Source organism: Zingiber officinale, chromosome 6B, assembly GCF_018446385.1.
Source record: "Zingiber officinale cultivar Zhangliang chromosome 6B, Zo_v1.1, whole genome shotgun sequence".
In the NCBI taxonomy this organism is placed as follows: domain Eukaryota; kingdom Viridiplantae; phylum Streptophyta; class Magnoliopsida; order Zingiberales; family Zingiberaceae; genus Zingiber; species Zingiber officinale.
Window position 1 is genome coordinate 133519448 of NC_055996.1, and position 72089 is coordinate 133591536.

Sequence of the window (72089 nt, forward strand, 5' to 3'; positions counted from 1 at the left end):
CTTTTTATTTTAATAGGGCCGGCCACCTAAGCTTGAGTTCAAGCTAGGGTCGGCCACATGAATTCACCCATGAACCAAAACATGGCCGGCCCTAGCTTGGTCTCCAAGCTAGCTTGGTCGACCCCCTATAGGATGGGTAAGAAGGTGGGTATAGGTGGGTATAGTACTCTATAATCAAGAGGCTACGATAGGGACCGAGAGGAGGAATTGGTTTTGGTCTCCCGATGAAATTAAGCATCCTGTGTTCGCCCCGAACACACAACTTAATTTCATCAATAATAATTCATTCCACTAAAGAACTATTATTGAACTACCGCACCAATCCCAAATTACATTTTGGGCTCCTTCTTATTATGAGTGTGTTAGTCTCCCTGTGTTTAAGATAACAAATATCCACTAATTAAGTAAGTTACTAACAACTCGCTTAATTAATATCTAGCTCCAAGAGTAGTACCACTCGACTTCATCGTCATGTCGGACTAAGTCCACCTGCAGGGTTTAACATGACAATCCTTATGAGCTCCTCTTGGGGACATTCTCAACCTAGATCACTAGGACACAGTTTCCTTCTATAATCAACAACACACACTATAAGTGATATCATTTCCCAACTTATCGGGCTTATTGATTTATCAAACTAAATCTCACCCATTGATAAATTAAAGAAATAAATATCAAATATATGTGCTTGTTATTATATTAGGATTAAGAGCACACACTTCCATAATAACTGAGGTCTTTGTTCCTTTATAAAGTCAGTATAAAAGGAACGACCTCAAATGGTCCTACTCAATACACTCTAAGTGTAGTAGTGTAATTATATAGTTAAGATAAACTAATACCTAATTACACTACGACCTTCCAATGGTTTGTTCCTTTCCATCTTGGTCGTGAGCTACTGTTTATAATTTATAAGGAACCGATAACATGATCTTCTGTATGTGACACCACACACCATGTTATCTACAATATAAATTAATTGAGCAACTACATTTATCATAAATGTAGACATTTGACCAATGTGATTCTTATTTCTAGATAAATGTTTATACCAAAAGCTAGGATTTTAGTATACACTCTAACAGTACTGTTATAAGCAAAAGTGTATTTCCCCAGACTCCTGAAGAACTAGCCGAAATGAAGAAAAAAAAATCATATATGAGTGTTGTTGGTAGTTTAATATACACTATGTTGTGTAGTCGTCCTGATATAAACTATGTTGTTGGCTTAGTTAGTCATTTCTAGTCAAAGGTAGAATCAAAATACTGGAAAGTAGTGAAGAGAATATTTAGATATCTCAAAAGGGGTAGTGGATTATTGTTTTTGTTTCAAGAATCAAATATGAGTCTGAGTGGCTACACAGATGCAGATAGTGCAAGAGACATTGATGACAGAAAATCCACATCGGATTATACCTTCTTACTGAATGGTGGCGTCATTTCATGGAACAGGAAAAAATAGGTTTCTGTAGCTCTGTCGATAATGGAAGTTGAGTATGTGGCTTGTGCAGAGGCTGTATAGTTGAAAAGGTTCCTGAAACATCTAAACATTGCTGAGGACAGTGGGAGTCCTATTATAGTGTACTATGATAGTCTATAGCTTTTTTCTGAAAATCCCAAATATCACATCAAAGAAAAGCATATAGAAATTAAGTATAATTTTGTAAGGGATATTATTGACAAGAAAAATATAGTTCTTGAGTATATCCCTATACGTAATATGTTTACAAATCATTTTACTAAGTCATTAACTAAAGAGCTATTTCAAGGACATGTGAAGTTTTTGGAACTCAAAGAATATAATATATTGTAAAGACATTTAGATATATAAAAATGTCATGATCTATTTAGTGTATATATCTTTGTTATATTTGAATAAAGTCTCGATTAGTATGTTGGCAGATTAAGATTGGTCCACTCACATGGATAATCATCTCTGTTTGTTAAGTATAAATAAAGGTAAGATCGTTACTTATGAAACAACTTATGTAATTGTGAATAGAGATATATCCATAAGTTATGGTCACCTTGATAATTATGTCAAGATGAGATCATTTATGTAATGATCGGAGTAAATAAACCTATCATTTGCCAAATCTGCTTAGAGCTAGATTGAGTCATCATGGCTATGGTGCCGCGTTAGGATATTCAGGTTATCACCCAGGCACTTGCGGTTCGATCCCTAGTTATGGCATATTTGCAGAAATTTTTACTCCAAATGGGGCGTGCAACCAAAGGATGTTGGGCTTCTGGGCTGCCCGCCATGTGAGCTTCCCGATTTACCATGGTGGCTAATGGAAAAATTATGTGGGGCTAGGCTGGTCATCCGCAGGGCTAGTCAATGAGGCTAATTGGGTTTATCATTTTTTTTTTTTTTTTGCTTAGAGCTAGATTGAAATTTATATGTTGAATTCATAATGGCAACACCTCATGCGCTAGCAGGCCACTAAACCGTCCCGAGAGGACATTTCATATGTTGAATTCAAGATTATACATTAGGTATGCCTAAATTGAAATTTATACGATGTTAAATTTTTGTCAAAAACATGCACTTTTTTTTTGTAAAGAGAATAACATTGTAGCATATGATTCATACCACATGTGCTATGGCGACAAGACGTATTAACGTCCTAGGTTGGGATCTGGGATTGAGAGGGGAGGTGTTGGTGGCCTAGGTCGAGACCTGGATGATGGTGTTGAAATCTTAGACTGAGAGGGGAGGTGTCAGTGACCTGGGCTGCTACCTAGATGATAATGTCGGGATATGAGACTGAGAGGGGAGGTGTCAATGGTCTAGGCTGAGAATTGGATGATGGTGTTGATATCTAAGACTGAGAGGGGAGGATGTTAGCGACGAAAGTCGAAATATAGGCCATGTTGACAGCTTGGGCTGAGACATGACCGATGTCGGGATATGAGACTAAGATAAGAGAGGATGTAGGTGGCTGAAACTGAGATATACATGATGTTGGTAGCTTGGGTTGAGATGTGGCCGGAGTCAGGATCCATTCTTGATAGTTGCCATTCTTGATCCAACTATGGACCTTTGAGAGGAGTGTGTTGAGTGAACTCAACTAGATCTGAATCTCCATCAGGCTGAGTCTGATCCTCTATAAGTTATATCTATCTTATTTTAACTTTGATTGACAATTCAATATGACTTTTGACCATATGAAATACATAATATGTGTAGAATTCATCCACATCAATCATTGACACCGACGAGTACATGTGTCCGACTGAGCAAAGCAACATCTATTGTGCTTCATCTTCACTATGCAACATCAGAACAAGTAACTTGTTCTTCGGCTAGCCGAGAAGTTTATCGCTCACCGTTGGAAATTTAGAATTGGTACAATAACGATGGATCCAACTGGAGAATTTGATCAAAGAGGACTCGAGCTACCCAATTATATTATTTATCTTAAAAATACTTTTACTTTCAGTTACAACTAACTAACGGTTACAAACTAATGGTTATAATGTGTAACTAATTGCTACTATACAATATTATAAAGTTAATACGAGTTACTATAATGGTTCTCACGTGATTTTGATTGTCCTCTCGGGATGATTTGGTTAGTACATGAAGTACTGTTAACTTAAGATTTGAATTTTGAATTTAGTATAATCGAGGTAAATGATTTCCTCATGCGTTAATCACTATTTCAAGAGCTAGTAGTCATCCGTGATTTATTTTTTCTGTGTTAGCCTTGAGACAAACTGGTGGGAGCGCTAGAGTGGATGTAGTCACCTTTTGCCACTCTAACATGATTTTGGTCCATTTAAAATAATTTTAATAAATTTTAAATAATTTTAATCGATTGATTCTAGGCTGTATTAATATTATAACCGTTTTAATGTGATTTTTACCATTAAAATAATTTTAATAAAATTTAAATAACTTTAATTAAATAAATAAAGAATATATTTATATAATAGTGTTCTTATATATAATAATTTTTATTATAGTGAAATGGTCATTTTTTTTTATATTTCAATATTGATAGAGTAATTACTATGAGTTTCCTTTTGATTTTTTTTTTTTTTCAAAAGATACGGTTTTTTTTTTTGTTTTTTTGACGATTTGCATAATTTAATTTTGTCCAAAAAATTTTCAATTAAATTTTTACAGAATCTTGGAAAGAAAAATGATTTTATCTGAATGAATTGATTGATCTATCATCCTTCACACGTTAATATTCTTGACGTGGCCGTGAAGGTGCACATTTACTGCTAGATGATTTAGGTCACTAGTTAGACTAGCTCAATAATTGATATTTCAATATTAATTATTTCTAGTTTCACTATCTTTGAATCAACAATAATTGATATCCGTTTCTCAATTTCCCTTAACTCCTCTTAATTGTTCGCCCCACCGTATTTAATCCCGTCTACATCAGTCATCCTGCTGGTCCCATTTCTGACGACTTCTCCATGTTGCACATGCACTTGATCAAATCGCTGCCATAAACACTAATGCATTGCGCATGTACTGCCCTCGTTATGTCCCTTCGGGGCGGTGCGATGATTAAAACATGAAGAGTTGTCACATAAGGTCTTGGGGTCGAAATTCGGCGTGACCGAGCATAACCTCCTCCATGTCTTAGCCATTTGCACTAATGGCTAGTAGTCATCCGTGATTTACCTCCTCCGTGTTGGCCTAGGAACGAATTGACGGGGATGCTAGGGGCGAACGAATCACCTTTTGCCACATGTACTGCCCTCATTACTGAATGCTGCTGCTGCTCTTACGTTTGGCCTAATTTTCCAACCAAAGATCAATCAGTACATGGCTTGCTGATAATTTGACGACCGAGCAGGCACGAATCCAACCGGAGAATCATGCATTCTGATTTGCAAAAATATATTGCATATCACCTCATTATTTGACATCAATCCCTTTCTGGAAGCATTGGGAGATGGACTATGATGCGGCGATAAAAGGATCCCACCAAACGTGGATCAAAGGTGAAATTAACAGTCGACATAAAAGTCAAAGTCAAGATAACAATAATGGTCAGTGGTGATCAACGATCGCATCAAAGACGACAGAGCGAAAAGCAATGCCAACTACTGATGGGGCATGAATTGTCCGATTGGCCAGGTGGCTTGTCTGAGCAGAATACCCATATGGCCAGAAACACTGACAAAAACATCATACGCTCATTACAAATCGGAGGAACGCTAAGGCGACCGGAGCTGTTGTCCGGACAAGCGGGAGACAATCTACTGAACCAAGTCACTGCGGGGAAAAGTAGCAGAGGATGATCGAGCGAAGGAGTCCAGCCGAGCAACTACCCCGCTCGACCAAACAGTGAGACCATTCCTGTATCTCTTAATATCCCTTTGGTAGGTAATACCGCTAACAATAGGGCATGATCAACAGACGGATCCTACGATAGAAGATTCTACTGTCTTATCAGAAATTTACATGTCCTGTTAAGAAATGGTGCCAGAGATACTTTTCTGACATGTCCTTTCATAGGATAGTATGGAGAACGTGCCCATGCCTTGAGGAACGTGTACGTCGTCCGCTGTAACCCTATATAAAGGGGAGTCCATGCATCGGCGGAGGTACATGTTATTCACTATTCATGCTTGTGCTTACTATTGCTCTGCTATCTTCTACTATTCTGGTGATTGATTTGAGCGTCGGAGGGCCAACGTCAGGGATCCATTCCCTGGCCCTGCATTGACATTTCTTGTGTTATAAAGAGGAGCGAAGTCTACACGCGGTCATCCCATAAGCCACATCCCTAGCTAGCATTCTTCATGATTTTCGGACATGATCATATTAGCACCGTCTATGGGAACATAACCTGGATCCGAGACGTAAAGATAGAGAACGCTGGACGACTCACGACAGTGACACTAAAAAGGAGGAATTAAATATGATGATATAAACTTGAGCAACAAAATTAATTGAGCTAACAACAACAGCAGATGTCAGCCGAGCGCAAGATACATGAACCCCGACATCAATAGCGGGGCAGCAGACTGAATATAGAGATTGAGCGGAACATATATCCGTTCGAGGGCATAATAAAAAGTCGACCAGCACATATGGGGACGCGCCCAATGCACCGATCCCCTTTCATCGTGCATTGTTCCAGACTCTATCGGAGGAACAGGGCTGAGCGGATAGGGAACCAGGATCCTTTTCGGACGACGCACTCGTTGAAAAGGAAAAGCACCAAGAAACGATAATTCGCTCAAACGGATCAACCGATAGTTTTCTCAAGAGATTCTGGACAACCCACTGCCCGACATTTCACCCCATTGATAATCAGGGAATACAATGGAATGACTGATCCTGACAATGTATTTTTGACAAGATGCCATATTTATATTAAAGAATTTGTCATGTCAAAGGTGTTGGAGGGTCATGTCTCCTATGTCTTCTGACAATCCACAGGGGGCTCACATGCTAGAACGTCTGGATATTTGAGTGTGAGAGAGGTATTTGGTCGGAGTGGAGGTGAGCCGGAGTGTCCGATCGTTAGAGTTGGTCAAACATGAGTTTGATACAAGGTCGGGAAGATGATCTACTGGAGTCGGTATAGGACCACTCGGTGGGTGGCGGGTGCTCGGCTCGGTCGGACTGACTGGCAAATTGGCTCGGTTGGACTAATTGGCGGGTCAGCTGAATGGCCGGCGGTCGGCTCAGTCGGGAAGATTGGCAAGTTGGCCTTGACGGGTTGGTCATGACAGGTCAGCCTTGGCGAGATGGTCTTTGTGAGTCAATCTTGGAAGATTGGCCGATCGGTTCTGATAGGTGAATCTTGGGTGGTCAGCCTTGTCGGCTTGGTTAGAATTTAGAAAGATTGGCGAGTTGACTTCGGTCAAGAAGACTGGCGGGTTGACTTTTCCCAAGAAGAATGATAAATCGACTGGGTCAAAAAAGATTGACGAGTCCGCTTAGAAAGAAAGGACCCTATTCATCCCTTTAATCTTAACCCTACGCAACGTGCCATTGATCTTCTGACATCCGTGACAATTTCATACTCACCGTATTAGGCACGATCCAGACAAATTGGTTACAAATATAAATTAAAGTAAACCGACATTGTTCATCTATTTTGAACGTAAGCTCTATTTTTGTATGGATGCTGCAGCGTTGTCGAATCTTAAGCAAAGAGCTAAAGATTAGAAGACAATGAGTGCCTGATGTTTCATATAGTCCATAACAGAGGTTCTGAGCGTCAGAACACAAGCATGAATTAATGTAGATCAATAGGAAATTTTCTCCCTATTTTGAGCATTTATTTACTCCCTATTATGTACTTAAACCAAAAGTTGCTATGAGTTAAGTTGCAGTAATTAAGCTCTCCAAATAAAGCTTAAGCTCGGAGTAGCGCCGGCCATGGTGGACGAAGCAAGTGTAACTCCCGCTCTTCTTCCTCATGAAGGGCGATGGTATCGAGATCGGCGGGATGGGGCACACGCCCGGTACCCTAGACGGAGAAGTGGTCAACGGGTATGGCAGGGACAGGGGCGATGAGGACGGTGATGGAGAAGTGGTATCGCCGTATCGGTGGAGGAGTTTGGCCATCTCGAGCATGGACATGATGTGGTCGGGAGGAGCACCACTCTAGCTTGAGTCATGTTCTTGCGTAGTGTTGACCCCGTGGGTCATCCAAATTGGTATGTGGCAGTAGTTGTCACAATGAGATCTCAGGATCGAGCCTCGGGGCAGCGGGGGAATAAATCCCCTATCTCCGTATTATACCCTGGCTGTCACATGTCCGCTCGGATGCTACAATTTATCTCCCTCGTGATAACTTTGAATCAGATGCGGGGGACACTGAGAGCGAGCATTTCACCTTTTTGTCACAATGTTCTTGCCGAGTGTTCCAGAAAATTTGATGCCAAATGCTACTCTTCTTATCTGAAGTTTTATTTTTTCTGGCTTGAGCCATATTCTTGTGTTCCAGATAATTTGATAGCAAAAGGGACTCAATTTTTTTTTTATTTAGTTGGTATTGGTAACCAATTCTTATTAACTTGGATGATTGATCATCAATAGGAGGAAAAATCCCTTATCCTAACATTTGTAGGATCCGCGCTTAAAATTCTAACCACTACACGTAACCCAAGACTTATCTAAAGTATTTAAATTTTACTTACAATTAACAATTATTTTTAACTTGAGCTAATAAAATTTTTATCAAATATTTTTTAAAAATTATTTATAACCCTCTTAATATTCTCCAACTAAATATCATATAAAATATTCATTTTTAAAGTGTTAAGAAAATGAAGGGAAAATATGGAATTCTAAAAAAACGCTTAATTTCCATTTTACTCTTCTCACCAATAGCTAACTCTTTTGTTTTGTTTTTTTTTATGTAGACATACTTCCTCTCTTATTTTTCCTCGTTTTGTTTTTCTTTTCTTCCCTCTATTTTTTATTTTTTATTTGTTAAATACTATTTTTTAAACATCAACACCAAATTGTAACAGAGTAAGACTTATGGTGTTAGTGTTGATGTTGATGTTTCTAAACTAGCACGGTGTTGGTTTTTTAAAATTAATATTATAACTTAAATATAGATCAATACCATCGGTATCCCATGGTAAGCACGTGGAGAAGAGGGGTATGACTATCCCCTCTTTCATTTTATTTAAAAAAATAATATTTCATTCATGACCGTTCATTATAAAAAAATTAAAATTATTCACATATTTAAAAATCTTCAGTGTCACTTTGATTGATTCATTCATGACCGTTCATTATAAAAAAATTAAAATTATTCACATATTTAAAAAGCACACAATCTAAGTTATATATATAATGGAACCATTTTTATGAAGAAATATCATGATTTAATATTAAGTATTGAATTTTAAAAATAAAATATATAATAATAAATAGATAAACAAAATCATATGATACAAAGTGAGGATACTAAATTAAAATTAAATCGGGTTCGAACTAAATCCCACATATAGATGCGGAGATAAGAATTATATTAGTTTGAACCGAAATTGATTTAGAGTTGATTTGATCAAATTATTGTCAAACCAATTTTAGGGTTTAAACGGATTCAATCAATTTAAAATGAATTAGAATATTTTATAAGAAAATCTCCTATTTCATTTTTTATCTCCTTTTTCTTCTTAGCCTTATCATACTGTATGTCACCCCTTTACCTATTCCTCTATTTTATTTTTCTCTTCATCTTTTTCCCCATTTGCTTTTTCTCTTTCTCTTTTCCAATGGTAGTAAACTTATATATTTTTTTTTCTCTCTTCTTCTCAAGCATAAGAGCTCTCTTTATTGTCTCCTTCATGCTGCCGTTTCGACCACATTGATATAGTGGTAGCTGGAGATGCGAGCAGTCGTCATAGTCCTATCCGCTCAGCCACTCAGATTTAGTGATGGATGGAGTGGAGTCAGGAGTGTTGCATATGTGTTCATATGAATATGATGCGTAGTGCATCCTTTGGTGATATATCTGTACATGCTTGTAATATGTTGCATTTGATTGAGTTACGTCATGTTCCATGCAGATGACCATTGTCTCCCTTATGACATGAGCTAGTCGCCAGTTATTTTTTCTGCCCATTCGACCACTTAAGGATAGTGATAGCTTGGAATTGGGTGCAGCTGTCCTATTGTGCCCGCTCAACCATTTTATGTAGTGGTTCCTGGAGTCGTGCAGACAGTTATCCTCTTTCTATGTAGCTAGATAGCTACTTTGCATCTTGCCCGTCTCGACCACATTGATGTAGTGGTTGTTTGGAGACACGAGCAGTTGTCACAATCCTGTCCACTCGACCATGAGGATGTAGTACTGGTAGCTTAGAGTGGTATGTAGGAGTGATGCATACATGATCATATGCACAGATGATGCGTGTTGCATATCTTGGAGATACTGTTGTGCATATGTTTGTGACATGTTGCATTTGCTAGAGATATGATTGTTGCATATAATTGTCATGATTCATACATATTTATTTATCATACATGTATATGCTATCATATATTGCTCAAGTGTTATGAGTAAATCTGTTGTTGATCCCTAGTGAGTTTACTGATCACTATAGTGTGTGTATTAGATCCAGATTGGGTATATGCATTGTATTATGTCATATATGATCATGTTCTTATTTTTCTACTGAGATTGTATGCTTTGATCACTATGTTTTATACTGACTATGTACTATCATGTCTATTACCCACTCAGTCACTCAGACTCACCATCCCCATTTGTACTTTTATGTTTCTCAAATAACATGTAGATGTTGCAGAGTCGCTTGAAGTATCTTGTATGTCCGTCCCACCTTATATCTGAGGACGACTTTTACTCTGTTTTATATTTTACTTGCATGTTTGGATTTTTTAAACTTGACATTGTAATAATTTGACTTGGACTTGGTGTTTGACCTTGTGGCTCTTTTTGGTTATTTTTGGTGAATGATGTGTAAAACATAACCAACTAGCAGTTTGTTGTTTTAGTTTGGGTGACCTATCCTTTTGTTTTTCGCTGTGTTTTTAGTACAACCATGTTGGTTGCTTATTATCCTATGTGGTTGTGTGTATGATTCCAACCGTGTGGACTTTATTACTATACTTGTACTATCTTGTGACATTATATCCAGGTTTCATATATTGTCATAAGGGGAGAGATGCTGTCCATTTACCGGGCAGGGACTCCTCTGAGGCACAACAATAAGAGATCTCTTTATTTTCTCCTTTCTCTTCTCTAGCAGGCAAGAAATGCAACATCTGTTGCTACTCTCTTCCAGTAACAAGGGTAGCCCTCGCATCTTCTCACTCTCTCTCTTCTCATGCTTTTAGGATTTTGTTGGCACCATAAGAATAACCATGTTTTGTCTTACCTTATCTTGCTCTCTTTATGTCGTTGTTGAGCTCACCAAAACTAATCGAGGTTGCTAACGAAAAAGAAAAAGCTCCCCTCTTTTCATTCCTATCTTCTTTTCTCTATTTTTCTCAAAATCAATGATTTTTTTAAAGAGGAGTAAGTTGTTCCTTTCTTCTTTCATATTTCATTAATTAAAGGAGAGTTGAAAAGTATAAATTTTATTTTATTAGGTTGCTAGGTAGGATGGTTATTTAGATCATAATGAATTATGAGTTAAATATTATGAGGAAGCGAGATCACAAATGATTTTTAACTTTGAGTTATAGATAAGATTTGGGGATCGATAAATCATTGTTTCAACGAGAACCAAGGGCTACAGTTGAAATTTTTGAATTTAAGTTTATTTTTAGCTCTTTAAATTTGAAATTTAGACTTTTGGAGGGTGAAAATTAATCTACACTAATATTTAGAATTTTTAAAAATCGCCCATCCTGGTCAAAAATCATGGTTACGCCATTAAGCACCATTGTGGTGTTGATTTTTTAAAATAATTTTAAAAAGACATATTTGGACTTTGTAGCACTACATAAACCCATAAGAGTTGAAATAAGTACAATCATAACTCTCTAGATTTATCAATGAGTTTTGATTGAAACTTATTGATGAATCTAAAAGATTTAGATTTCTAAAAAAGTTCACATGTAATGGAAGAAGATAGTGCAGTGAAGGTATCTATGGTTTCCATGTATGATTTTGACTTCCCTACGATAAGTTATATATACGTGTCAATTGACTTTAAGCCATAAAAATTGAAAACCTTTTTATCACTATTGTTTATGTCAAAACTTATTTATGAACCTACATAGCTCTAATCGAACTCACTCCAAGTACTACAAGTTTCTGAAACACCTCTGAGTGTATATATACATAGAGATACCAGCTTAAAGTCATTAATAGTAGTGATCAAAAAAATTTTAAATTTATAACTTACAGGCAATCGACACATACACATAACTTATCGTAGGAATACCAGAACTAGACGTAAATACGATAAATACCTTCATTGTACTACCCTCTTCCATTATTATTCAACTTTTTAGAAATCTAAATCTCCTAAGTCTATCAATAAATTTCAGTCAAAATTCATTGATGGATCGAGATAGCTCTGATTAAACTCATTTCAAGTGCAATAGGTTTCTGAAGTGTCGGAATCTATATATGCCTAGAGATATTTGCTTGAAGTAATTAATAGCAATGATTAGAAGATTTTTAAAATTTATGACTTAAGGTAATTAAAATATAACATAACTTATCGTAATAATGTCAGAATCATGTATAGACACCATAAATACCTTAACTTGATTACCCTATTTAATTATATGCCAACTTCTCATAAATTCAAATCCTCTAGGTCATCAATAGATTTCAAAACTCATTGTTCGACCTAGCAAACTCTTATTTGATTCATTCCAACTCCTGTAAGTTTTTACAGTGCTCCGAAATCTAAATATATCATTTTTTACCATTTAAAAAAAATAACACCATAGTAGTACAGTTAGTGTTGGTGTTGAAGTTATGATATTGGGTTTTAAAAAATCAATACTATAACAATATTAGTGTGCTAAGTTGTGATATTGATATTTAAAAATTAGCATCACAAAAAAATAATAGCAAGGAAAGAGAAGAGAGGAGAGGTGTTTACCTGAATGAGAAAAGAGAAAAGAGAAAAGAGAAAAGAGAATAGTGAAGAAAGGAAAAGAAGAGAGGAAGGAGAAGAGTTTGCTATTGGTGGGAGGTATAAAATGAGAATTAGACGTGTCTTTTGGAAAAGATGAAACTTAGATGTACCTTTTAGAAATTTATTAATCAATTAAATAAGTTTAAAAATATTGAAATTTTAAATTTGAATTAAGAACTCTATGACATTGAAATCAATCTCAAATTCGTAAAAATAAATCAAGATAAATTTAAATAATTATTTTAATGATTTAATTCATTTTAAATTTGATTTAATTTAGCTTACTTATTTTATCAAACAAGATCCATTAGGGTTCTAAATATTAAAATAATCATTTCACACTAAGAATAATGTTAGCATTCTCCATTTTATCGTTAAGAAGACTGAAGCAAGATGTTAAAAAAAACGATAACTTTCTCTTGATTTTTATAATTATACTCTCATAATAACATTATAATGGCTAACATTAATATTTATGTAGTTCACATGCCGAGTATAAAGGAGTATTTGGTAGAACTTCTAATAAGCTCTTCTTTGATTCTAACTATATGAAAGCACCTTTGAGTGTTTGTGAATGTCAACTTTGCTTCAGCTTATATAATTTTTATTCAAAAATTGAAAGTAAGAATTTGATATTTTTTCTTGCTTCTATTTTTTTTTTATTTATGGTCTAAAATTAAAAGTTGACATTTATGTCCTTAATAAATTTATCATTTTACATAATTGTCATCATACTTCTGTGATATTTATTTTTTAAATAATATTTTATATTTTTATATAATTTATATTTCTAGAATTATATATATATATATATTTATATATATATATATATATATATATATATATATATATATATATATATATATATATATATATATTTTGTGTATTTATATAAATTTTGTCATTGTTTAAAATTAATTTTATATATTTTTTCATTATAAAAAAAATAATTTTGATACAATATTTAAAATATAATAATAATTAGGGGTGATAATAGATCGGGTTGGTTCGGTTATGGGGGTAAAAAACTATCCGGCCCTACTAGATCAGATAATGCAAAATCGGGACCTACATCCGACCCTATATCCGGCGGTTCTTATGTTTCAGATATCCGACGGGTTGTCAATTATTTGGATATCCGACCCTATATCCAATGAAATATAAAATATAAATATAAATATAACAAAAAAAATAAAATTTTTTAAAATGATAATAGACATTACTCATTACACATTATAACAGCTAATCGGAAATAACTATTAAACATGTAGCAGCTTATCGGCAGCAGTTACTACAACGTGTAACAACTTATCAACATTAGTTGCTACAAGTAGGGGTGATCGGATCGGGTTGGTTCAGTTATTGGGATAAAAAACTATCCGGCCCTACTAGATCAGATAATGAAATATTAGGACCCTATATCCGGCCCTATATCCGGCGGATTTTTTTTTTCGGTTCGGTTCGGGTCGGTATAAGCGGGTTGGTCGGTTTGGCGGATTGACTGCTCACCCCTAATAATAATTATATAAACAAATTGTGTATCAAAATTATATTTAGATAATTAAAAAATATTAATTTATATAATTTAAGGATATTGTTGTCATTTAACTAAAAATTAAGTTTGAAAGTAATGATTCACAAAACACTCAAACTTTACCGTATGATCCTGTTTGAAGGCTAGGAAGATGACGCGCTGGTTCTGGTGGATGATTTGTTGACTGGTGAATGACTTCTTTATCTTGAAATGAAACTTTCCTCAATCCTGCGCACAGTTAGATAATCCAATAGGATGTTAGTGACTAAATACCAGGAAAGGGATCCTTGGCAAGACCCTCCGACGCTTAAGTCAGTACAACACTAGATAGAAGAATGACTAACAGTAGAGAAAGTGCTTGTGTGAGCGTAAGGTGTAGTTGATGCTCCTTGCATACCTTGCAAATAAAAAGGACCTCCTATATATACCACCTCTCATAACCTCTATGATCACGAGGTGATTCAAGTTGTCAGAGTTTGTTAGGTGATGAAAAGTGTGTAACTTGGACCTTTCGGAATGATTATACAAGGAATCTTTTATCTACCCATTGAGCTACCTCTTTTGTCGTTTATACTTCATGTCATTACTGAGACGGTTAGAGGAATATACTGTCATGACTAGCTGTCTTATAAGAGACATAATAACCCTCGAAGAAGGCTTCAAAGCAATGTTCTCTGACAAGTTATGGTAATCTGTTATAATATTGTTAGGAATTGTCTGCAGAGTATGTCTCGGAGGATCTCCAGGGTTGGCCTTATTTATGTCTGCCTCTGTATTAATTTGCTTGGTCGTGTATTAAACATTGTAAAAATCTATTAAAGAGTTTGATATGGTGTCCAAAGTATGATAAGAACCCATTTGAGAGGTCATATGATTAATTGTATATTAAAACAACATTTAAGAGACAATATGAAATCAAGTAATTTTAGACCTGACCAACCTTTGCCTGGCCAAACGTTCATGTGAATCCTCCAGAGGGCAGGCACCTCTAAGCCCGACCGGGGTTTGCCCGCCTGAGCACATATTGAGAACTTTATGAGGCTAAGTGTCCTTGAATCCGGTCCGCTTTTACTGGGTTGGGCGAATACAGAGGAACTTATGTTCGACTAGTCTTCATCTAGCCGATCGTATGTTTAAGAGCTTGATGAAGCTAAGAGTGCTAAGCCTGGCTGGCCTTTTTTCGACCGACCTTTCCCTGCTCGCATGTCTATTAAGGACTTTATGAGGCTAAGGGTGCTAGGCCCGACTAGCCTTTCCCCGCTCGCATGTGTATTGAGGACTTTATAAGGCTAAGGGCGCTAAGCCCAGCCGACCTTTGCTCAACCGATCATTTTTTGCCTGAGTGGATATTGAGGACTCTATGAGCTAAGGGCGCTAAGCCCGACTGGCCTTTGCCCAGCCGATCGTTTTCCACTCACATGTGTATTGAGGACTTTATGAGGCTAAGGATGCTAAGCACGGTTGGCCTTTTTCCGCCCGCACGGGTATTGAGGACTTTATTAGGCTAAGGGCGCTAAGCCCGATCAACCTTTGCTCGACCGACCTTTTTCTGCCCACGTGGGTACTGAGGACTTTATGAGGCTAAGGGTGCTAAGCTCGACTGACGTTTACCCTGCCAGCCTTTCTCCGCTCACATTGTATTGAGGACTCCATGAGGCTAAGGGTGCTAAGCTCGGCCGACCGGCCTTTTCCGCCCTTTGGGTTTTGAGGACTTTATGAGGCTAAGGGCGCTAAGCCCGACCATCCTTTTTTCGCCTGCATGGGTATTGAGAACTTTATAAAGCTAAGTGCGCTAAGCTCAGCCAGCCTTTTTCCTCCCGAGTGGGGATTGAGGACTTTATAAGGCTAAGGGCGCTAAGCCCGATCGGCCTTTGCCTGGCTAACCTTTTTTGCCCGAGTGGTTATCGAGGACTTTATGAGGCTAAGGGTGCTAAGCCGGTCAACCTTTTTCTGCCCTTGTGGGTGGACTTTATGAGGCTAAGGGCGCTAAGCTCGGCCGACCTATTTTCGCCCGAGTGTGTATTGAGGACTTTATGAGGCTAAGGCCGCTAAGCCCGGTGGATACAGAGGAACTTATGTTCGATCATATGTTTAAGAGCTTTATGAGGCTAAGGATGCTAAGCCCGACCGACTTTTCATCCGGCCGAGCTTCTTTGAACCTGGCTGCCCCTTTACTGATCGAGCGCATTATCTCTTTAGTTTTAGAGTGAAACCCTAGAGTCATTATATCTGAACAGGTTTGTAACTGGTCGTTCTTATCCAGACATCCTGCTATAGGGTCGCACGAGTAAGACCCGAGAACTTTGAAGCTAGGTGATCAACAGAACCAGATATGGAATGCTTATCCATCTTGACTTTGACTGCCACATCATCTTGACTTTGATTATCACGTTATCTCGTGGATCCGCTCATTAGAACCCATATCACTAGCCTCCCCTACAAGTCTAGTTGAAGGAGATCCAGCCAACTAACTGGACCTAAGTTATAGTTTCATTTTCTCATCCTCTATATTAGGGTCACCTTACATCTCATGTTCTTGATCGTGCCTTAGGTAATCGATGATTTTTTCAAAAACAATTTTCAATTTGCTAGGGCTAGTACTGAGGACATGCGAAAAGATATTTTTTGCTATAAAAGGTTTTGCTTGTCATGTCCTTCATAAATGCCCATTTATAGGTGAATGCCACGTGACTCCACTACTCATTCTCTGCAATGTATGCTAACATCTACTGCTTCGTATAATTCAATGGCATGCTCAATTTTGCAAATCAATGATCCTCCTTATGTAGGCCATTTCAATCTAACGACAACGATCAAATTCATTTTTATAAAACCCTAAACAATGTGGGTTCTTCACACTTCATCCTTCCTTTTCTCTGATTTATTTTCTCCGGCGACCTCCCTTCTTCCATCTATTCTCCCCAGCAACCTTCGTTCCTCTATATTTTTTTTCTCAAATCCTCGATAACTTAGTAAGTTACTCATCCTCTGTTTAAGTTTTATTTTGCCATGACCCAAGAATCTTTCTCCCCTTGGTATACCTCTACTTTTTCAAGCTTTGACGCCTCTAATCTAGCTTACATTTACTCTAGATATGAAATCCCTCATAGTTATTGTATCTGTCTTCCTTCTCTGAACGATCGTCTTCACCCTCCTCCCGATAACCATATCACTTTATTTTTTGACCAATTAGTGGTTGGTCTGTGTTTCCCCATTCATCCTTTTTATCAGAAGTAAGCCAATATTTTCACATCCTATTGTAATAATTTATGCCAAACGCCTTCCGTTATATGTATGAGATGTTTATATTATTTCATTTGTTCAAAATTCCTCCTACTCCCCGTAATCTTTATCTATTTGCTTACCCCAAAAAGTTAAAACTTGGGGTATTCCTCTTCCAGTCCCGACCGAAAGCGATCTTCTTCGAGTACATGGATCGATCGGCCGATCGATCCAGGGCTTATCGCGTAAAATTGCAGCTCCTAATCGATCCACTGATCGATTGAGGGCTCTGGATTGATCGACTGATCGATCCAGCGCTGTTCTGTGCGATGCGCACTTGTCCCAATCGATCCACTGATCGATTGGGAGGAGGCTTGTCGCGAAGACTTGCCCAATCGATCGGCCGATCGATTGGGCATGAGCCAATCGATTGACTGATCGATCCAGCTCATGATTTCTCCCAAAATCAAGTCTAAAGCCTCCTAAACCAACATCTGGTCAACCATGACCTGTTGATTCATTGTGCCTAACATCCGGTCACCCTTGACCTACTAGGACACCCTCACCAAGTGTCCGGTCAATCCCTTTGACCCACTTGGACTTTTCTCCTCGTTCCAAGTATCCGGTCAATCCCTTTGACCTACTTGGACTTTCCTCCTCGTGTCAAGTATCCGGTCAATCCCTTTGACCTACTTGAACTTTCCTCCTCGTGCCAAGTATCCGGTCAATCCCTTTGACCTACTTGGTCTTTCCAACACCAGATGTCCGATCAGCCTTGATCCACCTGGATTTCCTCGTGCCTGGCTTCACTCACCTGGACTTCCTTCTGCCTAGCTTCACTCACTAGGTCTTTCCATCTGCCTAGCTTTACTCACCAGGACTTTCTTCTGCCTAGCTTCACTCACTAGGTCTTTCACCTGGCTTCACTTACCAGGATTTCCTTCTGCCTAGCTTCACTCACTAGGTCTTTCACCTGGCTTCACTCACCAGGATTTCCTTCTGCCTAGCTTCACTCACTAGGTCTTTCCATCTGCCTGGCTTCACTCACCAGGACTTTCACCTAGCTTCACTCACTAGGTTTCCTTCTGCCTAACTTCCCAATTAGGACTTTCACCTGACTTCACTCACCAGGACTTTCCAGTCAAGTATCCAGTCAATCTAGACCTACTTGACTCTTTTTCACACTTGAACAATTGCACCTGCAATCTTCATGTATTGACTACATGTATTGTCAAACATCGAAACCACAACATCAAGACTCGAGCTTGACTCAATTCAAGCTCAGTCAACACGGTCAACCTTGACCTGAAGGATATTGCACCAATATATAAGACTAGAGTTGCAACCCGGGATATGTTGTTTGATCTTGATATGTTTCTCAGGTTTTTACGAATTTGACCTTCTGTTAACTGCATCTTTTTCAGTGCCTCAATTCCTGACATCCTGCCTACTCCTTTCACTCATTTGACCCTTGACCATATGTATGCTGATTTCTTTGAGGGACCTCATCCCAAAAAGATGTCCACTGTACCACTCAGTCCAAATGACAACGCCTTTTATAAGATAATCGTGTCTTGCATTCATCCCTTGTCATCTAGAGAACAGGGCATTTTGCGTCCGGTCCATCTTTTTCTGATGTTTGCACTGAGACACAGACTAGACTTTGACTTAGGGTATTGGGTGTTCGGATCTATCATCTACTATTCAGGGTACAACACCTCGAATAAAGTTCACATGATTCAGTGTCATATTCTCACTACATACATTGCTTCTTTAGGTGTAGGAGTTCACCGTGGTGAGTGTAGGACCATTGGGCCGGCTAGAAGGGGGGTTGAATAGCCCTGTCAAAAAAATAAAAGCAACCCTTCTCGAACTCTTAAACTAATACTTGTATAAAATTAGCTAAGCAGAAATACAAGAAAGAAACGAGGCACCGTGTTTGACTTGGTTACAACCGGGGAGGTTGTTAATCCAAGGAAAGTGATCGCACTAAAAACTCCTTACGGCGGAGAAGCCTCTTACACCGGTGAAAGCACAAAAACAGCAGCTAAACTAGAACAGTGAGTGCACAAGTGTTTGGAATGCTAATTACTGAGTTGATTAAAAGCTTCTGGACCAAGGTTATATTTATAGCCTTGGTCAGGGCGCCTGGAAGGGTTCCGGGCGCCCTGGGGGGATAAAACTTTATCCCCCAACATTCAGATCGCGTAAATCGTGATCCTGGTCAAAATCAGGGTCCGGGCGCCCCGGAGCCCAAAGTCAACAGCGTTGACTTTTTCGTCCGGGACCTCTTCTCTGGTTCAGTCCCTCCTCGGTCCGGTTCTTCTCCTCCGGATTCGCTTGCTTGGGTGATCTTTGCCATCCGGAAAAGGGCTCACCCGAACCCAACTTCCGGTCTTCTCGAGCGAGCTTCCCTCCAGCTTCTCGTCCCTCGGAATCGCTGCGTGTTTCCTTCTCATTCGCCGGCGTACTCATCCGCAGTCTTCGTCCCTCGGACGCACCGCGTGCCGTCCTTCTCCCTAGCTGCGTCTCTTGCTCCCCGAGCAATCTTCTGCTCCAGCTTTCGTCTCTCGGAACCACCGCACGCTTCCTTCTCGTCTGCCGGTGTACTCTTCCGCAGCACCTCGTCCCTCGGACTGCCGTCCTTCTCGCTAGCTGCGTCTTCCGCTCGACTACCTGTGTTCCTAAGTTCCTGCACACTTAGACACAAGGTTAAAACACACAGGACCTACCTTAATTTGTTGATCACACCAAAACAACCTTGGGGTTCCAACAATCTCCCCCTTTTTGGTGTGATCAACCCAAGTTAAGCTAGGGTTAAAATAGACATAAAATAGAATTAAGTAAATTAACTTAAATTGTAATTTAAGTGAAAAAAGATAGAAAAAAAATTAAATCCATCTACCTACCTCCCCCTAGACTTATACTTTCCCTTCTCCCCCTTTGATCACAAAAAAATGGGGTTCCAAAAAAAACAAGCAAAAAAAAATTCTAAGTTTTTTGTAAGAAATTTAGAAAATTTTTCTAAGTAATTTAAGCTGAGATTTCTAGTTTCAAGAAAAAATTTCTTAACTTAGGAAAAAATAATTTTTGAGAATATTTCTAAACAAATCAAAAAAAATTTCTAAGTAAGTCAATTTCTAATTTGAAATAAAATGTTTTGAATAACCTTTTTCAAGAACTAATTAATTCTTGTATTAATGCTTCATTAGTAAGTTAATTAAACATTTATTTCAATATTTTGGCTTCCAGGTCGTGGCGAGGCACTAGGCCTTCTTGGTTATTGGAGCGACAACCACTTCCTTAGACAAAGCCTCATAAAGAAATTCTTTGTTTAATTTTCTCACTTAAAGCGCTCATTTTAATTTTAAAATTAATTTAAGCATGATTTAGGAACCCAATATAGGTTCCAACCTACTGGATTAACTAAAAAGTTTTTAGGGACATATTTTCTTGAAATGTTCCTAATTTGTCCCGGGTGAAATCTCAAGTACCAATTTAAATTATTAAATCTTCTAAAATTGGTTTTAGATGAACATGCATAGTTTTTTAAGTTATCTATTTGAATTTTCAAATTTTGATTTTCTAATTTCAATTTTTCATTTTTTAATTTTAATTTATCTAATTCTTCTAAGAGACAAGACTTAGCTAGAATTACTTTTAAATTTTTATTTTCACTTTCTAATTTGCAGCAGTCTTTTGTTAAAAGTTTAACGAACTTAAACATTTTATCGGGAGGAAGAGATCGTACCTGACTTACCTTGTTGATCTCGTTGTCCGTTTCTCCCCCTGAGCTGCTGCTTTCTTCCGACGTGTCTCCCCCTTCATCGATGCTCATTTCGGAAGAGCTTGAATCGCAGTTGTCTTGATGGCTCGCCATCAGTGCGAGTCCGGAGAATGCTTCGACTTCCGATTCGGACGACGTATCATCCCACGTCGCCTTCAGGGCATTTCGTTTCTGGATAGGCTTCTTACCCTTCTCCTTGTCTTTGTTTTTCAGCTTGGGGCAGTTGTCCTTGACGTGCCCTTCTTCATCGCAGTGGTAGCAGCAGATCGTCCTTTTTTTCTTCCCCTGCGGATGGTTAGTAGATCTAGATTTACAGAGTTTCTTGAATCTTCTTACCATCATTACCATTTCCTTGTCGTCGAGAGAGGATTCCGACTCAGGTTCGTCTCTCGAAGCTTTGAGGGCGACGTTGTTCTTGGGCTCCTTCATTCCTGCACATCTTGACTCATGGACTTCAAATGTTGAAAAAAATTCTTCTAATGAAATTTTTTTCTAAGTCCTTAGAAATGTAAAAAGCATCTACTAGTGATGCCCATTTTGAATTTCTCGGAAATGAATTTAACGCGTACCTGAGCGAATCTCGGTTACTTACCTTTTCTCCGAGATTCGTGAGTCCGGTGATGATTTCTTTTATTCTGGAGTGCAGATGTGCGACTGTCTCATCTTCCCCAAGTCGCAGGCTGGTGAGCTGATTGCGAAGCAGATCTCGTCTAGCGATCTTGGCTTCAGACGTACCTTCATGCAGCTCGAGGAACTTCTCCCAAAGTTCCTTTGCGGAGTTGTATTTACCGATCCTGTTGACTTCTTGAGGCGGAAGAACGCTTAGCAGATGGTACTCTGCTTTGCCGTTCGCCACGAGGTCGGCCTGCTCTTTTTTTGTCCATTTATCTATTTCCTTGTCCTCTGGAGCTTCAAAGCAAAATTTCATTGTTAAAAATAATTCAATATCTGTTGTAAGAAATACTTGCATCAGTTTTTTCCAGGTAGCGAAGTCCCCTTCATATTTCGGTGGGTGGATGCTTGGTCCGGCCATTGCGTTGCTTCGTTCGGTGGTTAGTCCTCATGAAGCGCCTCAACTCTGATACCACTTGTAGGACCGTTGGGTCGGCTAGAAGGGGGGGTTGAATAGCCCTGTAAAAAAAACAAAAGCAACCTTTCTCAAACTCTTAAATAACACTTGTATAAAATTAGCTAAGCAGAAATACAAGAAAGAAACGAGGCACCGTGTTTGACTTTGTTACAACCGGGGAGGTTGTTAATCCAAGGAAAGTGATCGCACTAAAAACTCCTTCGGGCGGAGAAGCCTCTTACACCGGTGAAAGCACAAAAACAGAAGCTAAACTAGAACAGTGAGCGCACAAGTGTTTGGAATGCTAATTACTGAGTTGATTAAAAGCTTCCGGACCAAGGCTACGGGGCGCCTGGAAGGGTTCCGGGCGCCCTGGGGGGATAAAACTTTATCCCCTAACGTTCAGATCGCGTAAATCGTGATCCTGGTCAAAATCAGGGTCCGGGCGCCTGGAAGGGTTCCGAGCGCCCCGGAGGGCTCCGGGCGCCCCGGACTGTTCCGGGCGCCCCAGAGCCCAAAGTCAACAGCGTTGACTTTTTCGTCCGGGACCTCTTCTCTGGTTCAGTCCCTCCTCGGTCCGGTTCTTCTCCTCCGGATCCGCTCGCTTGGGTGATCTCTGCCATCCGGAAAAGGGCTCACCCGAACCCAACTTCCGGTCTTCTCGAGCGAGCTTCCCTCCGGCTTCTCGTCCCTCGGAATCGCTACGTGTTTCCTTCTCGTCCGCCGGCGTACTCATCCGCAGTCTTCGTCCCTCGGACGCACAGCGTGTCGTCCTTCTTGCTAGCTGCGTCTCTTGCTCCCCGAGCAATCTTCCGCTCCAGCTTTCGTCCCTCGGAACCACTGCACGCTCTTCCGCAGCACCTCGTCCCTCGGACTGCCGTCCTTCTCGCTAGCTGCGTCTTCCGCTCGACTACCTGTGTTCCTAAGCTCCTGCACACTTAGACACAAGGTTAAAACACACAGGACCTACCTTAACTTGTTGATCACACCAAAACAACCTTGGGGTTCCAACAGTGAGTTGATTGAGTTGTCTGATTTTGATCTTGTCGGGATTAGGCAGTTGTCTTTGGTTGGGATTAGGACTAGCGCTGAGGGACTTGTGTATAAACGGACCCATCCACAGTACGTTCCACCGGCAACCGAGGAAGATATTGCTAAGGATGATCTGATTTTAGTCGAAGTACCTCTTCCACCGATTGTTGATCTAGGATATATATTAACGCCTTATTTTGATAATGCTTAGAGCAGTTCCTATGCGCCTCCTCCTAGTGATTTCTTTAGCCAACTTCGAGTTGACATTTTTAGTCGGTTTGACTCTTTAACTAAGATGCATGATGAGTACAATTCTCTCCAAGGATAAATTGTGGACTTTCGTCTGGATATGACAGACCGTACTGATGCATTAGAGAGGGAGCAAGGGAGGATGTTTGATTATCTTCAAGTTGATGATGTGGATGAGGATGAGTGACCTCTAGGAATTATTACTTTTGACTTATTGTACTTATGGGATACTTTGCATTATGACTAAGTATGTTTTTGGATACTTTTTAGTTATGACATTCCTTCAGTATTTTTTGGTTATTGTTTACATGTTATTTATAGAATAGGTTTCTTAACATATTTTTGAAAATATTACTTAGTAGTTTTTTAAAATTATTTTTATAAAATTTCCCCTTTCAAAATTTTATTTTCAAAAATTTTCAAAATATTTTATTTTTCTGTAATAGTTTAGGTCTTTCCCGTAGAATTGCATGATCCTATAGTTTTAGTAGCTAGCATCTCACAAGCACAGTAAGATCCCTTGCTTGTACAACTTAGAATAAGTGAGATGCTTAGGACTTAGCCTAAGATTTCAGATGCTTATGTCAGTGCATCGCTATAAATCTGGTCTTTAAACATCATATATTGATCAATTTGAGTTTTCTAGCTAGTAACAACCTAGTTAGTTCCAAATGCTCAAATTGACCAATCCGGGTCAATAACTACTATCTTGTGGTAGTTAGCTTTGTATAAAAGTTATACATTTCATCATAAGGATATATTTTTTTTTAGTTTTTAAACTAAGCTTGGACTTTTAGGAAATTATCGATTTTAGGGGGAGTTTCATACTAAACTTTCAAAACACCTTCCTTTTATTTTAACAAATTATTTTGAAAATTATTTACTTCTAAAAATTTTACAAAATTTTATCTATAGTTTTCAAATTATTTTTCTTTATGGTTTTTCAAAATTATTCCTTAGTAATTTTTCAATATAATTTCTCAAAATTTTACCTATACTATCATTTTTCAAAATTTCTCCCTAATAATTTTTTCAATCTTTTTTAAACTTTTCAATATTATTTACTTTACAATTAAATTCGCAAGTCTTACCTTTACTTAAAATTTTAACCATGCTAAAATTTTTCAAAATTTACACTTTCCTAAACCTTTCCTACTATTTTTAACCATTTCTTTAGAATTTTACTTTACTAAAATTTTCAAATCTTACCTTAATATTTTAAAAAACCCTCAAATTGTTTTCTTCTTTTGAAAATTTTACTTTGCAAAAATTTCAAATGTTTTTCTTTTAAAATTTTCTCTTATATTTTACTTATGTGTGATTGTTACCCCTATTTTTGATGTGTGTCAAAGGGGGAGAGATAGTGAATTCAGGAGGAGATGTTTAACTCAGGGGGAGAGTTAAAGTGCTTTCTTATTTATTTTTGCATATTTTAACTTAACTTTGAACCTTAGTTGCCAAACATCAAAAAGGGGGAGATTGTTAGTGCAAGTTGCACCAGAATCAAACCTAAGTTTTGATGTTGTCAAAGGTTCAAGTTAAGTCTTGTTATGATCTAACAAGTTGACTAAGTATGTAAGCTGTTTACTCAACCGGGAAATACCTAGTTGGAGGTTAGGCAGGAGAAGTCCTAGCAGATCGTGGAACCCAGGTAGAAAGACCAAGTGGGTCAAGAGGATCCGACACTTGGCAGTGAGATTGAGAGGTCTGGAGGACCAAACATCGAGAGAAAGTTCTGGAGAGTCAATCAAGGCTAAGTGAAAAGTTTAAACAGATCTGGAGGATCAAAGTTTGGCAGGTAGGTTGAGGTAAACAACTGGAGGAGCGATAGTGAAGTCGTGTTCCTGAAGAGAACAATCTAAGGTCGCTGATCCAACTGAAGAAATCGGGAAGGTTTTCAAGTTGAGATCAAGACAGTTGAACTATCTATTATTATTACTCATGTATTTTATATTACTGTGCTAATCTCTATTTTGTAGAAATATACTGTTTAACTCTATTTTCCAGGTTTGGCCTGATCGATCGACCGAACAGGAAGATCAGTCGACCGAACCAGACTAACTCAGAACAGACACAAGTTCAAACCAAACCAATCAGAGCTTGATCGGTCGACCGAAACCTAACGATGTGACACAGATCAGTTTGGTCAGAAGCAGAGAAGGAAGCTAAGTTGATTGGTCGACCAAACCAGCAGATCGGTCGACTAAACAATCATCACATTAAAGGCGCAATAAGTGTGAATCTCGACAAATCTCAACGAACAGGGAAGGATCCTATTCGGTCGAACGAAAAGATGGATGGATCGACCGAACCCTTAATGGTCATTAAGTGCCGAAGATCCAATCAGCATCAAATCTCAGCGAATATGGAAGGGAGCTGGTTCGGTCGACCGAGCTCAAGGATCGATCGACCGAACATCGACGATTCTTATAAAAGAGAGCTCGAGGTCCGAGGCTCAAAAACATATTCTGGTTGGGTTCAAAGTTCATCTCTGTGCAAGCTGGGATTCGTGTTACGACTACTCATCTACCGCTTCAAGAAGTGTCGACCAAGCCTCAACTTTTATATATTGTCGGTATAACTTTCTTTTGCTTGCATTGTACTTAATTCAAATAAGATAGTAGGTTGTTACTATCTTACTCATCTTCTTATACGCACTGCTTCTTTCCGAAGTTTTTGGAAAGAAGAGATTTAGTGGATTGCCCATTGGTGCGATCAAGGATCACGTGCCTTAGAGTAGGAGTCGACATATGCTCTGAACCAAGTAATCGAACATGTTCTCTACTTTTCCGCTGCACGATTTTGTTTTAAACGAGTAAAAGAAAAGTTTTAAAAGAGCGATATTCACTCCCACCTCCCCCTCTATCGCACTCATTTGATCCTACAAATGGTATGTGCACCACCTTCATGGAGCTTCTCAAGGAGCTTCCACATGTTGTACAACCTGAGGTCACGGTTCTTGATGATAGATTTGAGGACCCGCTCGAGGCCCTCTTGGTGGTGGAGCAAGTTGCGTTGGGCGATCAACCGCTAGGATAGGAGTAGGTGTAATGACTTCCCTCCTTTGGGTCGCTTGCGCTTCTTCAATATTTATGAACTCCGTTGCCCGATTGAGTAGAAGATTAAAGCTCTTTGCAGGTTTTCTGGTCGAATCGCGAAAAAAATCATTATCGGTGAGTCCTTAGGAAAAGACATTCACCAAAATCTCTGTGGTAGCGGTGGGGATGTCCATAGCCACCTGATTGAATATTTTAATGTAGGCTCTTAATATCTCTTTAGTGACCAAAGACTAGGGAAAGGGTCCCTGGCAAGACCCTCCGATGCTCAAGTCAGTACAGCACCTGATGGAAGAATGACAAATAGTAGAGAAAGTGCTCTCACGAGCGTAAGGTGTAAATGATGCTCCTTGCGTACTTTGCTAATGGAGGGGACTCCCTTTATATACCACTTCTCATAACCTTCATGATCACGAGGTGATTCAAGTTGTCGGAATTTGTTAGGTGTGCAACCTGGACCTTTCAGAATGATTATACGAGGAATCTTTTGTCTACCTATTGAGGTATCTCTTTTGTCATTTATACTTCGTGTCATTACTAAGGCAGTTAGAGGAATATGCTGTCATGATTAGCTGGTTTATGAGAGACATAATAACTCTCGAAGAAGGGTTCAAAGGAATAATCCCTGACAAGTTCTGATAATCTATAATGCTGTCAGGAATTGTCTGTTAAGTATGTCTCAGTCGATCGTCGGGACCAACCTTATTTATGCCTGTCTATGTATTAATTTGCTTGGTCGTGTATTAAACATTGTAAAAATCTGTTCAGAGACTGATATGGTGTCCAAAGTAAGATAAGAACTCATTTGAGAGGTCATATGATTAATTGTATATTAAAATAGCATTTAAGAGACTATGAGATATCAAGTAATTTTAGACCCGACCAACCTTTGCCTGGACGAACATTCATGTGAATCCTCCAGAGGGCAGGTGCCTCTAAGGCCGACCTGTTTTTGCTCGTCTGAGTGCATATTGAGAACTTTATGAGGCTGAGTGTCCTTGAATCCGGTCGACTTTTACCCGGCCGAGCGGATACAAAGGAACTTATGTTCGACCAACCTTCATCTAGCCGATTGTATGTTTAAGAGCTTTATGAGGCTAATGGTGCTAAGCCCGACCAGCCTTTTTCTGGTCGACCTTTCCCCACTCGCATTTGTAGTGAGGACTTTATGAGACTAAGGGTGCTAAGCCCGGCCAACCTTTCCCCGCTCGCATGTGTATTGAGGACTTTATGAGGCTAAGGGCGCTAAGCTCAGTCGACCTTTGCCCGACCGACCTTTTTCTGCCCGAGTGGGTATTGAGGACTTTATGAGGCTAAGGGTGCTAAGTCTGGCTGGCCTTTTCTTGGCCGACCTTTTTTCCACTCACATGTGTATTGAGGACTTTATGAGGTTAAGGGTGCTAAGCCCGACTGGCCTTTGCCCAACTAGCCTTTTTCCGCTTGTGCGGGAATTGAGAACTTTATGAGGCTAAGGGCGCTAAGCCCGACCGGCCTTTGCCTGGCAGGCTTTTTTCCATCCACGTGGGTATTAAGGACTTTATGAGGCTAAGACCGCTAAGCCCGATTGACCTTTACTCGGTCAGCCTTTCTCCGCTCGCATATGTGTTGAGGACTTTATGAGACTAAGGGTGCTAAGCCCGGTTGACCTTTGTTCAGCTGGCCTCTTTCTGCCCGCGCGAGAATTGAGGACTTTACGAGGCTAAGGGTGCTAAGCCGGACCGACCTTTTTCCGCCCACGTGGGTATTGAGGAGTTTATGAGGCTAAGGTCACTAAGCCCGGCCGACCTTTGCCGGGTTGACTTTTTTCTACCCGTGTGGGTATTGAGGACTTTATGAGGCTAAGAGCGCTAAGCCCAACCGTCCTTTCCCTGGTCACATGTGTATTGAGGACTTTATGAGGCTATGGGTGCTAAGCCCGGCCGGCCTTTGCCCGATTGACCTTTTTTTCGCCCGCACATGTATTGAGGACTTTATGAGGCTAAGGGCGCTAAGCTCGTCCAACCTTTGCTCAGCTAGCATTTTTCCACCTGAGTGGGTATTGAGGACTTTATAAGACTAAGGGCGCTAAGCTCGACCGGCATTTGCCCGACAAGCCTTTTTCTGCCCACGTGGGTATTGAGGACTTTATGAGGCTAAGGGCGTTAAGTCCAGCCAGCCTTTGCCCAGCCTGTCTTTCCCCGCTCGCATGTGTATTGATGACTTTATAAGGCTAAGGGCGCTAAGCCCGGCCGACCTTTGATCAGCTGACCTTTTTCTGCTTGAGTGTGTATTGAGGATTTTTTGAGGCTAAGGGTGCTAAGCCTGGCCGGCCTTTGCCCGACCGACCTTTTTCCACCTGAGTGAGTATTGAGGACTTTATGAGGCTAAGGACGCTAAGCTCGGCCGACCTTTTTCCGCTCGCGTGGGTATTAAGAACTTTATGAGGCTAAGGCACTAAGCCCAACCGACCTTTTTCTGCCCGCGTGGGTATTGAGGACTTTATGAGGCTGAGTGTCCTTGAATCCAACTAGGCGGATACAAAGGAATTTATGTTCAACCAGCCTTCATCTGGATGATCGTGTGTTTAAGAGCTTTATGAGGCTAAGGGTTCTAAGACGACCGACTTTTCATCCGGCCGAGCTTCCTTGAACCCAACCGTCCCTTTACTGACTGAGTGCATTATCTCTTTAGTTTCAAAGTGAAACCCTGGAGTCATCATATCTAACCAGGTTTATAGTCGATTGTCCTTATCCGGACGTCCTGCTGTAGCGCTGCATGAGCAAGACCCGAGAACTTTGAGGCTGGGCGATCAACCGAACCAGGTATAGAATGCTCATCAATCTTGACTTTAATTACCATATCACCTTGACTTTGACTACCACATCATCTTCTGGATCCGCTCATTAAAACCCGTATCACCATATATTAGCTTTTGTCTTTTATTTCTAAACACTCCATATTTTAATTTATAACTAAATTCAAAATAATCTATATAAGAATCACTTTAAATAAATAAAAGTTCTCCCAAATATTCCCTACATCTCACTTCATCTTTTAACTTCTAATTCTACGGGATGTACAGTTTATTAGAGGAGGTAGGTTTACTATAATGCAGTAAAATATCGAGAAAAAAATCTCGAACATTCCTAAGTTAATTTTACCGTCGGTTATGAATTGATTATGAGATTTGTTTTTTTTACACAAATCTGGGAATAATCGTAAGGAGCACACATATTTTATTTTTATTTTTCATTTCTTTACTTCTTTTAATTAATTTTATGATGATTTTTTTAATATATGCTCAACTAATTCGGGTAATGGGCAATTTTTCCAAACATTTTTATCAGAAAAATTCAGAAGTGCAAATGGAATACACTATTTGGTAGTTTAGATTTTCTGTCCTCATTTTTCTCTGTCCTCATGTTTCATTATCGATCAGATGGATCAGATTAAATCTCAAGAATACTTTACACATCACGAGGATACTGTACATATTTTAAAGATGTCATGATACCTTGAGATTTAATCTGATCCATCCAATCAACAATGGGACACGGAGACAGAGAAAAATAGAGATAGAGGATCTGAACTGACTCTTTGGGTATTTGAAGTCTGCGTAATACTTATGTCATTGCACATTGCTTGGGGGTATTTGAAGATGATTTTTATTCTATGAAAGCATTAACGCGGTGAATGACAATAATAAATCTCACCTTCAATCTATTTCATCCTAACTTTCTCCTCTAATATTTTTATTTTCCATATTTTTTTCTTAAGACTTTTTTTTTAAAAAAAAATTGAGGTAAGTTCTCTATTCCATGATTTTTAGACTCTTTTAAAAGCCGAAAAGGAGAGAGAAAAATTTTAAAGGAAAAAAAACCTCTTAAATAAAGTAAAAGTAAAACGAGAGAAAATGAAAAATATGCAGGGAAGGGAAAGGAAAAAGACAAAAATAGCTCGCACAGGTGACATTGCGGCCTGACCGGTAGCACGAGCGGCCTCACGGGGCTGCCCATCACCGGCGGCCTCACGGGGCTGCCCATCACCGCGGGCCACAGCCCCACGAGGCGATCTCGTGCAAGGTCCCTTATTGCGATTGCTTGAGACTGCCTTGTGCGGTGGACGAAAGCATTAAAAAAAAAATCATAAATATGTCAGTCGAACGTAAGAAAACAAAACAATTTATTTTTAAAAAATAAATAAAAAGAAAAAAATTATTATGATTTTTTTTATAATTTTTATTTCTGTCCATGACAAATAGGCATTACTCCCAACAATGCCTTTAAAAATATAAGTAAAAGTTGTAATGTGTGTTAGAAGATTAAATTTTAAATAGAATAAATATTTTTTAAAATCATTTTAAATTATATATTACATTTTAAATTAATGAATACTGTAAATCAGAATTAGTCGGAGTCGGGCAAAGTCACTTTATTGCGTCTAAAATCAAACGGAACAACAACTCTTTCCTTCCTGTCCAAATCTAATCCTGAAATTTTCCGTGTTTCATTTCATTTGGCGAGCAGCTCCTGCACCAAGGCTTCCATGTTTACCAAGGAAGATCCACCTTGTTCCCATGCCTTCTTAGCCGCCGCCATCATTTCCTCTGCCTTGGCCCTCACTCTCCTTCCTTCCTCGCTCTCCCCCATTAACGTCCTCACTCCCTTCTCCAACTCCTCCGCCTTCACAAAGTTGCTCTTCGCCCTCTCCACCTTCAGCTGCAGCGCCACCCCCATCTCCTCCGCCATCACCACCGCGTTCGAATGCTGCTCCGCGTACAGCGGCCACCCCAGCAGGGGGACCCCGCATTGCAGGCTCTCCAGGCACGAGTTCCACCCGCAGTGCGTCACGAATCCCCCCGCCGCCCGGTGAGCTAGTATCTCCGCTTGCGGCACCCACGACGGCCATACCATCCCCCTCGCCTTCGTCCTCTCCAGAAATCCCTCCGGCAGCACCTCCTCCAGCTTCGGTTCCGCCGGCTTCCGCATCCCGAGCACCACCTCCTCCGACGCCACCCGCAGCGCCCATAAGAACCGGCACCCGCTACGCTCGAGACCCGCCGCTATCTCCCCCACCTGCTCAGCGGTGAAGCAGCCTCCGCTTCCGAAGCAGAGGAACACAACCGAGCGTGCCGGCTGCCCGTCGAGCCACGCGACGCACTCGTGCTGCCGATATTTCTCGCTGTCCTCGCGCGCGATCAGCGGACCGACGGGGTACACCGGCGGGGTCCGACGGCCGGGGGCGCAGAGACCCTCTTCCAGCGCCCGCAGCGTCGCCGGCTCAAGATCCGTGAAGGTGTTGATCACGATGCCTTTAAACTCGGAGTAGCGCCGGCCATGGTGGAGGAAGCAAGTGTACCTCCCGCTCTTCTTCCTCATGAAGGGCGACGGCATCGAGATCGGCGGGATGGGGCACACGCCCGGAACCCTCACCTCTTCTTCCATCTCCTCGAACTCCACGGGGAACTTCTCCTCGAGGGTTGGGAGATAGAGAATAAGAGAGAGGAAGGCGGCGTTTGAGGGGAAGTAGACATAGCAAGGAACACCGAGTTCGGCCGCTACGTCGATCGCTCCGGTGGCAAATAAGTCAACGATTAAAGCGGTCAAAGGGGCGTCGCCGAAGCGCAAGAGGTCATGGAGCACGGATTTGATTTGTTGTTTTTGATCCTCCATGTAAGCGGAGATGAAATCCTCGGGTCCGTCGAAGTCCTTGGGCAGATCGACGGGCTGGAGATGGCAAAAGTCGATGTCGAGGTCGGAGGCGGCGACGGTGGCGATAAAGTGGTCAACGGGTATGGCAGGGACAGGGGCGATGAGGACGGTGAGGGAGAAGTGGTAGCGGTGGAGGAGTTTGGCCATCTCGAGCATGGACATGATGTGGCCGACGGCAGGGATAGGGAGGAGCACCACTCTGCCTTTCGCCATTTTTCTCTGCAGAGCGGAGGGGAAAATTCGATAGCAACTCAGGGTCTCCTCCTCACTTTAGATACGGCCGAGGAGATTTAACATATTTATTTAAAAAAAAAACCTTTTAATTTATTCGATAAAATTCCTAATTAATCTTTTGCTAAATTTTAGTTTAATAAAATTTTAATTATCCTTCAATATTTCTTCGCTTCTATCTATTCAAATAAAATAATAGCTTACTTTCTCGACACATACGCATACGGCTCATTAATGATTTGGTTGCTCCTCCAAATTTAATAACCTGTTTTTTTTTTTTAAAAAAAAACTCTTTTAAATCGTTAATGACATGCTAATAGTGATTAATAATCTTTAATGGCTAAAAAATTCACATCACTCAACTTAGGGGCGGATCTTCTTGTTCATAAAAACTGGATCAATTCATGATCCAAATTTTACATTGATAAAGGGCAATGAGCCTTCGCCTATTAACAAGTGAGGGGGCAGAGATCTTCTGATCTAGGATTCCTGGATCAATTTTGGACCTTTGCATGTTCATTAGTGGATGAACTGGACCTTACCTATTTAATAGGTGGGGTACAGTTTACTCATCCAATGAATATACAGGGTCTCCTCTGATCCAAAAAATTCTGAATCAAAAAATCTGACTTTTAAGTGAGGAACTTTACCTTTCATCAATCCTTTTATCCCGGTCTAAAAAAAAATCAGGATAAAATGATTAGAGGATCCGGTCCCTCAACTTACAGCGAGAACTGCAATAACTTGGTCTGACAGCTCTCAGCCTGTGGCTAGCTGTCAAAGAAATATGAACAATAAGCAAGTCACAAAGATACTTCAGAAACTAATCCAAGGAAACATTATAAAATGATAAATAATAAAAAAACACCAGTCACTAATTGAAGGTTTGGCGACAAAAAATTTAATTAGAAGGATTGCAGTAGTGTAAACACTCTTCATGTAACGAAGCTACAAAGTTAACCTAGAACATTTTACAGGAAAAGGGAAAACAAAGGCTCCATGAAAACTAGATTATCTGCATCGGGCACGACTTGTCAGGCCAGTAAAACCAATCGCTGATCTATTTCATATACTCAACGGCCTAATATTTGCCAATTCATGACAGAGGATCACACATCCCTAATTGTTAACATCACAAGGAAGAAATATAACGTATTTTTTTCTCGTGCTACGTCATCACATAGTTGTTTATAATATTATTCATGAAAATTGATATATATATATATATATATATGAAGATAAATAAGTCAATGATGTTTATGCAAAATCACCACTAGGGCCGTCCAATAGGTCGAATGTATGCGCAACGCCACATAGTTTCATTAGTGTTAATTCGTACGGTAGAAATTAAGAAAATGAAAAAATTAAATATATTATTGAATCTAAAATTTGATGATTAAAAAAATAGAATATATAACATCTTATATAATTCAGTTAAAAAATTTTAAATTTTAAATATAAAAGAGGAAAAAATATTAAATTATCTTAAAAGCTATAAACAAATAAATATATATAATCTAACATTTCTCTCAAACCCATGATATTATAACTAGAAGCATTAAGGATTTGTCAAATAAGAAATGAAAGTGTGAAGTGGAATGTGACTTGATAAATATATTAGCAATCTGTAGCTTTAAAGAAACAAAAGACAATGTGATGGTAATGTGATAATCAATTTTAATATATTTCGTTCGCTCATGAAAAACTGAATTGCGTGTAATTTGAATAGCACTCTGATTATTACAATATAACGGAGTAGGTTGATGAAGAGAAATACCTATATCCGTAAGAATCAAAGCAACCAAACTGTCTCACAAGTAGTTGAGATCTTGGCACGATACTCAGTTTCCGTGGAAGATCTAGAAATAATATTTTGCTTCTTACTCTTCTAAGAAATGAGGGAATCACTAAGAAAAATACAACAGTCAGTGGTAGATTTACGATCCGTAGGATCACCAGCTCAATCCACATCAGAATATGCACGCAGTTCAAGAGATGAAGTAGAAGGAAATAAAATGTTTTGAAATTGAGCACCCCAAACCTGAGAAGACGAAGAACAGCAGCCCAATGAACTATAGTTAGTGCAACAACAAATTGACTAACCATATGAACAGCATGCGCAATATCTAAACGAGTCATGGTGAGATAAACAAAACTTCCAACAATAGTTCTATACAAACTAGGATTCGATAAAGGTGATCCATCAAATAGAGAATATTGAGTATTAGTCTCAATAAGAGTATCAACGACTCTATTATCAGTAAGATGAGCACGCTCAAACAGATCAGATATATACTTTGACTAGGATAAAAGATAACTTTTCGGGAAATAAGCAACCTAAATGCTCAGAAAGTAGCGTAGTATATTCAAGTCTTTCATAGTAAAACAACGAGCCAACTCAGACTTTAAGGAAGCAATTCCATTAGAATCATCACTAGTAATAATCATGTCATCAACATATAATGATAAAAGAATATGACCTGCACTCGTACATCTAACAAACAATGTTGAATCATAATTACTAGAATAAAAATCAAGCGAAGTAATCACTGTAGAGAACTTCTCAAACCAAACACGAGGTATTTGTTTGAGACCATAAAGCACTTTACGAAGCCTACAAACTTCACTAGGTTGGTGTGAAATACTAGGAGGAGGTTTCATATAAACTTCTTCATAAAGATCATCATTTAGAAATGCATTCTTGACATCCATCTGAGATATTCTCTATTGACAAATAGAAGCAACAACAATTAGAGTACGAACAATCGTTATTTTTTGCACTAGGAGCAAATGTTTCCTCACAATCTATGTCATACTCCTGAGAATATCCTTTAGCAACAAGACGAGCTTTGTATCGTTTGATAAATCCATCAGATTTAGTTTTGATCTTATATACCCAACGAGAACCAATAGTGTATTTTTCTAGTGGCAATGGAACCAAATCTCATGTATGAGTCTAAAGTAAAGCAGTTAGTTCCTCAGCCATAACACTCTGTCATAGTGGGTTACAAATAGCTTCTCTATAGGATCTAGACTCAAAAAGATAATGAATAGATGCAATAAATAAAGCAAAAGAATGAGAATAACAAGAGTAAGCAAAATCTGGTAGTTTAGTAGACTTACAAACACGAGTGAATTGAGGATGGTGGAGAGAAGGATCATCCGCAACCTCAAGAGATAATTGAATAGTAGCAGAAGGAAGAGCATGTGGAGTAGATATTGTTAGTCTGGTGGGCCGGCTGGAGAGGGTTGAGTTGCCTGAATCACTAAAATACCTTTCTCGATCTTTCAACTTAGGTTAGTAGCAATAGCAAATAAAATAATACAGAAATAACAACTTAAATAAAATCAGTAAAAGACATCAGAATTTACTTGGTTACAACCTAGATGGTTGTTAATCCAAGCCAAATGGAAGCTCTTAAAAAGTCTCCTTCACCGAAGGCGGAGAAGCCTTTTACACTCGTTAATATCTCTGACTATTGCTAGGAAAATAATATAGAAGTTGTTGTCTCTTTCCTAGGTCCAGGGTTCTTTTTATAGCCCCTGGAAAAACTTATCCTTAGGTTGAAGGCACCTTCCATAGGGTTGGAAGGTGCCTCTAGCAAGGCAAAGGATAAAACTTTATCCTTTCCACCAACGACCAAATTGCCTAGTCGTAGGCGCCATCCATAGCCATGGAAGACACCTTTTTTGGCTGGTTGAAGGCGCCTTTAGCCATTGAAGGCACCTTCTGCCATTGGAGGCGCCTTCTGCCTGAATGTCGCGGAGGTGCCTTCAACTCTTGTTGAAGGCGCCTCTAGTAGCTCCATAACTCCACTTGAGCTCTTTCGCTGCTCCAATCGCCTGGGTGATTTCGGCCAACGGAATAGGGCTCAGCCGAATCCAATTTTCGACCTTCTCCTTGAGCAGACTTCCACTCCAACTTCTCATCCCTCGAACGTCGTGCATGTTCTTCTCATCTACCGACATACTCTTCCGCAGCGTCTCGAGCCTCGGACGCACCAAGCCTGTCAGCGCTCTCCCGTGCCGTCCTTCTTGCTAGCCACGTCTTCCGCTCGACTTCCTCTGCTCCTAAGCTCCTGCACACTTAGACACAGGGATCAGAACATAACAGGACCTAACCTAACTTGGTTGATCACACAAAAAATAACCTTAGGGTTCCAACAATCTTCCCCTTTTTTGATATGAGCAACCCAAGTTAAGTTAGGGTAAATAAATATAAAGTTAAAGAAATAAGAATACAATAAAGTGCAAAACGATTTAAAATTTGAATAATACAATAAAGAGCAAAAATATTTAAATTTGTACTACCTCCCCCTAGACTTAATCTCTCTTCTCCCACTTTAATAACATAAAAAATGGGGTATATAAAAAAAATATAAGGGTAATTAAAAAAAACTTACAAGTGTTTTAAAAAACTTTTCTAAGTTATGAAATTGATAAAAATTGAAAGCATTATTTTAACTAACTATTTCATGCTTATTAGTTTGTTAATTAAATATTCAATTCAGTAATTGGTTTCCAGGTTATGGCGAGGCACTAGGCTTTCTTGGTTATTGGATCATCAATCACTTCTAGACAAAGCCTCTTAAAGAATTCAAATATTTAATGTACTTTTTGAAAGTCCTAAGTCTAAATAAACTTTTAATTTAGACAAGTCTTTGGAACCCAATATAGGTTTCTTCTAACTGGGTTAATTAGAAATTTTAGGGTACGTAACTTTTGGGTATTTTTCCGATTTGACCCATGTGAAATCTAAGATACCAGTTCAGATTTTTATATTTTTTATTATATGAGCATGCATGATTTTTCATATATTCTATCTCTGTTTTCAATTTATCATTTTCTATTTTTAAATTATCATATAAATCTAGCGAACATACTTTGGACAATTGTATTTTCAAGTCTATGTTTTCTTTTTCTAATTTGCAACAATTTTTTTTGATAAGAACTTAACAAATTTGAATAGCTTATCAGGTGGAAGAGATCGTACCTGACTTACCTTGTCGATCCCGTCATCCGTAGCTCCCCCTGAAGTACTGCTTTCTTCTGATGTAGCTCCCCTTCATTAATGATCTCGATGCTCATAATTTGGAAGAACTTTCTTCGTGTTCTTCTTCTTGATGACTTGCCATCAACGCAAGTCCGAAAAAGGTTTCGACCTCCGATTTAGACGATGTTTTGTCCCACGTCGCCTTTAGGGTCTTGTATTTGTTCTTTTAAATGGGCTTCTTGTTCTTCCCTTTGTCCTTCTCGTTGATCTTTAACTTAGGGCAGTTGTCTTTAACGTGTCATTCTTCATTGCAGTGGTAGCATCTGATTGTTATTTTTTTTTCTACCCTTCAGATGGTTAGATTTTCGAATTTTAAATAATTTCTTAAACTATCTTACCATCATTACCATTTCGTTGTCGTCGAGAGAGGATTCTGAAGTTTGTTCATCCATCTTTGCCTTAAAGGCAATATTTTGCTTCGACTCCTTCGGATCTGCACATCTTGTTTCGTGGACTTAAAAGGTAGAAAATAACTCTTGTAACGTAGTTGAATCTAAATCCTTAGATATGTAATAGGCATATACTAATGATGGTCATTCAGTACTTCTAGGGAATGCATTAAGCGCGTACCTTAGTGAATCTCGGTTACTTACCTTTTCTCCAAGATTCGTGAGTCCAGTGATGAGCTCCTTTATCCTTGAATGAAGGTGTGCAACTGTTTCGCCTTGTTCCAATTTGATGTTGCCGATTTGGTTTCTGAGGAGATCCCACCTTGCGAGTTTCGCCTCCGAGGTTCCTTCATGTAGTTTCAGGAACTTCTCCTAAAGCTCCTTCGCAGACTTGTAGGCTCTGATCCGATTGACTTCTTGTGGTGGTAGAACGCTTAGCAGATGAAACTCTGCTTTGCTGTTTGCTACAAAATCAGCTTACTCCTTTTTGGTCCAGTGGTATTTATCTTTACCCTCGGGTGTTACAAAACCAAACTCCATTATTAAAAATAAATCAAAATCAGTCTTGAAAAATACCTCCATCTTCTTTTTCTAGTTGGCGAAGTCCCCTTCGAACTTTGGTGGGTGGATGCTTGATCTAACAATCTCGTGTGCTTCATTCGGGAGTTAGTCCTCCTAAAGCTGTTAGGCTCTGATATCACTTGTTGGTCCGGTGGGCCGGCTGGAGAGGGTTGAGTTGCCTGAATCACTAAAATACCTTTCTCGATCTTTCAACTTAGATTAGAAGCAATATCAAATAAAATAATACAGAAATAACAACTTAAATAAAATCAGTAAAAGACACCAGAATTTACTTAGTTACAACCTAGCTGGTTGTTAATCTAAGCCAAATAGAAGCTCTTAAAAAGTCTCATTCACTGAAGGCGGAGAAACCTTTTACACTCGTTAATGGCTTAGACTATTGCTAGGAAATCTATACAAAAGTTGTTGTCTCTTTCCTAGGTACAGGGGTCTTTTTATAACCCTTGCAAAAACTTATCCTCAGGCTGAAGGTGCTTTCCATAGGGCTGGAAGGTGCCTCTAGCGAGGCAAAGGATAAAACTTTATCCTTTCCGCTAACAACCATATTGTTTGGTCAAAGGCGTCTTCCATAGCCATGGATCCATGGATGGTTGAAGGCGCCTTCAGCCATTGAAGGCACCTTCTGCCTGAAGGTCGCGGAGGCGCCTTCAACTCTTGTTGAAGGCGCCTCTAGCAACTCCATAACTCCACTTGAGCTCTTCTGTTGCTCCGATCGCTTGGGTGATTTCGGCCAACGGAATAAGGCTCACCTGAATCCAATTTTCAGCCTTCTCCTCGAGCAGACTTCCGCTCCGGCTTCTCGTCCCTCGAACATCACGCACGTCCTTCTAGACCACCGGCGTACTCTTCCGTAGCGTTTCGTCCCTCGGACGCACCAAGACCGTCAGCTCTGTCCCGTGTCGTCCTTCTTGCTAGCTGCGTCTTCCACTCGACTTCTTGTGCTCCTAAGCTCCTGCAAACTTAGACACAGGGATCATAACATAACAGAACCTAACCTAACTTGGTTGATCACACCAAAAATAACCTTGGGGTTCCAACAGATATCTCAGGACCAAAGTACCAAATTTAGTCGAGCTACCAGTAGGAGCTATGGGTGAAACTTTCTCAGTGTTGGTATTGAAAGGATCAATATAAAACATATCTGACTTTGTCATATTATGCAAACTAGTCGGAATAGAAAATAATGGAATATGCTTAAGAAATACAATATGACGAGAGACATAGAATTTTTGACTAACGAGATCAAAGCAACGATATCGTTTTTGAGTAACACGATAACCCAAAAGACACAAAGAGCATACCGAGAGGCTAATTTATTATGCTCGACATGTGGACAAAGGACAAAGTAAGTACAATAAAAAATATACAAAGTGAAATAGAGAGGATCATGCCCATATGATTTTTCAAAATATGACAAGCCTAAATTGTGTGAAGTTGTAATTCTATTAATCACGTGAGCAGTGGTAAGGATTGCTTCCTCCCAAAATGTACTAGGAACACTGGCAGACAATAAAAATGAATGGGTCGTTTTAATAAGATGCCTATGTTTTCGTTTAGTCACACTATTCTGTTCAGGATTATATGTATAAAAGGTTTGATGAATAGTACGATCAAAAGTAAGTAATTGTGAAAAATAATTTAAAGTGTATTCACCCCCAATCACAATGAAAACACTTTATGACACCAGAATGTTAAGTTTTCACAAGAGCTCTGAAGTTGTTAAAAATGGTAAGTTAATCAGACCTGTGTTTTATAAGATAGACCCAAGTGTAATAAGTGCAACCATCAATAAATAAAACATAATACCTTAACCCCCCCCCCCCTTTTGTAGGAATAGGAGAGGGTCCCCACACATCAGAATGGATATGATCAAATGGAGTAGAAGAAAAAAGAAAGACTTTTAGAAAATGAAAAGTTAAAAAATTTGGCCAGTTTACAACCACTACAATCAGAAATATCAGAAGTTTTTAAAGGTCCTAATTACGGGTGCAAATGAGCCAAGCCGCTCGTGAGCCGCTCGTGAGCAACTCGGTCAAAGCTCAACTCGAGCTCAAATTTGACCGAGCTCGAGTCGGCCCGTTTAACATTCGAGCCGAACTCGAGCTCATTTAACACTGGCTCGAGGGCTCGTCGAGCCTTGTCAAGCTAGGTTAATTTAATATTTTAATAATTAAAATTATTATTACTTTTAAAATGAAGAATAAGTTAAGGAGGAGTTTGTGGTTAGAGCATGTCATTTGGTGTATCTAAGATCTACGGTTTGAATCCCTACTTGAATAGGCTTTTAATTTATTTTTCCAAGTTAGGCTTGAGCTTGGCTCGAGCTTGACTCGAGCTCGAGCTCAAGCTCGAGAAAACTACATAGGCTCGATTTGAGCTCGACTCGGCTTGAGCTCGGCTCGACTCGGCTCGACCCGATTACAACCCTAGTTCTAATACTTCTATAGAAGTTAAAAACTGCAAACGAGATGCTTAAATATGACCTAAATGAGAGTGTCATAAATAAAAATCAGAAGATGAACGACTCAAATGAAAAGATGATAAATTCACACTCGAAGCTACAAATTCTAGTTGAATTGATCTAAAACATAGAGTCCTCCTTATCTACGACCTGTCCCAATCAACCTTTGAGATTGCGGGTCCTGAACATAATAATTAGATGAAGAAAAAGAGACTAGGTATCCAGACTCACATAATTGACTAACAGAAACAAGATTTAAAGTAAGACTTGAAATATAATAAACATTAGCAAGAGATAAACAGATGTAATAATTGAACTGACACCTACTAATGACATAGGAGTATCATCAATAGTCATAATAGATACAGATGAACGAGAAAAAAAAGAAACAAAAGATGATAAATTAGAAGACATATGATGGGAGGCACTAGAGTCCAAAATCCATAAGGATGAACATATATCAGAAATATCTGATAATGACAAACTTATATGAGAGGAAACTGACATGACAGAGGGTTGTGAAGCGAGAGCTGTGAAGCAAGGAACTGTTGAAATTGCTCCAACATATACAGATCGGATTTCTATGATGCATCTGCACGATCAGGCATGATGACAGAACAAAAAATGTTCAGAATAATCAAATTGTAAGGATACACATCTGTACGATCCGTAAAAACTAGTGTTAGGATGACCCGTAATTACATAAAGAATTCAAAGCAAAAAAGAATGTCAGCACCGAAATCGGTAAAAAGGAATGTCGACGTTGAAATCAGTAGAAAAGAGCATCTGCGCCAAAATCGACAATAGTAGTAGGAGACAACAGTGGCAATAGGAAGTAATAACAGGGGGCGGTAGAAAAAATTAGGTCAGAGAAGGAGAACCTAACTCTAATACTATGTAGAAATTAAGAAAAGGAAAAAAAATTAGGTATATTATTAAATTTAAAATTGATAATTAAAAATACAGAATATAAGGTGTTATATATTTCAATTAAGAAATCCTAAACTCTAAATATAAAAGGTAAAAACATCAAATTATTTTAAAAACTATAAATAAATAAATATATATAATTTGTATAAATAAAACGTAAATTAATTAAAAACTGGAAAACAAAGGCAGCAGGTCTAGATAAGAAAATTTATTTTCCAAGTTTAATTATATTTTCCCTGCTCTAGCCAATTAGGATGGTTAGGAATCATGTTAACTACGCGTGAAAGGATGACTTTTATTCATACGTGAATCAGAAAAAGCTAGAACATGATGAAATCCCATATTCCAAACCAAATGGAAGCCTATCTTTAGTGCCATAAGCCTGCATACACGACCAAAATAAGCTTCACAACCCGACTCCCAAATGCAAACACCAGCTGCCCATATGAATTTCGGATCACTCCAGCAACCCCATAGATATTTAGTTGTTCATTAAAAGCTGCGTCCACGTCGATCCAGATATGTCCAATCGGAGGTGAAGGCCAATAGTTTGGAGAAATAGTGTTGGTGTGATTAGCACTAACGATCTAACTCATGTTTTGATGAATGATAAATCAGATTAAGTTAGGTTTGTCGTGATCTAACACTCTGATCCAGTGTACAGGATAAGTCCAGACAGGTCGACGGGCTGACCGGATGTCTGGCACGAAGTCCAAGCGGGTCGACGGGTTGACCGGACGCTTGGCGAGAAGTCCAGCTAGGTCGATGGGCTGACCGGATAGCTGGCGAGAAGTCCAAGAGGGTCGACGGGCTGACCAGACGCTTGGCAAGAAGTCCAGCTAGGTCGACGGGCTGACCGGATAGTTGGCGAGAAGTCCAGACTGGTCGAAGGGCTGACCGAACGTTTGGCAGGTGAGTAAAGGTAAGTCACTGGAAGGGAGTGACTGTGAGGACGCGCTCCCAGGAAGGGAACATTAGGCGTCGATCCGGCTTAGATCCATTTCGGATATCTAAGTCAAGATCGTGACTAAATTCCGGTCTCGGAAAGACGAAATCTAAGTCATACTATTGTTGTCAAACTATAAACTGAACTAACACTCTGTTTTGCAGGTTATAAATTATATATTTGCCTCGGACTAACCTTGTCTTGCAGGAGAAGAAGTCTTTTGGAGAAACGAGGTCTGAGCATCCGGAGGGGATCCGGGCGCCCGGGAGACAACTTTTATCCAAACGCGTCGTCGCTACATGGATCTCGCAAGTTGGATCTGCCACGTCTCACCAGGGCGCCCGGAAGGGATCCGGGGCGCCCCGAGCTTCATATAAAAGAAGGGGCAGGGGTGGAGCTTCTACAACAACTCAGAATTCAAGATCTGCTTCTCTGTGTTCTCGCGACGCCACGAAAAGCTCTCCGACTCAGTGCTTTCTTTGTTTTTCATTTTGTTGTCGGTATTTTCTTTCTCTATTAATTCTTGTACTTAAACTTTGTAATATTCGAATTGATAGTGATTGTCCACCGAAAGCGGTCAAAGACCGCGGGCCTTGGAGTAGGAGTCGACACAGGCTCCGAACCAAGTAAAGTGAATTGTGTTAATATTGTTTTTCCGCTGCGCTTAACTCTCTTATCGATAAACGTTTTTCGATATTCACCACCCCCCCCCCCCTTTTCTCTATCGAGCGCCCACGATCCAACAGATAGAACTAGTCTCATTTTTATTTACTTGAGTATCAAAATGGCAGCCCAATATTCCTCTATATACGTATCATCACCTTGCTTTGGCAAAGATCTACATGGCGTAGCTAGGATCCAAATTTAGTTGGGGCTGACCACCGATGAAACAACGAATTTATGATGCTGCTGTAGGGGAAAGAAAATAAGGCAAAACTTGTTATTGGTTTGGCTAGAAGAGGAGAAAAAACTACTATTCTTGCTTTCACTAAAGAATAAATAAAACCTTGGAAGAAGTTGTTGTTGCCTGACCAAAAGCTAGTTGTTGCTGTTGAAAGATGACAGCAAGATGTTGCTTGCTAGTAGAGGTTGGGAGAGGATAGTTGTTAGTGCAATTGATTTATAGAGTTTTGATATCTGATAATGTACCCAAGTATGGTCAGGTTGACTAAGGGTTAATCTAAATATGACTTGATGTTTAGAAGAGAGAAGTCTAGTCGGGACTAGATGACTAGCAAGGGTAAGTCTTAACCGAAGGTTAGACAAGTGAGAAGTCTACTAAGTGACTAGTCCTAATTACAGGTTAGGTAAGGGGAAGTCCTAGTGATTAAAGTAAAGCCCTAGCGAGTGAAGTTTGGTGATGGAAGTTCTGATGAGTGAAACTAGACCCTAGTGAGTGAAGTTAGGTGATGAAAATCATGATGAGTGAAGCTAGACAATGGAAGTCCTAGTAAGTGAAGCTAGTATTTAGTGAGTGAAATTAGGTGCTAGAACTCCTGGTGAGTGAAGCTAGAGAATGGGAGTTCTCGTGAGTGACGCTAGACAATAGAAGTCTTGGAGGAGTAAATTCCAAATATATGATACCGACTGATTTCCGGTTTGGAATATAAAATTCTTAATAATGCTAACACTATTTTACTTTACTATTTTATATCTATCGTCCTAACTTAGTGTTGCAAGTAAGTCTTAGTAGATCAGGTTGATAGGACACTAAGCAAGACCACAAACAGGTCTGGAGGACGAGATATTTGACAGGTAAATGGAGTTAAGCACCAGAGGAAAATGATCTAGTGAGGACGAGCGCAATGGGGTTGTAGGTGATGGTCCAACTTTGATTCATTTTAGAAATCTAAATTGATACCATGAATAGATCCTAGTCTTGGGAAGACATGAACTAAGTTATAAATTTATTTATTTTAATTATGCTAACTCTATTTTGTAGAGTATATTTTATTTTGTGAATTAACTCTTTTTTGTAGGGTTAAGTGCAAAAATATCCTCGGATGAACAGTGCCTAAGATGCCTCAAAGCTTCGAGGAGGCGCCTCGGAGCAGCGCCTGAACCCATCAGAGGTGCCCTTAAGGAGATAAAGTTTGTGCTGCGGAGAGGCGCCTGAAGTGTGCTAGAGGCCCCTTGGATGAGTGCTTGGGGTGCTTCGGAGTGCTTGGAGGTGCCCTTATGTGAATAAAAAATAAGGGTTTTGGAGTGTTGGTCCTATATGGCCGACAAGAGAGGGTGAATTACCCTGTTAAGAAATCTAACACTTTCTTTTGCTTTCTCGTTTTAGTAAAGATAACACAAGTTAGTTGATCAAAAGTTAATCAAAATAAACATAAAAAAAAGAATAGTAAGAGACAAGATCGATTTATTTGGTTTGCAATCAGAATATTGCTAGTCCAAGATTTTGAAAGCTTCACTGAAGATCTCCTTCTGACAAAGTTGTCTCTTACAATAATTAAATACAGAAAAAGAAAATATAAAAGCAGTAAACATAATTAGAAGTTCAAATTCGAGTGTTGTATTGAATCTTGAGCCCCAAACCTCCTTTTATAATTTCACTGGTCGAAGTGACCGTTTGATGACGTGCTGCATTCCGGGGGCTAGGACCCGGTCTTGGTGTCCCTAGCTGGTCGCCTCAATCTGCTTCGCAACGGCTAAGTGATAAGCTATTTATCCACTCTCGAATGCCTAGACCAGTCCGGGTGTCATATCGCTATTGATGTAGACTCCTAAGTGATTCATAGCAACGAATCTGCGACGATGTACATATTCGACACCAAGGTGGTCCATGCGCCCAGATCCTCTCCGGGCACCAAGAGTCCGGGCACCAAGAGTCCGGGCACCTAGACATGGTCCAAGCACCTAGACAAGTCAACACTTTGAATTGTTCAGTGTTATGCTCTGGTTGCTTGGGTGATGCTCTGGTCATCCAGAGTTGAGCTCACTTGAACCTAACTTTGGTCTTCTCTCCTCGAGCAGTCTTCCATTCCAGCTTCTCATCCCTCGAAAGAGTCGCGTGCTTCCTTCTCGCTCCATCGGTGTACTCTTCCACAACTTCTCATCCCTCGGATACACCGAGTTTGTCGACTCGATTCCCGTGACATCCTTCTTGTCTGCCATGTCTTTCGCTCGACTTCTTGCGTTCCTAAGTCCCTGCACACTCAGAAGCAAGATATCAAATACGCAGAGCTTAAAAATTAAGGGTTTCATAGTTGATAAAGGCCAAGATTTACGAGATTAAGTTTGAGGTTGGAGCCGCCTCGGATGAAGTTGGAGGCGCCCTCAACACTCAATAAGAGCTCTGCTCGACCAGTCACAAGAACACAACTTTCCTACAAGCTTCCATGATCATCCTGCTGCGATGTCTTTATGATACTGTTGTGCTGCAATTCTGCTACGCTCGACTACTACAGATGGACTAGCACCAATACCTGGGTGCAACTAAATTTCCATCTTCGTGTTGGGTAACATTATTTTTCAATTGTTTAATTATTGCATAATGAAGTATAGGGTTGTTACACTTCATTTTTATTGTATTTGATTACTCTTCTAGCGGTTTCGAAAGAGAATTTAGTGGATTGACCATCAATATGTCTGAGGGAATTGGGTCTTAGAGTACGAGTCGCCCAAGGTTCCGAATCAAATAATCGAACGAGTGCTTTTGTTTTCTTACTTCATTTAATTTTAATTCCGCTACGTACTTGATTTCAAAACCTTAAAAAAAATATTTTAAAAATCACATGATTCACCCTCCTCTTATGTGCATCGGTCCTACAAGCAACAACTGTTGCTATTGGAGAGGAAGAAAGAAAGAGCAGCTAAGGTTGTTGCTGTTGTATTGCTAGAAAAAGAAGAAAAAATAATTGCAAGATTGCATCTATTTAAGAAGAAAGGAACAACCTATGGTGGGGAAAAGAAAGTGAGGAGGGAGAAAAAGATAATGGAAAAGGGAAAAAAGGCAAAGGCCAACGTCGTAGGTGGTGGGAGTTGCTCCTGTATGTGGGAGAGAAAAAAACATGAAAAGAAAAGAGGAAAGAGAATTTTCTCAAAAAATACTCTAAATCATTGTAATCAATTTAACTCATTAAATTTGGTTTGATTTTCAAAATATATCCTAAAATCATTTTGATTTGAATTAAATGAAGTTGAAGATAAGGAGAAGAAAATAAGTCAACGAGGGTGGATGGGAATGATCCATGAATTAATTGAGTGGCTAAAAAAATATTAATAAAAATCATAGTCATTATATGTTTTAGGTGGGGCTGGAGCCCACCCTAGCCAAGGATGACTCCGCCCTTACTACACGTGTCTTCATAAGTGTGCGTAACCCGAAGTCTACCGCACTAGACACTCCATGTTTAACATGCAAATCTCTCAAAACAGGTGCTCCATCATCCATTGGCAGATGTCTAACATGGGATGTCCTCCAACCTGTTCTAATATTTGCTTATACCTTTGGCCTTTCTAAAAACCCTGAGTTTCCTAATAGAAGAATAAAGCATGGGTTGTCGAATCACTACCATAACTGTAGATGTTGGAATAATCTAGGTGTCCTAGATTTTGATATTTGATCAAAGATTTAAATTAAGTTTATTATTATATTTGATATGTATTGTGAGTGTACAGGATACCGATACAACAAGGAGAGTCTAAGTGTGATCTTGGCAAAAGAAGAAAGTACAAGGGTAAGTCTTGGCAGTGTAAGTCCAAGCATATAGTCTTGGCAACGTATGTCCAAGTGTGACTTGGCAATAGATGAAGTCCCACAAGAGCGACCTCTTGGCAAAGGAAGACTAATAATAATGACAAGGCCGATGGAAGCTTCAGAAGGTAAGGTGTGAAGGATGGATAGGCATCCAAGGGACGTGAGGCTAATGGAGAAGGCTAAAAGACTAGGTTTAGGTTGTGTGGACAAGGACAAGTGCATGAGAAATTGTACTTAGGGAAAATTCCAGGTTACTATAGCAATACTGTAGTGTTGTAGCGTTGCTGTAGTGATACTGTAGCATTACGGTAATAATAGACTAGTGTTTTCATTAGTCGATTGGAAGTCGACCACTGACTTATAAGGATCAAATTTCACCTAGAATTAGTCGACTAGTGGTTGTACCAGTCGATTGGTGGCATAAAAATAACTTGGTGTTTTTTCCCGAGCTCTATTTAATAGAGCTTGGGGTGCTTAAGCATTATTGATGAAATTAGTGGTTGTAAATCCTAATTAGAGTTTCCAAGTACTCAAGTGATCTAGTGTGGTCTTGTGTGAGTTGTAGTGAGATTTTTCCACCCACAAGGAGCTACGTGAGCTAGCCGAAAGTTCTCCGGAGAATCATCCACCTATGGATCAGGATCGTCCACCTTATAGAAAGTTTGAAGTAGGAGCTCTAAGCTCTGAACCACATTAAATGAATGTGTATTGGTTTGCTTTTTGTTTATCATTTTCTAGGATTAGCTTTCCTTTTATTTGTTAGTATTTTTATTTCCGTTGTGACTAACAATTATAGAAAGCTATTCACCCTCCTTTAACGAGCATCAAGGTCCCAACAAAAGGCACATACCAAACATTGAGACATGATGTGCTAACAAATTCGATCCAGCTGGGATAATATCATGAGAAATTTGCCACTAAAAAAATTTGAATTTTTGATGAAATAGTGAGAGACTAATGTACATAGAATATATCTATTTATATGCATGCTTTAACACACATCCACTTACTTTTCTTACGTGTGGTCGATGCATTTTCACCCTTATTTATCATATTTTCAACATAATTACATTCTTTGTTGGAGATGTGCTTTTGTTTGATTTTCTATCAACATGATATATTTTTGGAGCGAAAATAATATGAAACGTGCTTTAGAGACACAAAGAAGAAGAGCAGAGTTTTCACCGTATGGATTTACATAGCCATGTCCCTTCACCCGTTGGCAAGCAGCACACAGTTGTTTCGAAAGGTGGTCGTGCCAATCATCCAGAGAAGAGGAAGGCTCTGGCCGTGTGGATTCACACGGCTGTGCCTCCTATCCAGAGGTCAATCAAGTCCTAGCCATGACAAGCAAGCAGAGCAGAGTACAGCCATGATCGTGCCACTCAAGTCGAGCAGCTTCAAGCCCTGGCCATGCCAAAAAGGCACGACCGTGACATGGGCCATGCTCTGCCCGTGCCCTACTCTAGTTAACAGGACTTCTTCCCCTAATTCAAGGGAGGAAGGTTCTCCTCTTTGGGAGATTCAACTTAGTCCAGATCTACACCCTCTCCACACTCCGTTCGATGAACCAAAGTCATTTTCATCATCCTCCTTGACTCCAGAAGCAAAGGATTAGATCCGAAGATTACTCATCGCATCGGATAATCTTCTTCTCCCTTTTTCTCTTAGATTGGGCTTTGATGCTTATAATTTCATTGTCTTTGAATTCTTCTCTCCTTGTTCTAGAGTAGATTTATTTGTTATAGGATTAAGAGAGTAATTATGATGTGAAATTAATATATACTCTTGGATTTGCCAATTTTCTTTCCATATAACATTGCTTATGCTTATATTTATTTGATTAAATGTGTGTGTGATGTGTTTATGCTTAATTCTCATATTTAGGTGAAATATTGTATGGTTTTGTTCACCTTGTAGATAGGATGTTGTAGATCATATGACTAGGGGACCCTAGTGACAAGGGTAACTCTTTAATCAGATATCTAGAGTATCGCCTTGAAAGGGAGAACAATTCTTTACAAAGAGGTGTAGAATTAAGCTTATTGGGTCGTTTTTATGTTCATGCTATCAAGTGTTTGGTGCATTCTTGTGGATGTATTGCCTAGGGGACCTAGTGACAGGGGTATCCCTTGAACCGGATTTTGTAGGAATCACTTCCATTAGATACCATCGGATGTTAATAGAAATGACAATCCAGCATGACCACTGCGGGGAAGTGTCGATAACGGAATGAACTTCCTACATGGTAGCAAAAGGTGGAATCTGCCACCCCAGCGGCCCCACACGGTCAGCCCCATGACCATTTGTGAGGAGGTAAATCGGGAAGTTGTAGTTGGCCAGTGCAGAAGAGGGTTTTTTTTCTCTACTTTACCGAGATTCGAACCCTTGCCCTATGGTAGCAACTCTGCTCTGCACTAGCCAACTCAACCATGCCCCGAGGGCGGAATGACTTCCTACATGTGCATAGGAATAGAGGATGGATAATTGGTAATCCTTAGTTCATTAATAGTATTACATTGAAATCGGACCCTTAGAATATTTCTCCCAACCAAATTCCTTAACCAACTCTCAGCCTCTCTCTCTCTATTCCTCTTTCTCTCAATCTACTTCTTTAGTGCAAGATTTTCAACCAACGCTCATTTAGCTAATTCGCTGTGATTGATCTCTAGTACTTGTATCCAGTCCTTATAGAATTGATATATTTTATTACTTGACAACAACCGTGTACTTGCGAATTGCACACATCAGAGACCAAAGAAATTTCCACCATTTCTGCATCGGACATTCTACTTGGTTTTCAGGAGGATTCTGGAGGTCAATCTCAACTCTATATCCCTCTTTGATAGAGTATTTACCATTTGCATCGAACTTCCATAACCTCAAATCCAAAGACAGGGACTATGGAAGGGGAATACACAGTATCTCATCCACAACGTAGGGAAGGAAATTGTTTCTTACCACTTTAATGTCCCACCCTCCATCATGTATAAGAGTGTTCACCGTGTTGTGGTCCATCGCTAGAGCTGCATGGCTGACAAGCCGATTACGGAAATTGGAATCCACTTGTCTCAGAAAATACTCATAAAAGTGCTCATACCCACTCTCCAGTAAAGACCTTCCTCTAGTAAATTACAACTCCACATTAGAGAATGTCACATGTAGGATGAATGATTTCCAAGAGACACTTGCATGATATCGACATGTTTAAAATAGAGAGCTTTAAAAACTCGGGCAATGAAGGAATTAGGATTCTGGATAATTCTCCAAACTTGTTTCACTAGATGAGGTTTATTGAAAATTCCAATCTTTCTAAATCTCAGACCTCCCTGACATTTCAGTTTGCACAAAAGAGTTCCATCATTTCTAATGCATATTAGTCCACTATTTGAAATTTGAATTTAATATAATTGAGATAAATGTCTTCTTCATGCGTTAACCACTATTTCAAGGGCTAGTATTCATTCATGATTTACCTCTTCTGTGTTGGTCCTGAAATAAATTAGCGGGAGCGCTAGAGTGAACGCAGTCACCTTTTGCCACTCTAACATGATTTTGATCCATTTAAAATAATTTTAAATAATTTTAATAGGTTGATAATATTATAACCGTTTTAATGTGATTTTTACCATTAAAATAATTTTAATAAAATTTAAATAATTTTAATTAAATAAATAAAGAATATTTATATAATAGTGTTCTTATATATAATAATTTTTATTATAGTGAAATGGTCAATTTTTTTTATATTTCAATATTGATAGAGTAATTACTATGAGTTTCCTTTTGAATTTTTTTTTTTTTTCAAAAGATGCGTTTTTTTTTTTTTTTTTTTTGACGATTTGCATAATTTAATTTTGTCCAAAAAATTTTCAATTAAATTTTTACAGACTCTTGGAAAGAAAAATCTTTCAATCCTTCACACGTTAATATTCTTGACGTGGCCCTTGAAGGTGCACATTTACTGCTAGATGATTTAGGTTACAAGTTAGACTAGCTCAATAATTTCGAATCGCCGTTCCAACACGTATTAATTATTTCTAGCTTCACTGTCTTTGAATCAACAATTTGATATTCGTTTCTAAATTTCCCTCAACTCCTCATAATTGTTCGCCGCACCGTATTTAATACCGTCTACATCAGTCATCCTGCTGGTCCCATTTCGGAAGACTTCTCCACGTTGCACATGCACTTGATCAAATCGCTGCCACAAACACTAATGCATTGCGCATGTACTGCCCCCGTTACTGACTGCTACTGCTGCGCTTACGTTTGGCCTAATTTTCCAACCAAGGATCAATCAGGACATGGCTTGCTCATAATTTGACGATCGAGCGGGCGCGGATCCAACTGGAGAATCATGCATGCATTCTGATTTGCAAAAATATATGGTATATCGCCTCATTATTTGACACTAATCCTTTATGTGATAAAAGGTGATTCGTTCGTCCCTAGCGTCTTCGTCAATCCGTCTCTAGGTTAACACAGAGGAGATAAATCACGGGTGGCTACTAGCCATTAGTGCAAATGGCCAACACATGGGGAAGGTTATGCTCGGTCACGCCGAGTTTCGACTCCAAAACTTCATGTGATAACTCCCCATGTCTTAACTGTCACACCATCCCGAGGGGACGACACTAATCCCTTTTGGAAGCATGGGCAGATGGACTATGATGGGACGATAAAAGGATGCCACTAAGCATGGGTCAAGGGTGAAATTAACCGTCGACGTTAAAGTCAAAATGAATGTGGTAATAATGGTCAGCGGTGGTCAATGGTCCTATCAAAGATGACATAGTGGAAAGCGATGCCAACTATCGATCGGGCATGAATTGTCCGATCAATCAAGTGGCTCGTCTAAACAAAACACCTGTCTGGCCAGGATCATTGGTAAGAACATCAGACGTTCATTACGGATCGGAGGAACGCTAAGGCGACCGGAGCTCTTGTTCGGACGGGCGGAGACAATCTACTGAACCAAGTCACTGTGGGAAAAAGTAGCAGAGGATGACCAAGCGAAGGAGTCCAGCCGAACAGCTACCCTGCTCGGCCAAGCAGTGAGACCATTCTTGTATCTCTTAATATCCCTTTGGGAGGTAATACCACTGACAATAGGGCATGGTCAACAGACGGATCGTACGATGGAAGATTCTACTGTCTTATTAGGAATTTGCATGTCTCGTTAAGATATGGTGTCAGAGATACTTTTCTGACATATCCTTTCATAAGACAGTTTGGAGAACGTACCCATGCCTTGAGGAGCGTGCATGTCGTCCACTGTAGCTATATATAAAGGGGAGTTCATGCACCGACGAAAGTACACATTATTCACTATTCATGCTTGTGCTTACTGTTGCTCCGCTATCTTCTACTATTCCGGTGACTGACTTGAGCGTTGGAGGGCCAACGTCGGGGACCCATCCCCTGGCCCAACACTGATGTTCCTTGTGTTACAGAGAGGAGCGAAGTCTACACACGGTCATCCCAAAAGCCACATCCCCAACTAGCCTTCTTCATGATTTTTCTGGGCTACATCCCCAGCTAGCCTTCTTCACAATTTTCAGACATGATCATACTGACATCATTTGTGGGAACATAGCCTGCATCCGACACGTAGAGATAGAGGACACTGGACGACTCACGACAGAGATAGATGTGCCTGATATGGAGAGATATCAGGCCTAACAACAGAAAAAAAAAAGAAAAAAAAAAAAGAAAGAGAGAGAGATTTAAATTTTTCAAAACCTCTGGTCCACCACTAGGAATGCCAAAAATAACAATGGAGAGCATATTTGGACTCCTTGCAATTTTAGAAATCCACAGGACTTGAAATGACTACAATATGAGATCTTTAGGTCGATCAGTGAGTTTCGGTCAAAACCCAATGATGGACCTAGAGAACTCTGATTACACACATTTTAGTTCTTGTGGGTTTTTGATGTTGTAAGGAGTTCAAATATGCTATCTATTATTTATTTCAACTTCTAAAAGATGTTAAAATATAATAAAAAAAGAATCAGCAAAACAATCCCCACACGTTTTAGGTTTTTCAAAACCTCTGGTCCACTACTAGGAATGCCAAAAATAACAATGGAAATCATATTTAGACTCCTTGCAATTTTTAAAATCCACAGGACCTGAAATGAGTGCAATCGGATCCACCTAGAGACCTCATATTGCAGCCATTTCAGGTCCTGTGGATTTCTAAAATTGCAAGAAGTCCAAATATGCTCTCCATTGTTATTTTTGACATTCCTAGTGATGGACCAGAAGTTTTGAAAAATCTAAATCTCTTTTTTTTATTATTATTATTATTGGCCCTGAAATGAAGAGATATAGTGGGCCTAATATCTCTTCATATCAGGCCTAACAACAGAAAAAAGAAAGAAAAAATGAAAAAAAAGAAAGAGAGAGATTTTTAAGTTTTTCAAAATCTCCGGTCTACCACTAGGAATGTCGAAAATAACAACGGAGAGCATATTTCGACTCCTTGTAATTTTAGGAATCCACAGGATCTGAAATGATTGTAATATGAGGTCTCTAGGTCGATCAATGGGTTTTGGTCAAAATCCACTGATGGACCTAGAGAGTTTCGATTGCACCAATTTCAGCTCCTGTGGATTTCTAATGTTGCAAGGAGTTCAAATATGCTATCTATTATTTATTTCAACTTTTAAAAGATATTAAAATATAATAAAAAGAATAAGCAAAACAATGCCCATACGTTGGGCCTGATATGATTCCATATCAGGCCTATACATGAGGATTTTTGCCAATTCATCATTATTACAATTTTACACCTCCGTAGAACTAGAAATAAATAATGGATCAATCTCTGTTGATTTATAGGGTTGCAAAGAGTTTAAATATGTCATCTATTGATTATTCCAACTTCTCCAAATGTATTCTAATGTTATCAAAAAATCAACTAAACTCTAAATGTTGTGGGTCTGATATGATTTATATATCAGGCCTATGTTATGTATGTACGCATGGAAAAAAAAGAGAGGAAAGAGAAGAGTGGAGAGGAAAAATTAGATTGATTACATGCATAGGAGAAAATAAATAGAAGAAAGAGTGAAAACAATAGTGAAAAGAAAAAAGTCAAATTTATCATAAGGATAAAATAAGAAATGCACTTAAAAATGTGTGTTCTTTGGTAAATACTAAAGTAGCCTATGTCTTTAGGTAAATTTAGATCTCTACATGCGCTCTTTGATAAATTATCGAACCACCTTTTTACCATATATATCAACTGACAGCGAGATACAATAGCTTGATCTGACAGCTCGCAGCATGTGGATAGCAGTCAAATGAATATGAACAATCAGCAAGGCAAGCAAGCTTCATCACAAAAATACTTCTGTAAGTAAAAATATCATAAGAATGATTGATGTAGTGTGATACGGCGATGTTTCTTAGTCCCAACTTATAAACAGGGTGAAAAATAATACTTAATTATCAGCCAAAATCAAAATGAATCTAATCTAATTCAAAATTAACCAAATGCAAGTCAAATGAGACTCAAGGTTGATCAACCAACTCAGATCTCGATATCATCCTTTTCTCAACCCCAAATCTCAGTATTATCTCTCAATCTCAGATTTGATATTATCCCTGCCTTAGCTCTTAGTCTCGACATTATCTCTTAGTTGTTGGTTAAATTTTGACTCCATTGGCCATGGAACAACCAATCGATTATTGGTCTATGTATTTGGAATGTGAAATGTGAAAACAGTTCCAAAAACTGCTGTAACTACCTTCCCTTGCTTCCAAAATTTTGATGATGGCAGAATATTGGAGCATGCTATAAATTTGGTACCTGGTTCCTACTCCTTTTGTGTCTTCTTCTTGAGACAAAGGTACACCATCATTTCTGTGTGGAGAAAGGGCCGGAAGCATCAAATTTTGTTACAGTCGTCTTCCTTGATCAAAACGATGGCCGGAGGTATATGATTTGCAAATTATGTAATATTAACATTTAGTATCAGAGCCACTGCTACCTCTGCCTCATTTTTTATGCTTAGTTGTAGTTGAAATTACTGCTTTTGCCTCTTATTCTTCCTTGCAAAGTCAATAAAGATGGTGCTTTGCAAAGGCACTTACCTGTTGTTGAATCTTGAGTTTCTTTCCCCACCAATCTTTTGTCCCAAATCGCAATTTCTGCATTTTGGAACGCTGCTGGTGCCGACGAAACCATTGCATAGCAGGGCTGCTGGCGTCGACGAAGCCATCGCATCGCGAGGCTGCTGGCGTCGGCGAAGCCATCGCATCGCGGGGCTACTGGTGAGCGCAGGTTGCAGGCATTGCAGCGGCTTGCATGGGTGGCGAGCAGTGTCGGCGTCGTGAAGTTGGGAATAGGGTAGAAACTTATCACATCTTTGATTATTAAAAAAAAAACTTTTCATTCTGTTTAGTTTCTTATTAGGTTGCATGTTAACTTTATTTTGGCCTTATTAATTATTCTCTCGATTTTACTGCATGATATGGGCAATTAATTAATTTTAATTGTAGAATCATTGTGACATGTTAATTCATTATATAAACTGTAATAAATTTTATCCTACAAGAAAATTTATTATATTTTATGTAATTGATTTGGATAAAAATTGTGTAGGATGATATTGAAATTTTAATTCATTATATAAGATGTAATAAATTTTATCCCACAGGAGAATTTATTATATCTCATGTGCTTGATTTGGATAAAATATCAACTATATGTTTTCTAATTTACCCACAGGGATTAGAAATAATTTGATAATTTTATCATATTATTTTATGAATCTAATTGAATTAATGCTTTGGCCCACAGGCAAGTTTTATGTCAGTAGATTTATATTTTAGACATACTTTACATTGGTAGATATGTCATGTTGTTTAATTAGCTTCAAATTTTGTAACATGAGTATGATTAATTTTTGTTTTGTAGTTTGTCAGCCTGCTAATTTCTCTGATATGATATGTGATGTTCCTGAGCTCCGAGGGGACAATTATAAAATTTGGAAGGAGAGAACTCTCCTTCATTTAGGGTGCAAGGACGTTGATTACGCCATAAGGAAGGATGAACCGCCTCTTGAAAATATTGCTCTTTATGAAAAATGGGAGCGATCTAATCGCCTCTCAATAATGTTCATAAAGACCAAGATCTCAGATGGCATTAGGGGTTCCCTTGAGCATTATGACAATGTCCGTGACTTACTGAAGGCAATCGATGATCAATTTGTGTCTTCGGACAAGGCTTTAGCTAGCACCCTAATTCACCAATTCTCATCCATGAAGCTAAGTGGGATACACAGTGTACGTGACCACATTATGAGGATGAGGGACATTGCGGCTCAATTGAAGAGACTTGAGGTTGAGATGTCTGACTCTTTCCTAGTGCATTACATTCTCAACACTTTACCATCGCAATATACCCCATTTAAAATCTCTTATAATACACATAAAGAGAAATGGTCAATTAATGAACTTATGACCATGTGTGTTCAAGAGGAGGGTAGACTTGCTATGGAAGAGGGTGAGAAGGTAAATTTGACTACACCTGGAAAGAAGAAGATATTTGAAGCCAAGGACAAGGGCAAGATTCCTGCCAAACGGGACATTCAGAAAAGTTCCAAATGTTTCTTCTGTAAGAAGAAAGGGCATTTAAGGAAAGATTGCACCAAGTTCAAATAGTGGCTTGACAAGAAAGGTACTCAACTCTCTTTTGTTTGTTATGAATCTAACATGATTGATGTTACTCATGACACATGGTGGATTGACTCTGGTTCTTCAATTCATGTTACCAACTCCTTGCAGGGCTTACAAGACCTACGGAAACCAGTGGGAAGTGAGTGTTACATTTATTCTGGAAATAAAATATCTTCACATGTGGAAGCCATTGGCATTTGCAAGCTTGTTTTAGATAGTGGTTTTATTTTAAGTTTGGAAAAGACATTTTATATTCCTAGTTTTGCTAGGAATCTAATTTCGATTTCAAGACTTGTATCTATTGGATATTCCTTTAATTTTTCAAATTCATCTTTCAATATTACTTATGAATCTGAAATTATTGGATGTGGTACATTGTCTGATGGTCTTTTTCGTCTTGATTTAGAAAATGATAATCACTATTCTTCTATGCATGTTGGTGTTAAACGATGTGTTATTAATGAGAATTCCTCTAATTTGTGGCACAAGAGATTAGGCCATATCTCCATTAAAAGAATTAAGAGGTTGGTACATGATGGAGTACTTAGTGCTCTTGATTAGACCAATTTTAGTACTTGTATAGACTGCATTAAAGGTAAGCAGCCCAACAAGTCAAAGAAAGGTGCCAAGAGGAGTTCTAAATTGTTAGAAATAATTCATACAGACATTTGTAGTGTTGATTTAAAATCATATCGTGACAAGTACTTCATCTCCTTTATTGATGACTTTTCTCGTTACATGTATGTCTACTTATTATACATCAAAAGTGAAGCACTTGATGCTTTCAAAAATTTTAAAGATGAAGTAGAGAAACAGTGTGACAAACAAATTAAGATTGTAAGATCTGATAGAGGAGGAGAGTACTATGGTAGATACACTGAGAGTGGACAAGCAACCGGTCCATTTGCAAAGTTTCTTCAAGATTGTGGGATTGTTGCCCAATACACCTTACCTGGTTCTCCAGATCAAAATGGTGTAGCTGAGAGAAGAAACCGAACTTTAATGGGCATGGTTAGGAGTATGCTTACTAGCTCCAAACTTCCTAGGTCCTTATGGACTGAAGCCCTAAAGACGGCGACGTACATATTAAACCGAGTTCCAACTAAAGCTGTCCAAAAGACACCTTTTGAATTGTTTAAAGGTTGGAAACCGAGTTTACGACATCTACGCGTTTGGGGTTGTCCAGCCGAGGTGAGGATTTATAATCCACATGAAAGGAAGTAAGACCCGAGGACCTTAAGTGCATATTTTGTTGGTTATACTGAAAGATCCAAGGGATATATATTTTATTGTCCTTCTCACAGCACTAGGTTTGTGGAATCAAGAAATGCCAAATTTCTTGAAAATGATTTAATCAGTGGGAGTGATCATTTTCAAGACCCTGGTCTTGGGAAAGATCATCAAGATACTCAATGCTCCACTTCAACTAGTAGACCAATTGTTATAGTTCATAATGCGCCTTGTGTTCATGCACATATTGAGCAACAGGTCCAAGAGGTTCCACAAACCAATCCAAATTCAGTAGATCCTGAGGTTCAGCAAATACCTGAAATTGTTGAACAATTTGTTGAGCAACATGATCCTGCTACACAGGAGAGTGTTGATGCAACATTGAGGACTGCTAATCCAAATTCAGTAGACTCTGAGGTTCAGCAAATACTTGAAATTGTTGAACAATCTGTTGAGCAACATGATCCTGCTACACAGGAGAATGTTGATGCAATATTGAGGAGATCTACTAGGACTAAGAGATCAACAATTTCTGATGATTATATTGTGTATCTACAAGAATGTGACTACAATGTTGGAGCCGAAAATTATCCTAAAACGTTTTCACAAGCCATGAGTCCTAATGTCTCTGACTTATGGTACAAAGCCATGAAAGAAGAAATGGATTCTATGGCATCTAACAAAGTCTGGGATCTTGTCAAGTTGCCTAATGATGTAAAAATCATTGGTTGTAAATGGGTCTTGCAACATTGAGAGACATAAGGCTAGACTTGTTGCCAAAGGATTTACTCAGAGGAAAGGGATAGACTACACGGATACCTTTTCTCCTGTATCTAAGAAAGACTCATTTCGTGTGATCATGGCATTAGTAGCTCATTTTGATTTAGAGCTGCATCAGATGGATGTGAAAACAACATTTCTCAATGGTGATATAGAGGAAGAAGTTTATATGAAACAACCAGAAGGATTTTCCTCTAGTAGTGGTGAGAATTTAGTCTATAAGTTAAATAAGTCCATATATGGATTAAAACAAGCCTCTCGTCAATGGTATTTAAAATTTTATGATGTTATTACTTCATTTGGTTTTGAAGAAAATATCATGGATGTTTGTATATACCAGAAGATTAGTGGGAGCAAGATTTGCTTTCTTGTGCTATATGTGGATGATATTTTGCTGGCGACTAATGATAAGGGTTTGCTATATGAGGTAAAACAATTTCTTTCTAAGAGCTTTGATATAAAGGATATGGGTAACGCATCCTATGTCATTGGCATAAAGATTCATAGAGATAGATCTAGAGGCATTTTGGGTTTGTCTCAAGAGACCTATATCAACAAAGTTCTAGAGAGGTTTCGAATGAAGGATTGTTCACCAAGTGTAGCACCCATTGTGAAAGGTGATAGATTCAATTTGAATCAGTGTCCTAAAAATAAGCTCGAACAGGAACAAATGAAAACCATTCCATATGCTTCAGCTGTTGGAAGCCTTATGTATGCTCAGGTCTGTACTAGGCCTGACATTGCATTTGTTGTTGGAATGCTTGGGAGATATCAGAGTAATCCAGGTGTTGACCACTGGCGGGCTGCAAAGAAGGTCTTGAGATACCTTCAAGGAACCAAGGATTACATGCTCATGTATAGACAGACTGAGAAATTGGAAGTCATTGGATACAGTGACGCAGACTTTGTTGGCTGTATTGATTCACGTAAATCAACATCTAGTTATGTGTTTATGTTAGCCGATGGGGAATGGAAAAGTGCCAAGCAGACCTTGATTGCTACTTCCACTATGGAGGCTGAGTTCGTCTCTTGTTTTGAAGCAACCTCGCATGGTGTATGGTTGAAGAGTTTCATATCTGGGCTTAGAGTTGTGGACTCTATTTCAAAGCCTCTGACATTATATTGTTATAATTCAGCTGCTGTATTTATGGCTAAGAACCATAGAAGTGGTAGTCGTAGTAAACATATTGACATTAAGTACTTAGCCATAAGAGAGCGTGTTAAAGAAAAGAAAGTGGTTATTGAACAAATAAGCACTGAATTGATGATCGCGGATCCTCTGACTAAGGGCATGCCACCAAAGGGTTTCAGGGATCATGTAGCGCGTATGAGACTTAGTTCCATAATGTAATGTTTTTTGTTTCTTTAATGAAACTCTTATTTAGTTTGGATATTTTTCTCTTGAGTTGTATACATATTTATTATTTGAAAAATATCATTATGTTTGGACCACAATAAACATTGGGTTTATTTTAATTTGGTTTGGGGTTGATATTGAGAAGTGTAACATATTGTGATACATGGATGATAATACTCATATTTAGAGGAACTGTTGCCATGATCCATATGTTAATGTTGTTATACAGTGGATATACATAGACCAAGTGGGAGAATGTTGGTTAAATTTTGACTCCATTGGCCATGAAACAACCAATCGATTATTGGTCTATGTATTTGGAATGTGAGATGTGAAAACAGTTCCAAAAACTGAAACTGTTCCAAAAACCGTTGTAACTACCTTCCCTTGCTTCCAAAATTTCGATGATGGAAGAATATTGGAGCATGCTATAAATTTGGTCCCTGGTTCCTACTCCTTTCGTGTCTTCTTCTTGAGACAAAGATACACCATCATTTCTGTGTGGAGAAAGGGCCGGAAGCATCAAATTTTGTTGCATTCATCTTCCTTGATCAAAACGATGGTTGGAGGTATATGGTTTGCAAATTATGTAATATTAACATTAGTCTCAGATCTCAACACTATCCTTGACTCAACTACAGGCCTCGTTATCATCTCTTAGTCTTGAATCCTGACATTATCCCTATTTCAGCTCTAGGTCTCGACATCTTCTCTTTGTCAGATCCCAACATCATCTCTGGCTCGGCTCCAAGTCTCGATGTCAGATGCAAGCTTCTTTTGTTTCCAAGGTCAATCTGTTACGCCTCAGGAGTGTACTTGTCCGACAGAATCATACATCACCTCTCCTATAACAATGACAAATGAAACCTGGATACATAGTCATAGATCATACTAACCACACCACGGAAGTATAAAAACAAACATACCCACAATAGGGTAAAGGGATTCACACAATCCCACAACAAATAATAGAAAACATACACAAGGGAGAGATTTACCTAATCCTCTCGAAAAAATATAGAAACTAACACCACTACATACCAATATGACTTATACAACATGTACAAGTCCGAATAAAAGGACACCACAAGGATAAAATTCATGAATGAAACAAAGTGTAAATATAAACAACAAGACATAGTGGGGAAAATACGATCTTGAGTGTGAAGTAGGATTGACAGCTAGGACCTCTAAGTGACACGACATTGTAGGATCAAAAAGAACGCTAGTGGAGGGAGGGGGAGGGGGGTGAATAGCAATAGCGAAAATCAATAGCAAATTAATCGAACTACGCAGTGGAAGAAAAATGAACCAATGCTAACAAACCGAGTTTTATTTGGTTCGGAGCCTTCGACGAATCCTACTCTAAGGCCCACACTTGTCAAGTGCTTTTGTTGGGCAATCCACTAACAGTTTGCAAAAGATTACAGGAGTTAAGTACAAGAACTAGAAAAAGTTACCAACAATAATAGTAGAATTGAAAAGTCTTGGTTGCCGGTTGTCGGTGGAGCGTAGCAGCTTTGCGAGAGACTTTTTAGAGTATCGAGAAAGAAGAAAACTTGTAGTGATTGTTGTTCTAAAGTTTCAGGTCGAAGACCTTTAAATAGGTCCATTCCGAGCACCTGGAACCCCTCTGGGCGCTTGGACCATGTGGCTCGGCCAATCGACGTGCTCCACGTCAACTTGTGGATGAGTTTTTGGGTCTGAATGTCTGGACTGACTCCAGGCACCCGGACCGCTTGGGCTCCTGCGGCCTACCTGGGCGAACTTGGTCCGGGCGCCCTGACCCCTTTTCTTCAGCAACTTTCCCCTGCAGAAAAGGTTAGTCCCAGGCAACTAAAAATAGATTTTTTCCCCCTACAAAACAGAGTTAGCACAACATAATAAAATACGAGTAGTAATTAGATTCTGTCTCCTCGAGACTAAAATCTAGTCAAGGTCTCAGCTTAGGTTTACCAAATGGACCAAAACTGGACCGACATCTACAGTTCCCTCAACGGGGAACGCGTCATCACTGGATCTCTCCTCCAGTTGTTTACCATTATTTACCACTTGCAGTCACTCGACTTGCCTCTGACCCACCAAGTCTTCCCATCAGTTGTCAGGTCCGTAGACCCAACTGGACTTTGATCGATTGTCAGGTCCTGTGGACCAAACTAGACTTCCCGCCAAATATCGGGCCCCGTGGACCTATCTGGACTTTGTACCAGCTATCGGGCCCCACGGACCTAGCTGAATTTCAGCTTGGTGTCAGATTCTTCAGACTAGCCAACTCCTGTACACTTGGTAGAAATGTTAGACAAACAACCTATCTAACTTTAACCTATTTGTCATACATCAAAACTAAACTGTTAGTGCAACCTACACCAATAGACACATTCTCGGTATGCTAACTTGGAAATAAAAGGGAAAGCAAGGTATAGTGAGTATAAAATACTCAATGGATGTAAGACAGATAATGCATGGTCAATATAGTGTAAGGAGATCAAAGGAAATTTAATTTTAAGTAAAATACTTACCATAAGCATAAGAGCGCCAATATAATCATCTGCTAACAAAAAGTCTAACCAACAACATAAAACTCTACTAACCTGCTCAACTAGGTATAACTAACAAATCAGAAATATATATAGTACATCTAAATCTGCACGAACAAATATATGATCAACATATAGCAAGCATATAACATGTTATCATGAATGTGACTCATGAGATGTCAGGGTATATAAATAGTCACTGTTCATGAGAGAATGCTCTATCATGGATGGTTCCGTGGTCGGACAGGATTGTAAGTACCCCTGAGAGGGTTTTGATGTGGTCAACCAAGTTTAGCTAGGTCCTGTGTGTATTTGATCCTTATGTCTAAGTGTGCAAGAACTTAGGAATATAAAAAATCGAGCGAAAGACGTAACTAGGAGAAAGATGGCATGGGAAGAGAGTCAATGGGCTCGGTACATCTAAAAGACGAGGTGTTGCGGAAGAGTACACTGGTGGATGACAAGGACGCGCGTGGTGGTTTGAGGAATGAGAAGCCGGGGAGGAAGGCTGCTCGAGGAGAAGGGTAGAGTTAGGTTCATGTGAGCTCAATTCCAGATGACCGGAGTATCACTCAAGTGAGCGGAGCGAAAAATGGTTAACAAGAGAAGTTAACCATTTTCGGATGAACAGTACTGAAGGCGATTTCAAAGGCTTGGAAGGCACCTTCTATAAATAGTACAAAGGTGCCTTCCAGCCTATAGAAGGCATCTTCTAGTGACTGTTAACAGAGATAAGGTTTTATTTTTGATGGATAAGACTTATCTGATGGAAATCACCTTGGACCCTTCGAGGTTCCTTCCAGCCTCAGATAGAGTTTTCCAAAGGTTATAAAAAGACCATTGGAGTTAGGAAATAATTAAGGACTGGAACTACGACTCTTGTAACTCTTTCCTAGTATTTCTTTGAGCTTTCCAATGATTGTAAGAGGCTTCTTCACCTGTAACGAAAGAGATCTTTTAGTGTTTTTCACTATCTTGAATTAACAACCACCTAGGTTGTAACCAAGTAAAATTCTAACCTCTAATCTTCCTTTTAAGTTGTTTAGTTCAATTTTATTATTGTTAGATTTAATTGTTCTATTAGTCATATCCAAAGATCGAGAAGGATTATTTTAATATTATAGGCAATTTACCCTCTCTTGTCGGGTCCCATTGCACTAACAATTGGTATCAGAGCCAGAATACCTTAGAAGGACTAACCACCGACTGAAGCACCGAGATGATGGATGGACCGAGCATCTACCTGCCAAAGTTTGGGGTAGAATTAGCGACATGGAAAAGCACATAGAGATATTTTTTAAAACAGACTTTGAATTGATTTTTATAATTAAATATGACTTTGTAACTCCCAAGGACCCACAAGGAGGTGAAAAGGAGGAATATCAATAGACCAAGAAAGAGCAAATAGACTTTGTAACAAATAGACGAGCTGAATTCTATCTTTTGAGTGTGCTACCTCCACAAGAAGTCAGCAGAATCAGCGCCTATAACTCAGCAAAGAAACTTTAGGAGAAGTTCTTGGAGCTACACGAAGTTACATCCGAAGTGAAGCTCGCAAAATATGATCTACTTCGAAACCAACTGACTAACCTCCGGATGAAAGAAGGAGAGTCAGTAGTACAACTGCACGCCAAGCTGAAGGAGTTAATAACCGAACTTATGAATCTCGAAGAACAGGTAACAAACCGAGATTCTTTAAGGTATGCCTTAAATGCTTTCCTTATAACACACAACTGAACGTCTATAATAGACTCTTATTATATTTCAAAAAATCTAGAGGTAAGTGTTAGTGCGGGAAGCATCCGACAATCAAACATGTGTTTTGATTATGTCAAATGGTTCAAAGTTAAGTTGTTTTGTTATCTAATATGTTGATTGAGCTATGCATGAAAGTCTTAAGTGTTAGGACCAAAAGTAGCTAGAGGGGGGGGGGGGGGGGGGAATAGCTCGTCGCGTGCTCGTCGCTCGGCGTGGCTTGTTTCTTCAAGGATATGCAGCGGAAAATAACAGAAACAAACACACAACGCTAACAAGGTTGGTTTACTTGGTATCCACCTCACAAGAGGTGACTAGTCCAAGGATCCACACCACGCACGCACCCTCCACTATGAAAACACTCCTTTTCGGTAACTACCGAGGGCGGAGAAGCCCTACAAGACTCTCAGTACAAGAAGAAAGGAAAGGGAAACTAAATACAAGCGCAAAGCTTACAATGAGTACAGAAAACCCTAACCCTAGCTTCTCTTCTTGTCTTTGATCCGCCTCTTGACTTGGAAAGCTTCCAAGATCCTTCAAGAACTGGCGATCTGATCTTTGAGAGCGATGTGGAGAAGTTGGCGAAAGATCTGGAGTGAATCGGAGAAGTTCTACCGCAGCCATCGCACGCCTGCAGCTTAAATCGACGCCAACGGTCGGAACCCGATCGATTCAAATGTTCCCAATCGATCGGGGAGGCTTTGGATCGATCCACAGATCGATCCAGCGGTGCTCTAGGAAAACGCTGGATCGATCCACGGATCGATCCAGCGCTAATCGCCCAGGCCCCAATCGATCCACCGATCGATTGACATCTGGATCGATCCACGGATCGATCCGGAGGCTTTTCACTGGAAAGCTTGGATCGATCCACCGATCGATTCAGCTCTGGATCGATCCTCGATCGATCCGGACTTGGTTTTTCCCAAAACCAAGTTCCAAGACTCCCAAACCAACATCCGTCAACCTTGACCCGTTGGTAAATCATGCCTAGCATCCGGTCACCTTTGACCGCTAGGACTTCCCACCAAGTGTCCGGTCAATCCTTTGACCCACTTGGACTTTTCTAGTCGTGCCAAGTATCCGGTCACTCCCTTGACCTACTTGGACTTCCACCAGATGTCTGGTCAACCTTGACCCATCTGGATTTCCTCATGCCAAGTATCCAGTCAATCCTTTGACCTACTTGGACTTCCCAACACCAGATGTCCGATCATCCTTGATCCATCTGAATTTTCCCTTGCCTGGATTCACTCACCAGGACTTTCACCTAGTTTCACTCACCAGGACTTTCACCTAGTTTCCCATCTGCCTAGTTTCACTCACTAGGACTTTCCATCTGCCTAGCTTCACTCACTAGGACTTTCCATCTGCCTAGCTTCACTCACTAGGACTTTCACCTGGCTTCACTCACCAGGACTTTCACCTAGTTTCACTCACTAGGGTTTTCCATCTGCCTAGTTTCAATCACTAGGATTTCACCTGGCTTCACTCACCAGGATTTTCCTCCTGCCTAACATCCCAGTTAGGACTTCCCAGTCAAGTATCCGGTCATCCTTGACCTACTTGACTCTTCTTCAATCAATATCTTATTGTCAAACATCAAAACCCAAACCAAGACTCAGCTTGGTTGACCAGGTCAACCTTGACCTGAGGGATGTTGCACCAACAATCTCCCCCTTTTTGATGTTTGACAATACCACAATAACACTTACAATCCCACATGTAAGTTAGGCTAATCCTATAGCCTCCTTCTTCATGCCACTAGGTAATGAACACATAAGTTAAGCTTTTCATTCTCCCCCTAAGAGGGCAAACTCCCTCTAGGTAATGAAAACCTACCTTACTTCCATTCACAGGTCCTTTCATTCTTCCCCTATTGGCACACATCAACCCCCTACTGATAAAACACATCAACCCATCTTTGGGCACACATCAACCCATGCCCCAATTTTGGGTACACTTCAACAAATCCATTTGTTGAAAACTCTCCCCCTGAAGAGTTGCTCATCATTGGTTACAACTTCACTCGTTGAACCAACATGATAATGAAGGTCCCATACCCTTCATTTATCCTTAACTTCTTCCTCAATGTAGATAAATACCCAACCTTGAGCATTTTCTAACATCTTGAGTTCCCACTTGAAATAATGAGGATATCCACTCCCCATTTCAAGTTCAAAAGCTCGTCCATGAGCATTTTCTTTAAAGAAGGTTAACCACCTTCCAAGGTTCATGAAAAATAATTTTCATGCCTTTAAAGAGTCCCTCCCCCTAAAGACATGGTGGTAACTTCTGTCATTGCACCAACAATGACTTGGAATCCCTAAACCTTTAGGAAACCCAGATTTAGAAGTTTTGAGGTTCAAATGTTCAAAATTTGAAACAAACCTCAACCTAAACTTCAATGAAGTCTTCCTTAACCATTCCATCCTTGTTTTCAACACGAAAACACTCTTTTATGTATACAAATGTATTTTAAGGGTTTGGAATGGTTACATAGACTAACCATGGTTCAAAGATGCTGAAGTCAGGCCATCCAAAATCAGCAACTTGGATCGATTGGAGTTGGGATCCAATCGATTGAACCAACCGAATCGATCCACCGATCGATTCAGTATGTGTGGATCGATCCACTGATCGATCCAGCGAGCTTCTGCTCGCGAGATTTACCTTCCGAATCGATCCACGGATCGATTCAGACCAATCGATCCGTGGATCGATCGGAGTTCGATAGTTGCTGAAATTCCATTTCAGTCAACTTCGAAACCCCTAGAAAATTCTACAAAATCCCAAAAATCATGAAATTTCGTGTAGACATTATTTAGGGCATACTTAATCATGGAAAAATAGCTTTCTATGAAAATACTTTATATTTTCAAAGATTGACACAAACTTGAAAACTTGCAAAAACTTTAGCGTTTTCTTCAAGTTTGTGTCTAACTATTCAATGGTGATTACTATCAAAAGATAGCCTTCACCAAAGTTTTCCAAAACATTTTAAAACATTTTCAAAACCAATATCCCATCATGTTCCTTGGGCATAATGCACATGACTTGTACATTAGCTTTCCCAATGATGGGAAAACACATAACTATGTGTTTGATGAACTTAAAACTCAAAAGAATGCACTAAATCAACATCTTGAGTTTTGTTCATCATCCTAACATCTCACTTGTATCTAATGTGCACTGAAACACATACAAGTCATCTTATAGGTCTTTGTGAGATGTAAGATTTTGGTTTTGCCCTACTCTAGGGATCATGCATATCTATCTAGGCATTTTGAGAGGTAGACATCCACAAAGGATGTTACTTGTTGATTTACTTGTTAAACAAATGTCACTTGTTTATTCCACTTGTTGTAAACAAATGCCACTTGTTTAACTAATGCCATATGTCCTTAATTTTTAAGGAAATAAACATAATGCATGATAATCTTATGGCATACATCAAAATAAAATAGCTTTCAAAAGAAAGATTCCTATAACTACATGATGTATGCATGGCATGACATGGTATTTTTGTATTTTTCATGATAAGTCATGAATGCAAAATACAAATAAGATAAAATATGATGTCATGACATATTATGAGCAAACAATCATGGCAAGGTTTAGCATAAATAAAATATACCTAGATTACCTACCTAAGTATCGTTAATCTTAGCTAATCCTAAAACTTAAACCCTAGATTGCCCAAAGTGCTTCAAGAGAGTGCCAAAACCTAAATGGGCATTTCTAATTCTCTTGATTAATTTATGCCAATTGAAATTAAGCTTATCCTCAAATGTTGGCATATTCCATTTTTCCTCAAGAGTAATCACATAAATCAAGGCCCGGAGTGCCTTAAAATTTATAAGAGAATACCAAAATCCCAACTTGGTATTTCTTTAGGTTTTCCCAATTTATGCCTTTTTAAGATAAAATTAATTTTCCACCATTAGGCACATTTTACTCTTTCAAGGAGTAAATAATACTTCCATTTCATTTTCAAAGGTTAACAAAAACCTTGAAAATGCTCCTTGAGTGTCAATTTCCTCAAAGTTGGGTTAACTACCCTTCTAATCGGAGTTGACACTCTCTAACCCATCTATGGGGTAGAGAAGATGCTCCTAGGAACCCAACACTTATTGGTGCTCCTTGGATGCTCTAGGTATTTACTAGGGATAACTTCCCTAGATACCTTCCTAGTGACCTTGTTTGGCTTCTTGGAGGCCTTGGTCACACTTTCTAGGTCAACTCTAGGGATAGCCTCCCTTGTGACCTTGTTTGTGACTTTCTTAGACTTCTTAGAAGCCTTAGTCACATTTATTGCAAAAATACTCTTAGGGATGACTTCCCTAGTATTTTTGGCTTGACCACTAGACCTAGGGTTTGTTCCATAACTATATGGAACTCTATGGTAAGTGGGCACATCCTTCTTAGCCTTTGGTTTGTATCCCAAACCTCTATAGCCATTGGATGGCTTTTGTACCCCTAAACCTAGGTTATGCTCTTTTTGCCCTAATAGGATATTTTCCATCCTTTTTAGGGTCTTTTCCATTTTATCAAGTCTTGACCTCAAGACTTGATTTTCCATCACTAAGTCCTTAGTTTTTGTTTTTCCATTAAGTTCATGAGCATTTTTGTTTCTAGGCTTGTAGCTACAATCCTTAGAGTTCTTGCCTAGACTTTTACCTACATTCCTAGCCTTAGGTGTAGTAGTTTTGGCATGTAGGGCCACATGCTTTTCCTTAAAGCCCTCATGCTTCCTATTCTTATGGTAAATTGCATTAAAATGATAAAAGTTAGAACTATCATGCTTTTTACCATAATGTAAAGGGGTAGGCTCAATAAATGTTACCTTCCTTTTTACCTTAGAGGCTCCCCCTTGACTTGAGCTTCCTCCTTGAGCCTTGACCATCTTCTTCCCCTTAGGGCATTGACTCCGATAATGCCCCTTTTGATTGCAAGAGAAGCATATGATATGCTCCTTGCTCTTCTTTGTTCCGGGAATGGTCTCCTCGGGCTTCTCCTTGCCCTTTTGCGTCACTTGACCCTTCTTCTTGGCCAAGTTGGGACACTTGCTCTTGTAGTGCCCACTTTCCCTACACTCAAAACATATTATATGATTTTTATTTTTAATTGAAACATTTATACCTTCTTGTGTAGGGATGACACTTGCTCCTCCATTTGCTATTTCTTGAATTTCGGAGGTGGCACCATCTTCTTCTTCTTCACTTGACCCGGATGTAGAAGCTTCTCCTTCTTCTTGATCCGGCGTCACCAAGGATTGCTCCCCCTCAATCCTAGAGGTGGAGGCTTCATCATCTTGAACATGAAACAAGGAGTATGCTCCCTCCTTGTTCCCTTCATTGCATTCCCTTGAGGATGAAGCTTCTTGGATTTCCTCTTCTTCGGAGGTTGAGCATCTCTCAACCTCGGAGTCCTCCTCTTGATCTTGCTCCAAAGAGTCACCCTCTCTGGATTCTTCATGATCTTGTACAGTGGAGGGGATCTCTTTATGAAGCTTGTCCAATTTGCTCCATAGCTCCTTTGCATCTTCAAATTCTCCAATTTTGCAAAGGATGGTGCTTGGCAATAAATTGACCAAAAGCTTGGTCACTTTGTCATTAGCCTCGCACCTTTGGACTTGCTCTTGGCTCCACTTGCTCCTCTTGAGAACTTTACCCTTTGAATTTCTTGGAGCCTTGAAGCCTTCCATTAGAGCAAACCATTGCTCTATCTCCATCATAAGAAAATTTTCGATTCTTGATTTCCAAGAATCGAAACTCGTAGAAGTGTATGGTGGAGCCACCCTTGTGTCAAATCCAAGTCCATCTTGGAATTGCATCTTGAAGTTGAGCTTGATAAAGTCTTGAACTTGAAGAATTTGCTCCAACTTCTTCACCCTCTAGCTTTTCTTGTTATGCTTGACCCTTCCGGCGATGATTCCGGTGAAGAGCGGCCTTGCTCTGATACCACTTGTTAGGACCAAAAGTAGCTAGAGGGGGGGTGAATAGCTCGTCGCGTGCTCGTCGCTCGGCGTGGCTTGTTTCTTCAAGGATATGCAGCGGAAAATAACAGAAACAAACACACAACGCTAACAAGGTTGGTTTACTTGGTATCCACCTCACAAGAGGTGACTAGTCCAAGGATCCACACCACGCACGCACCCTCCACTATGAAAACACTCCTTTTCGGTAACTACCGAGGGCGGAGAAGCCCTACAAGACTCTCAGTACAAGAAGAAAGGAAAGGGAAACTAAATACAAGCGCAAAGCTTACAATGAGTACAGAAAACCCTAACCCTAGCTTCTCTTCTTGTCTTTGATCCGCCTCTTGACTTGGAAAGCTTCCAAGATCCTTCAAGAACTGGCGATCTGATCTTTGAGAGCGCTGTGGAGAAGTTGGCGAAAGATCTGGAGTGAATCGGAGAAGTTCTACCGCAGCCATCGCACGCCTGCAGCTTAAATCGACGCCAACGGTCGGAACCCGATCGATTCAAATGTTCCCAATCGATCGGGGAGGCTTTGGATCGATCCACAGATCGATCCAGAGCGCCTCTGTGCTCTAGGAAAGATCGATCCAGCGCTTATCGCGCGAAGCAGCCGCGTCCCAATCGATCCACTGATCGATTGGGACATCTGGATCGATTCACGGATCGATCCAGAGGCTTTCTGTTCGCTGGGAAAAGCCTGGATCGATCCACTGATCGATCCAGCTCCTGGATCGATCCCCTGATCGATCCAACACTTGGTTTTTGCCCAAAACCAAGTTCCAAGACTCCCAAACCAACATCCGGTCAACCTTGACCCGTTGGTACATCATGCCTAGCATCTGGTCACTCCTTTGACCTGCTAGGACTTCCCACCAAGTGTCTGGTCAATCCCTTTGACCCACTTGGACTTTTCTAGTCGTGCCAAGTATCCGGTCACTCCCTTGACCTACTTGGACTTCCACCAGATGTCTGGTCAACCTTGACCCATCTGGATTTTCTCATGCCAAGTATCCAGTCAATCCTTTGACCTACTTGGACTTCCCAACACCAGATGTCCGATCATCCTTGATCCATCTGAATTTTCCCTTGCCTGGATTCACTCACCAGGACTTTCACCTAGTTTCACTCACCAGGACTTTCACCTAGTTTCCCATCTGCCTAGTTTCACTCACTAGGACTTTCCATCTGCCTAGCTTCACTCACTAGGACTTTCCATCTGCCTAGCTTCACTCACTAGGACTTTCCATCT

The 72089-nt window shown here is 39.6% G+C and overlaps 2 protein-coding genes across 2 annotated transcripts; one reads left to right on the plus strand and one right to left on the minus strand.

Moving 5' to 3' along the window:
* Positions 1 to 30903: 30903 nt before the first annotated feature.
* Positions 30904 to 32478, minus strand: LOC121989628 (UDP-glycosyltransferase 88B1-like). Its single transcript, XM_042543774.1, has one exon. It carries the CDS (start codon positions 32419 to 32421, stop codon positions 31009 to 31011), a length of 1413 nt encoding a protein of 470 aa, XP_042399708.1. The 5' UTR covers positions 32422 to 32478; the 3' UTR covers positions 30904 to 31008.
* A 23826-nt stretch (positions 32479 to 56304) lies between these two features.
* LOC121991566 lies at positions 56305 to 57183 on the plus strand. The gene is made up of 2 exons (XM_042545556.1): positions 56305 to 56320; positions 56438 to 57183. The coding sequence occupies exons 1-2, from the start codon at positions 56305 to 56307 to the stop codon at positions 57181 to 57183; spliced, it is 762 nt and encodes a 253-aa protein (XP_042401490.1).
* The last annotated feature ends 14906 nt before the right edge of the window (positions 57184 to 72089 follow it).

Excerpts from the sequence above, each read along its gene's own strand:
- LOC121989628 (XM_042543774.1), bottom strand. The coding sequence starts at position 32,421 with ATGGCGAAAGGCAGAGTGGTGCTCCTCCCTATCCCTGCCGTCGGCCAC.